Genomic DNA, 66,292 nt, shown 5'->3' on the forward strand with positions numbered 1-66,292 from the left:
GTGCCAGAAGAACATATTTCTTCTTTCTTTTTATTTTGTTTGATAAAGAATTAAATAAGGCCGATGGAGTAATTCATCCCAGATGGAAGATTTTCCAAATTTAAGTTAATTACTGAGTGTGGCAGTCCTAAATATGGGCACTTAAGCACAGGCATGATGAGATTTTGTTATCTCATTCAACTTCATGTTAATTTCCCATCCTAAATTGCCTTATACTGCACGAAGGCCCATCCAGGTTGTTAGTCTTTTCTGTAACATGATACTAGGGTTCCCCGTTAAAGGAGTTTTTGAGGGGAGGCTTTGACCGTACGCCAAGAGGTTGTCATTGCTCTCCCCTGCGATGACAGCTTAACAGGGGCAGCTATCTCTGCTTGAATATATGTTCTCCAGAGCCGGCCCATCCCCCCCCCACACTGGATAACCCTGATGTTCCCTAGATCCCCGTCTGGGGACTGGGAGGGATAAACACCCAATGCCTGAGCCAAGGTCTACCCACATCTGAAATATAATAAAGTTGTGGCCAATTTAATCCCATAGCACATTGTCTTGAGTCATTATTCCACATGAGGGGGGCCGCCCAGGGTTTGGGGGACTCTGCCTGTCCACGCAATTCCACTTTATTAGTTGTTGTGCAATGCTTCCCCAGTGCTCTTGCATTATTGAGATCTGGAAGGATACTCTTGCACTATAGCATGATGAAAGTGGGACAAAAATAATAATAAACCAGGACATTTGTAGTATAAAAAGTTGGAGGATTTCAGCCTGGGTATCAAACATGCATGGACTGGAAGCCAATTAGTATGTCTGCCACCTTTGGCAGGATCATGTAGAAGGACCCCAAGACATCATGATCATGAATAATCTTGAATGCACAATGAAAAAGAGAGCTTGAACATGGGGCCTTTTGCAAGGCATAATGTTCTACCTCCTGAGCTAGGGTTCTTCCAAAACTTGTGTGTGTGCTAGCTCAGACTGATTTAGGTTAGGCTATAAACAAGTTATTTTCAGAAAAGACAAGAATCTTTCTGCGACTGTAAAACATAAAATATGCTAGTTAACCATCTGGCTAGGTATCCCACTTCTCCTGCCTCAAATACTGGCAGATCATTCAGCATCTCTGCAACTTTTCACATTTACAAGGTATAATATTCACTGAGTCTCACATGCAAGAAACGGAGACACGATGAGTCTGGCCAAATTGTCAGTCCCTTGCATTGTAAGGGAAGAAGCACTGAATCTTTATGTTAATTGTCAGCTGCTTCATTCCTGAAACCAGACGCTGTAAATCTATCATCTAATTGACTGCTCTGATTAAAAGTTTTCTAGACAAAGCCAGTAGATATTCATTTGAGTCGGTTAGTCTCCTCTTTTAATCTTAACATCTGAGAAAGTAGCACATTAAAAAAACAATGCTTATTACAATGCCTAAACTTCTTAGAAGTCAGGTTGACCAGTGTGAAAGTTCTTCTTACAACATTAACCTTAGCATTGTACGCATGTTTCTGACATTATACTAAAAATATGCATTCGTATCGTATGAACTGTTTTATAATTCTGAAGCAGCACAGAACTTTAGAGAGGTGTATCATTTAGGAAGGGCAAGGGTTAAATGGCTGTGCTGGAAATGGCAGGTGAGCTGCTGCTTACTGGCAGTGCGAGAGGTTAGGTGGTGGGGAGGTCAGTGCAGTACAAACATATTTCAGACATGGAATTGGTTTTGGAAGCCACAGTCGTCTATAGTTGTTTTGAGATATTTTATTTATTATTTCAACAATTTATATACCAATTTTCCAAAGATACTGGACTAATATTCAATAAATAACATGATACCCCATGAGCACCTTCTTATATGCATATAATGTACTGGCATTGTATCATTGCCTACATGCTCTTCTAATGCAAAGTGGTTTGGTCTGATGGGGGGAAACTGAGCCACTATCTATCCGAAGGAGTAATAACCAACCTGTTCAGTAAAAGTGTGGAGCCAGTTTGATATTTTTGGGGGGGGGGGTGGCAGGAGGGGAGGAAGACTGTCAGCATCGCCCTAGAGCCAGTGCGCCAACTGGACTCATGTACCTCAACCCCGACTGGGCTGGGCGAGCTGGGTAGCACCGCCAGAGACCTCCTTCCCGCAGGAAACGGTCACAGTGCTGTGGACTCACAGCTTAGAGCTGAGAGCACCGGATTCACTGTCTCAATACTTCAGTCGTTGCGCAGCAGAGTTTTGCAGAGTCTTGCAGAGTATAAACCACTCGGAGAGCAGCTCTGTAAAATATCTTCCGTTTATTCTATAACTACAACTATGGTACAAAACTATATACAGAGCTAAGTATTCTGAGCATAAAGCAATGCTACACTGAGAGTCTGCAGCTGCTCTTAGCAGCAATCTAATCTCTAGGATCTCTAACACTCTCACTCTCTCCGATACACTGACTGACTGACTCTCTCTCACACACACAGATATGTTGCTGGGCAGAATAAGTTAATAGGCAGGACACGCCTCCTCTTCTCTGTGGAGTCAGCAGAAACCATCAGGAGATGGTCAGGAGATTCTTGGGTATGGGAGGGGTGAAATCTCCTCAAAGACAATGTATGCTAAGAAACCTAAAATGAGTTTCAGTGTGGCAGGAGGAATGGATTGAGGCTGCACCTTCTGCAATTAAAGCTATGGCTCTTTCATAGATCCCCCTATAAAGATATGCATGAGATCCCAATATGGAAACAGCTAGGGCACCTCGCTGGTTTGAAGTGAGCATCTCTTAAAAGTGAGCTCTTAATTGTGAAGAAGCATGAAGTAGGGTTACCATATTTCAAAAATCTGGACACAAAACCTTTTTTGGGCAGAGTTGTTTGTTGAGTTTCTTTTGAAAATCTCAAAAGAACTATTTTTAAGGAAATTGCATATGTCTGGAGAAAATGACATATGAGCCCATTCTTAAGAAGCATGAACTAAATGACATATGAGTCCATTCTTAAGAAGCATGAACAAAATGACATATGAGCCCATTCTTAAGAAGCATGAACAAAATGACATATGATTCCATTCTGCTTCTTGCTGTCCTACTATGTTTTGTATCACCCTCAACTTCTCTGAGTTTGGATTTCGGATGTTCTAAATAATTTCAATAAAATTAATAATAATAATAATAATAAAATTACTAAGATTTACGGGGGCTGGCAGAAGCTGCCCTGAGTATTGCTGGTGCCACTTTGGGCTTAATACGCTGCTTCCATACCCCGCTAATATCCACCCTCAACTCTATAAGAAATTCAAAGAGCATTACAAAAAGACAAAGAAACTCTTCTTGAATGATCCTGATCCTCTGAGGCAATTCCATCCCATCCTTGGGTAAGTAGAAGCCTGAGTCATGAAACATGGCATTTATGCACATCAGTTTATATTAAGAATATTGATGCTATCGGGGTTCCGACTTATCTCCTGCCTTTGTTTTGGAGTGTCTTATGCAATTCTTTCCAGCTGAAACCACACAAGAAGGAGAACTGTATCCGCACCTTGTTTTCACAAGCAAACTTAACAGGACCATTTCATTCTCCCCATACTCACCAAAAGTTTCTAATTCACGAAACTAAAACCGATAGAAATTTGAGAAGTGACATGATGATTACCACTGTATGAACAGATTTTTATTATAATATATAGCTCCCAAACGAACTAAAGTATACATAAAATGAGCAAAATGGAGGCAGGTCATCTAAAATAACATAACATAACATAACATAGTGTTCAGATGAAGAGAATGATGTCGGGATCAAATTAATAAAAGTTGGATTTCTTTTATTTTCTCATGAACAACTATTTCACTGAATATTCCCCTTTGCATTTATTAAAGATAATCCCCTTGAACTGCAAACACAGGCATTGTGGCACCAAATGGGTAAAAGAGGGGCAGAAATATATCCTGTACATTTTATTTATTAAATTACAAAACCAGGTGAAGAATGAGAAGAGGAAGAAGAGGAAGAGGAAGAGGAAGAGGAAGAGGAAGAAGAAGAAGAAGAAGAAGAAGAAGAAGAAGAAGAAGAAGAAGAAGAAGAAGAAGATATTTTTGCTATCACTGGCGGGGCACTGAATTCAGTTCCAAATAGATCACAAGCAAATGGAGTTTTTATCCCTTTAACCTTTCCAAGTAAACATCTGTCTACCCTCCGTTATATAAAACCACCACATAATTTGGCATGGTATCCTCATAAGCTTCTTAACAAAGATCCAGGTCTGGGATAATAGGGCAATTATTTCTGCTAGGTCAGAAGTGTTTTTGAAGCTTGCTGTGTGTCTGCCTGCACTTGGGTAGATCTAACTACTGTTATCATGCTCTCACTTTCATTAATTAGAACAAAACCCCTTGCAATTATTTTAAACCGGTGAGGTGCCCGTCATTTTGATGGGCTGTATATGTATACCTCTGTGTGTTAAGTGAGTGAGTGGTAGGATGGGAACAGAGGGTCTTTGTACAGAAACATTGCACCCCATCATTGCTAGGGGAGGACAGGCCACATGTTTCAGGAATGGTAAGCAGATTTGTTACCATTATAGTATTGTTGCTAAGCAAGGCCCTTCCTTCTCCCATATTAGCGATGAATAGTCATTCACTTATACTGGAGATAGGAAGGGATACATAACTAGATATGTGATAAATCTGTCCTTACCATACCTGTCAACTGCCCTGGGAAAACTGGGACATCCTGTTTTTCAAGCTAGAGCATGGCAACCATTTGGGGTGCTTTGTTTTTGCATGGCTTTGGGCCAAAATTTCACACCAAAAAAGCATTTTTAGGGGGTCTGCAAACTTGTGGAACTCCAAAATGTGCGTTTTTGGGCACTGTGCCTGAAAAAGTGCTTTTTCTGGGTCTGCGAACTCACAATCAAGTGACTTGCGCAGGACTCCTGATCTAGAAGATGGTGTCCCAGATTTGGGCCATGTCCTGTTGGAAGGTATGTCCTACTTACTCCTGCTGGGGGAAAAACCATTAGCAGCATGTTGTGACCTTTTAACCTCAATGGCCTTAGTCACGCCTAACTGTAACAGTGTATGGATTTTCTCTGGGGCCAAATAATTAGCAACAATAGTTTGAGTTATTACTGTCTTGTACTGACTTTTGGATGAAGATTCCTCCATTAAATGCAAGGAACCTTTCGATCCAGCCTACTGTCTTTTCATATTCGAGTAGCTAGATCTGAAATAGTTTTTCATAGTTTCAGAATTCAAATCCGTTGGAAATAAGAATATGTTGGGTTACATCCAACTAAGGTTTACTCAGAAGTCATTGAAATTAATAGGTTGAAGTTCATCATGTTCATTAATTTCAATGGGTCTACTCTGTGTAGGGCCAGAATTAGCAGACCCATTCAGATTGTCAACTGAAACAACCTAAATTGATCCTGATCACACTGTAGATGTGATCCACTGGCTGATGATGGCCAAGATTTGCAACATTTGCAAAATCTGTAACATTTGCAATATTCATAACAAAATAAATATAATAATAATAATAATAATAATTTATTATTTGTACCCCGCCCATCTGGCTGGGTTTCCCCAGCCACTCTGGGCGGCTTCCACAGAAACCAAAAAACACTAAAATATCATACATTAAAAGCTTCCCTGAATAGGGCCGCCTTAAGATGTTTTCTGAATGTCAGGTAGTTGTCCATCACCTTGACATCCGATGGGAGGGCATTCCACAGGGCGGGCGCCACCACCGAAAAGGCCCTCTGCCTGGTTCCCTGTAGCTTCGCTTCTCGCAATGAGGGAACCGCCAGAAGGCCCTCGGCGCTGGACCTCAGTGTCTGGGCAGAACGATGGGGGTGGAGACGCTCCTTCAGAAGAACAGAAGCCTGAACAGTTACAGAATTTCAGCAGAATGTTACAGGACATGAAATGATCACAAACAAAGCAGTATGTCAACTACAAAACCTTTGCAGGGACAAACAGTGTTAAAAATAGGAATTTGCGTACCAATTTGCAAAAAGAGGATTTTTGCATATTCCCTGATACCATCAAGAGCCCAAATCTTCATTAATGCGCAATAAAAAGGACATGGGGGGCATTACTACTCCAGAACCATGGGCTCTGATATTGTAGTAGAAGGCCACAAAGCAAAGGTAAAGGGGCAATCTATCTTAATGGCTATTTACAGCTTCTAAGTGAAACATTTCAATATGCTGACATGGTTGCAAATCTGAGAAGTGACAGGGTGTTAGTCAGATAGAGTATAATTTTAGTAAATTGTAATAATAACAGGCATCAAACTAGCGTCTGGGTGGGGAAAGGATAATTATGTGATATATACCATACAGTGTGCTTTCCTAATTGCTACTTTGGGGTCAAAGAGGCCAGCAAAGGTTCTTGTCATTTGCAGAGCTAAACAACTCTGAACTATAATCATACTTAGCACTCTAGACTTGACGCTCTCAATATCAAAGTGTCTCGCGAGCTGCGGCTTCCGACATAAAGTGAGCTTAATGAGAGGAAGTACGGGATATTTATTTACATAACCGTTCACCCAAATGCCATAACAAAAGTCAGACCTTGGAAAAGAAGCTCCGGCGGTTCTTGGACTGTTGTCATGCCATTTCCTCCTGTCTTTATGATTCTTCATCAAAGGAAACAGTGAGGGTGTTCCTGCGGTTATAATCACTGGCCCTCCGCTGAGAGATGGTTGGAGGGTAACGTCAGCGGACTTTGAAAGCGGTCACGAGGAATGCGAAAAATCAGCAGCTATTTGTGTTTGTCACGCTGGGGATTATTTGGAGAAGAATTCTCACCTCTGCTTTTCCTGGATCTTCATGCTCAGAGAAGGTGCAGTCCATTGTTTTCAAATCAAGAATAGACATGGTCACACATGCATTATATTGGCTGGAGGGCTTGATTATATCTTTTGGCATTACAACTTCAGATGGGAATGTCTCATGATTCATAAATGTCAGTAGCATCAGTGGGCTACTCCAGATGTCCTTTTTATTGTAATCCATGATGATTTGGACTCGTAATCAATCCCATTTTCCATACTATTTGTAGCTGCAAGGTTTTGGGGTGGACATACTGCTTCCTTTCCAATCAATGCATGTCCTGTCTCTTCCTGCTGAAATCCTGTTTTCATACCACAAATCTTCCAAAGAATGGTGTGTGTTGTCCCACTTTTCCTGCACTATAGCACAAGATTGCCACTCTAGAGGACAATAAAATGATGACACTGGGGACACATTACATAACAATTAATAAAGACAAATGATGAATGGATAGTTGAATAGAAATCCATCTTCATGAGTCCCATGAAGATGTCATGGAGTGGATGGTCAGATCCAGAAGAAGAATGGGAGGTGCTTGGGTAGTTGGAACTAGGACAACCCTGGGGAAGGTCCTTATGGAATGGGATAGGTCTAATCAGGACTCCAAGAGGTGTCTAAGCTTGGGGAGGGGGCTGGTCATTTAGGGACCAAGTAGGCTGGCAGACAAATGTTCTGCCCTCTAGCACCGGACATCTCCTGTTGTGGAACCTCCCCCAGAACCCCCTCCTGTCAGAGAGAAGCCTCCTCCTTCTGGAGAGGCAACTGAGAGTAAATCAGATGCTAGACCTGTGCTGACACTGCCTCTGTCTCCAAGACCATGAAGAAGCCAGCACAGGAGTGAACAAACCTTGCTTATCCAACCCACTCAAAGGAGTGCCTGCTTGTTTGCCCAGTCTTAAGAACTATGCCTGCATGCTCTTCAAAAAGAAGGTGCAAGAGGAGGGTGTTGCTTGTTGGATTATTAGCCTCTGCTTGTGCCTAAATATGTGTCCATACCTCTTATGTACCTGGTGAATCTTGCCTATGCCTTGTCTATGTACCAATCCAAGTTATGCATTAAAGCCTTTGGCAGAAACAGAGCTGGGAGTTTGAGTTCTTCGTCCAGCAGTCCCAAGGTAATGCACTATTATTGCATCAAAGACATGTTGCAAAATACATACACACATTCTGAGTAGACGTTTTGAAATCAACGGACAAAACTAACAAGTCCATTGGTTTCAAAAAGTCTACTCTGTGACGTAGCTGGATACAACCCTTATTTTGAATGCTTTCATTGGAAAGTGACAGATCTTTTACTACAAGCGATGCACCAAGCATTCTCTTATGCAAGGCTCAGCTCTTCCACCTCCTTGCCAAAAGATTCTGATCTTTAATAAATTCATTTGTCAGCAGAAATAAACTATAATGTGGGTTTCCATTCATTCCAGTGAAATTTGTAGTAATTAGCTTCATATTCACTTCTGGCACTAAACACACAGACATTAAATTTACTATCTCCATGAGGAATGGTGTAAAATACACATTGCCCCTTCAGCTTCAAAGCAGTGCATGCTTTTTATTGGAGAAAACATCTCTCATTAAATGCAAACAGGTAGTGGCCATGCACTTAAATCCAGGCAATGATAGCTATTGGAGGTGCACTCTGGTCAAATCCACACCACATATTTAAAGTAGTACCATACCACTTTAAACAGTCATGACTCTCCTCACAGAATCCTGAGAAGTGTCATTTGTTAAGGGTGCTGGGAATAGAAGAGCCATACCCCTCCCCACAAAGCTATGATTTCCAGAGTTCACTGAGAAGAAGTATTGTTAAACCACACTGTTAATTGTAGCTCTAAGTGGAGTGGGGCTTGAAGTGGTGTAACAGCATCTTAAATTCATGGTACAGGTGTGGCCTTAGACTTTGAAGAATGGCTTCTGCTTGGCTGAGAGGCAGAAGAACTGTCTGCACTGCCACAATATTATAACAGATAATGCAGACACATATTACATTTAACAAGATTGATTCTAGCGCTCACAGCCAAAAAATTATGTATGATATTTTTTAGTTCAAAATCTGATGTGTGGGTGGGGGTGAGAAGCTGGACAAAACTTCATGGTAAAGTGGGAGCTGGAGTTGCAAAATTGGAGCTTCATCCCTGTCAGGACAATGCTAGGTCAGCATTTATCATTTAGTCCTGGGGCTATGGGGGAAAGTATATGCTAACTATTAGCTGGTGGCACCAGGAGGAGCGTCAGGAACCACCAGTGATGAGTTCTTCTCCTCCCGAAGGAATTTTGTCATCTCCTGAAAAATCAGCTAAAACGGCATCTTCATTTTTGCCACATGGATGTGGTGGTGAATTTGGGATTGAGCACTTTTGCATAGCCCTGATTTCTTTACAAAACTCTCTCTCTCTCTCTCTCTCTCTCTCTCTCTCTCTCTCTCTCTCTCTCTCTCTCCCTCCCTCCCTTTCTCTGTTTAGTACTAAAATCACAGTGCGTGCATTTGTGCTTACACATGCGTATATGAATTTAATCGGCTTGCATTGACTTCTATACGACCAGCTCCTTAAATGAATTTAGGACTGCAGCCTTCATTTTGATGTCCTTGTGCTCCTACAGAGTCACTGAAGCACAGCTCAGGATTTGTACTTTATTAAGATCAAGTCAATGTTATGACCATGTAACAACAAGAGCATAATAGGGGGCAGACCAGAGATAAGAATGCAGCTAAAGGCTGTTCCACAAAAGCTCATATGACTTGAAAGAACCATAAGCCTACTTACTGTGATGTCTAAAGCATGTTGCAATGTTGCATATTGCACCTGTTCTAATACCATTCACTGTAAGACTTAGCCCTGGATTGTTGCTTATCTCCACCCTCCTGTGGGATTTCAGAGAAGGCAGAGGAACCACCGCGTTCCTGCTCTTGTCCCAACAGTTCACTCTATGGAAAAGAATGCTCTGGTGGCTAATTAGGGCAGCATCCAGTCTGTTTCATGCAGCAACACAAAACAGACGAAACATTGGAAAATCTCGCCTAAAAATATTGAGGTTCAAAGCAAAAATGTATCATGAGTCCTTGCCTACAATTACAATGATTAAATTAACAAGAACACATGGAAGGAAAAACAGAATGTGATCCAAAAAGATGGATTAAATAACCATGTGTCCTTCACAGCAATTTGTTTTGGGGATTTTTCCGCAATTCTCATCCAGTTTTCTCCCCAGATTTTGGTTTTTTATTATTACTATTATAAATATATACAAGCCATATAAAACTTATGGACACTAATAATAAGTGATCCATCTAATAGTCTATGAATAGACTAAGATTACTAATTCTACTACACAGTTCACATAATGAAATATTTTGCATGGCATTTTTTATACATTCATGACTATGTTAAATTTCAGGCCACTCCCATTGGCCCTTGCCCATGGGTGTGGCATGGGTGGGTGTGCCATGCATGCTCTTCCAGCACATCCATCACCTAGCAACAGAAGAGGGGAGAAAAATGTATCCATGTTGTTAGGCAGTCCATGAGGATGGGTAAGGGAGGACATGTGTACGTTGAGAACATTCTAGTGAACCCTCTTAATTATGACTCATTTCACTCTGATTTTTATCAACGACGAGGATGAAAAGAGTAAAACTGTTTGCAAATGTGTTAGTGACATTTGTTAAGATGCCATTACAGCATCCCATTGCCCTCTGCACTTTCCCACGAATGTGGACTCGCATAGACATGCCGCTGTCCATAAAGAGGGGAAAGTATTATTCATGGCAGAAGCACATCTGGGGTGAAAAGGCAATGATGGCTGGTAGTTATTTCCAAGCTTCATCCTATAACATAAACCTGGCTCAGATTGTAAGCCAGAAAACATGATCTGTCAGAGGAACGAGGTTGATTTTGGACTCTCCCATTTCCTCCACATATTGTTCTTTCAAACAGAATGAAACAATTAACAAATCTGTGGATCATCTGACTGACCTACTTGCCTAGGCAGCTTAAAACGTGAGTTGGCAGTTCCTGGAATACAGCAGCAACAGCCACAGGCCTCTGTTCCATTGGCTGCATCACAGAGCTCCTTTTCATCATGAAGTTTCTGCCACTGTCTTTAATGAGTTGCTGATTTGCATGTTGCACGGCTCATATGAATAGACCACATGTGTGTGCTGAAAAAGATAAAAAGAAAAGCACAACGTATTACAAATTGGAGCTAAGATATTGCTTACCACTGCGGGTGAACCTGGACGGCAGATTCAATATAACAGCTGCATGGAGTTTGTGTGAAAGCACTTAAAAGTGTAGGATTTCAACATGGTTCATGTCACTTTGAAAGGCTTTTAGCCTATGTTATGGTCCACAAGCAGACAGTGTCTGCACTCCAGCATGATGTGAGTTGACAGAGATTGTTGTCCCAACATTGCGTGCCTATGTGCCGGTCACTGGACCACAACTAATAACTTTTTATTTAAAAAAAATAATCAGCCACATTGGGGCCTTCACACAGCTAAGTATTTTGGGGGAAGCGTCTACCACTGATATTAATTTTTTTGTAATCTTTATTCTTGGATCTTATTATGATATACATGCCAATTGTTCAGTTTTGTTGTGTACTTTTTAATCCATTGTTTATGGCCACTTTTGTAATAATGTAAATCTTTTCCTGTCGTAAGCCACCTTGAGCATGGTTTCAACTATCAAAACAATGGTGATGATATAGCCCCTGTCACTTGCAGGTCCTTTTGTATTTTCTTCATTGGGATAAATGTGGCCAATCACATAAGTTGATAGTTGAAGCAGTTCACAGCAGACTCGCACTTCAATGATTCTACATGAGGAGGCTACCGATTACAACCCCTCCTTCCACATCAAAGCAGGATCTAGCATATTCCAGCACCACAAGGGCTTGCTGCTTGGACAAGGGGTCTGTGAACTATAAGAGCTGGATGTCCAGCTGATGATTATCTATTTATTTTCAGAGGTCCAGTTGGCTATATACAATGTAACTGTACATGAAGGAAAATAATCCTTTAAATAAAACATCTTATTTGCATCACTAGTCAAATCTTTCTCCTCAGATGTTTCTTTTTCCTGGTATAAAATGTAAAGAGCATCGAGATGTCCATCTGTCATAGAAACTTCAGCTGAGATCCTTGCATTGCAGGGGGTTCGGCTAGTTGACCGTTGGGGTCCCTTCCAACTCTACAATTCTGTGGTTCTCTCTAAACCAAACAGATCTTTAGCAGAGATGGTTTTCCCTTGAAAGGATTCTTATAAATTTAAGGAGTCTTCTTCTTCTTCTTCTTCTTCTTCTTCTTCTTCTTCTTCTTCTTCTTCTTCTTCTTCTTCTTCTTCTGTTTATACCACACCCATCTGGCTGGGTTTCCCCAGCCACTCTGGGCGGCTTCCAGCAAAATAGAAAAAATAATAAACTGTCAGACATTAAAAACTTCCATGAACCAGGGCTGCCTTCAGATGGTTTCTAAAAGTTTTGTAATTCTTTATCTCACTGGTATCTGATGGGAAGGTGTTCCAAAGGGAGGATACCACTGCCAAGAAGGCCTTCTGCTGGATCCCTGTAACTTTACTTCTCAAAGTGAGGCAACAGCCAGAAGACCCTCAGAAGTGGACCTCAATGTCTGGGCTGAATGATGGAGGTGGAGATGCTCCTTCAGGTATACTGGGCCGAGGCCATTTAGGGCTTTAAAGGTCAGTACCAACACTTTGAATTTAACTTGGAAACATGCTGGGAGCCAGTGAAGATCCTTTAGGACTGCTGTTATCTCCCAGTGGCTAGTCTAGCTGCCGAGTCACCTTCAAAGGTAGCCCCACATACAGTGCATTGTAGTAATCCAAGTAGGAGATAACCAGAGCATGTACCACTCTGGCGAGACAGTCTGCGGGCAGGTAGGGTCTCAGCCTTTGTACCAAATGGAGTTGGTAGACAGCTGCCCTGGACACATAATTGACCTGAGCCTCCATGGACAGCTGTGAGTCCTAAATGACTCCCAGGCTGCACACCTGCTCTTTCAGGGGCACAGTTAGGACCAGGGAGTCCCCCACACCCACCTGCCCTCTGTCCCCCAAGAAACGTATTTAGTCTTGTCAGGGTTAAACCTGATTAATAAACCAATGAACCGATAAATTAATAAAACAAACAACTGTTGTTCATGTTTTGTCTTTGAGGTGTCTTAGAGCTCCACTGCACAGTTCCAACATAGAAACAATTCTATGTCAGAACAAGCACACAAGCCACAATTGTCAGTTCACTTGTACTGAAGTGGGTCCTCATACCATGGCTAACTTTGTGAAGCTTGATTCCAAGTTGTCAATTCCAGCACATGCGGTGGGGGATAATCTTCTTTTGGGTAGATTCCATGAAACCCATGCAAAGCATGCTTGAGTGTATGATCTTTAAAATGTGTAAAGATGTCAGACTATCACACAGAGAGTGTAAGTGTGCACTGAATGGATTGATGAGAACCCAAATGACAGCTTTAAAAGTCATTCCCCAACTATTTCTGTAGCCTTTGAAAGAGGGTGGTTTTCTTTTGAAATCTTCACTTGTGTACTCACATTCAGTTGAGAGAGAGAAATTTCCCACACAGTTATATCCTTCTCTTTCAAGCTCAGACTCTTTATTCTATAGAAATCAATGCAAATTAAAACCAGCTGATTACATGTATAGGGAAATGTAAATGTGGCACAGAGAAATATATAAAGGAACAATATTCAAAACAAAAAAGAGGCTCATTTCATCTCATTGGAAATCTACTCACACAGAATGATCTGCCTATCTCTGGGGATGCAGGCCATGAATAAAGCTATTTTCCGACCCACTGCATGCCTGAATATAGCTGCCACATTCCCAGGGTCAATGCGCATGGAACTGGCAGCACATTTTAAAGCCGTGGAGGCAAGCAAGTTTCTGCCAACATACACTCCTTGTAACTGTGGGCAGACTAGGTCAGGGATTGCCTCCTTCAAGTGGCTGTGCCCCCAGGAATGCTTGGGATCTTCAGAGGGATCTTTAATCAAGCTGAATCTATGGTCAGCTCAAGATCCATAATCAGTCATTACCATAACAATCATATCACATACCCGCCAACATTTCTCCATTGTAAATAGGAACATCCCAAGGGAAAGCAGGACAAATAAGAAACTGGGATGGCTTCTGTAAATCCAGGACTGTTCCTGGAAAATAGGGACACTTGGAGGGGCTGATATCACATATTTTAAGATAATGTTTATAGAGACACCATGAATGGGAGTCCTCTGCACTTGTGTTTGGGACCTAAGAAAGCTAGTTCTATGACACACTAGACTGAATAGCTTGTTAAGGAACTGACAGGCTGCTGATTGTGGTAGCTCTGAAGGGTTTCCAAACAATTCTCAGCACTCTTAACAAACTACAGTTCCCAGGATTCTTTGGGGAAAGCCTTGACTGTTAACGTGGTACAGGAGTGCTGTAAATGTATGGTGTAGATGAGGCCACAGTTTTATGGTATCTGGCATAACTGTAGTTTCTCCCTGGAGAAGGAGAAAGTTAAGCTTGTTTGTCAAACAATGGCGGGGGTCAGGGAGAGAACAGAGGCCAGTAGGTGCCCTCTGGGCCGTAATGTAGAGTTTTGTTTTTGACTTCCTAGCTATTGTTACTGCCTAGTTTATTTAAAAACAACAACGAGAAGCATCTAGTTTTCACCAAGGAAGCACAATAAATCAGATTTCCGTCTGTAATATAGTGGAATTGGTTAGCCTGCTTTCATGGGGGTGTATGTGATTATGAGTTTATGCTCTGTTGGTTTTCTGTAACTGGTTTTATTGTGCATTGAATTTTTATTTTTTTATTGTCCACCACTCTGGGATTATTTTTAATGAAGACAAACAAACAGAATCTGGCTGACTTCAGCCTGACAGTTTAGCAATACCACATGACATATGCCTAGCTTCACTGAAAAAGAAGGGAACCTTGGAAGGTACTCTGAATACCTTGGGGTTCCTCAGTTTCTCCTCTCTGCTTGCTGCCTGCCCTCAGAAACCCTTTCATGGTCAATATGCAAAGCACAATCGCCCTTTGCCATCAGTGTTCCAATGGTGGAGAGGAAAACAAACAAACTCACCAAACTCTGAACCCAGGAACTAGACTACTCCTTTTCCCTCCTGCTGTCCTCTCACAAACACCTTCTGACCTGGTTGGGGCATGATGGCCAGAGTTCAGGGTTTGGTGGTCCTGCTGCCATAGACTTTCCCTCACTGTTAACTTCTAGAAACACTGAGAAGGAAATGAACCCCCCTAAATGACATCATTACTGACCAACACAGATAGGACTCTCTACAGGATGCCTTGGCCCCAACTCTCCAAGCTCCTCCAATTATTTCTCAGGATCTGACCATCCACTCTAGGATACCTCCCCAAGGCACGTGGCAGCAACTTATGCAGAATAAGATAGCAAAAGGTGAAAGCTTTATATGATCTGAAGAGAAACCACACCAGAGCTTCCGAAAGAATTTTTTAATTTGTTTATGTATGCTTTTTGAATTATGGTGCTGGGGGAGACTCTTGAGAGTCCCATGGACTGCAAGAAACTCTTGAGAGTCCCATGGACTGCAAGAAGATCAAACCTATCAGTCCTGAGGAAATCAGTCCTGAGTGCTCACTGGAAGGACACTGGATCCTGAAGCTGAGGCTCCAATACTTTAGCTACCTCATGAGAAGAAGAAGAGAAGAGTTTGGATTTGATATCCCGCTTTATCACTACCCGAAGGAGTCTCAAAGTGGCTAACATTCTCCTTTACCTTTCTCCCCCACAACAAACACTCTGTGAGGTGAGTGGGGCTGAGAGACTTCAGAGAAGTGTGACTAGCCCAAGGTCACCCAGCAGCTGCATGTGGAGGAGCGGGAACACGAACCCGGTTCCCCAGATTACAAGTCTACTGCTCTTAACCACTACACCACACTGGCTTATGAAGATTGGCTTATGAAGATGACAGAATATTATTATAATAAAAATAATTGTGTGTGTGTGTGTGTGTGTGTGTGTGTGTGTGTGTGTGTCCTGCCCATCTGGCTGGATTTTCCCAGCCACTCTGAGAGGCTTACGGCATATATAAAAATACAAGAAACATCAAACATCAAAAAGCAGAATATCCTATACAAGAAACGAACAAGCCAATAAACCAATAGAAACCAGTAACAACAACAACAACAACAACAACAATAACAACAATAAACAGTTTAAAGTTATACCCAAATTAAAATAACTGCCAACCCCAGCTAAACATTTAACCAATGCCAACCCAACAAAAACAGAACAGATGAGATGGCTAGACTGTGAAAATTAAAGAACAGAATGAAGAAAAATTTCTTGAAGAATGGAAATATGTCATGGAATATTTGCCAAAAACAAAACAAAAAAACACCTATGGCTATGCTATTAAAATATTATGGTTATGTTAAAACGTATGCAGGATTTGAAGTATAGCAGCAGGTGAGAACTGCAGTTTAATCATTGATAATTAACACATATAATTGGTAAAATATAAGTAGCATAGGAGCTTTATAAGGTAAGAAAAGAACATCATGGAAGAATGGATGGGAAGTCAACAGATATGAGAGATTTATTCTGAGGGTTGTTTAAAAGAATTTGTAAAATTTTAAAAGTTAATAAAAAGGTTATATTTAAAAAGTAAAATACGATAGCAAGACAAATAATGTAGAATTGGCAGAAACCAAACTGCAGCAGAAGAGGAAAAGTGATTACAGTGGTACCTCGGGTTAAGTACTTAATTCGTTCCAGAGGTCTGTACTTAACCTGAAACTGTTCTTAACCTGAAGCGCCACTTTAGCTAATGGGGCCTCCTGCTGCCGCTGTGCCACCAGAGCACAATTTCTGTTCTCATCCTGAAGCAAAGTTCTTAACCTGAAGTATTTTTCTGGGTTAGCGGAGTCTGTAACCTGAAGCGTATGTAACCCGAGGTACCACTGTATAGTGATGATGATGATGATGATGATGATGATGATGATGATAATTTATTATTTATACCTCGCACATCTAGCTGGGCTTTCCCAGCCACTCTGGGCAGCTTCCAACAAAATATTAAAATACCGTAATACAAATGATTAATACAAGTCAGAACAGAAACAGCATTCTTACATCCCTATGTGTCAGGCCTTTAATACAGTATCTGCCACTGGGTGAGGTGCTTAAAATCTTTGGCATTATCAGTGAAATGCTCTTGCTTTTTTATATAGAGCCCTGTTGTAAAAACAGCAGGGAGGGGGAATCATTACCAATTGACTTTGTAGATGCTATCACGCTAGCTCAATGTATGACTAATAACTTACTCAAGAAAAATGCCTGTAAACTAGACATATAGGATTATTTGTTAAAGTTGCTTTACTAAGTTACTATGAATACATCAGAGACTCACGTGGTCTTTTTTTAGATATGTCCCCAATGGAATATGTTATGAATTATTTGCTGATTTGTAATCACAAGCACATATGTAGGATAAGTCATTTGGATGGCACACAAAAGGAGAAAAATGTATAAGCTATTAACTTAAGTGTCATCTATTCAAAGTCAATGAAAAACAGGCTTAGATGGCATTAGTCTTAAATAAGAACCTTATTAAATGCAAGAAGCTCCAAGCAAATTTCATAGAAGGGTACATAACATGGTCAACCACCATTGCTTATAAATCCAATATTTTTTTCTAAATCTCAAGGTATTTCACATAACCCCCCAACCCACAAGTATGAATGCTCAGATTGTGTACATGATAAGAAACATTTAGGCATCTGTTATGTGTTCTTCGACTGAGATGATGATAAATGGATAATTTGCATATGAATGTGGGGAATGAAAACAATTCATGGCCATAATGTGCACCATGCCTTCAGTGCTCTAATCAGGCCAGAGAAGAATACTTGGGTTTTCTTCGTTTACCAAACGTGATTTAGAAACAGTCATTTGAATTTAAGCAAACTGTAGATTCTTGGAACTGGTATAAGATTAAACCAAATTTTGTTAACCATAAATGCAGATTCCATATTTTGGAAATGCAATCCTTTGCCTGTAGGTATCTCCCATCTCTTCAGAGTGATTCTCAGTTTCCCCCCAAACAACATTCCTGCTTAGGTTTTCTTTCCTTGAGAGAATCAAAGGACAGTAGATGACTGTGTCCCCTCCCACAGTTTCCACTAACTGATATTCAGAAACATACTGCCTCCAACAGCAAATGCAGAACATAACCACCATGGTGAGTAGCCACTGACAGCTTTATCCTCAGGAATTTCTCTAATCTTCTTTTAAAGCCGTCCATGTTGGTGGTCAGCACTATATCTTGTGGGATCGAATTCCATAGTTTAACATGTTGGGGAGGAACTACTATAGAGTGGAACCTTTTCTATGGGCCTAGGCTTCTCCCATGATGTGTGATTTACATCCCAAGGGGGAGCAGCCTATGTACATAGAACAGGCTCACCTCAACAGGGCTCCTCCATAATGCATGGACAGCAGGGAGACAGTGTTGATGGAGATGAAATGGTGTGGTCAGGGCCAAATAATGTGGTCCTAGTCTCCTGCTCGCACCATTGATAATTGAGTGGGGAATGATTGAACAAGGAGGGGGGGGGAGAGAATGAAAGAGGAGAATTTCTAGCTGGAATAAACTGAAATTGAGAATTTGCTTCTGTTGAATTATGGCAAACTGGGATAGAGCCAAGGGGCATGGAGGATGAGAAACAAGTTGCTCCCTAGAAAATTGATGTAGGCTGTGCTGTATGCATATATATGAATGCCTGTTGACCTCCACATATGCTGGGTTTGTAAATAAAGTAAATATCGCAAAGATGTTGTAAGTCTTTACTGCTCTAATCCCAAGGAAGCTAAAAGCTGTCATGCTGCTTCTGGAATCTCTCACCATTTGGGGAAGTGGGGAGTGCATGATAGTATATCAGCAATATTTTGGGGTAAGCAGCATGAAGACTGATCTTTGTGGTTCTGTTTTCAGATTTATGTGTTTATATGATGCAGCCATCTTGCTGAAGCTGATCAGGTCTGGAACTGCTCAGTTGCTGGACAGGAGACCGAGTGGGAACTGCATTTATTTTAAGGTTACCAGATTACCGGGGACACTTTTTTTTTAAAGAGAAAAAGTTATTTAAAAAAGTTATTTAAAATAAATAAATAAGAAGTAATATCTTCTCTTCTGTGGTCTCCTCTGTCACGTGACCTTTCTCTCGGCCCCATCCTGCTCTCTTGGAGTGTTAGCTGCCGTGGAGTAGGCTTGGGTCGGGCCTGGGCTTGGCCACATATCCTTGCCCTCCTGGCGCTCTCCTACCTCTCCTGTTCAGCGGCAGTGTGGCAAGGTCAGAGCTCCCCTCTTTTTTCTCCCTCTTTCTCTCTCCCTTCTCCTTCTCCTCTCCTCTTTCTCCCTGCGTCGGCTCCAGGGTTTTTCTGGCCCCGGAGTGCCGCTGGGCAGTTAGCTGAGTGGCCGGGCGCTCTTGCTCCTGGCTCAATTTGTGTTGTGGGGATTCAGCAGTTCCCCCAGTTGACGCACCGAGTGTCCCCGGTTCCCCCTTGGCAGCGGCAGTGGCAGCGGCAGCGGCAGCAGCAGTCTCAGCAGCCCAGAACCAGCCTGGCAGCACAGTTGGCTCTGGCTGGATTTAGGAGCTGCTCACTGCCGTAGCGCCCACCATTTTGCCTTGCTGGAAGTCCCCATATGATGTGTCTTGTACCGTTGACCAATCACACAACATTCATTCCCTACTAATAAATCTACACTTAAAATATAAATCTGGGGACATTAAATGAAATCCAGGGACATTCCAGGGACAGATTTTGTCCGGGGAAAGATTTGTAAATCCGGGGTCTGTCCCCAGGAAATGAGGATGTCTGGCAACCATAATATTTCTTGCTTTGAGTTCTGCGATGGAAGAAAGGTGAGACACGGAGAGATAGTGCTGGAGTGGATTTGGATTAGGCAGAGCTGTCCCTCTACTCAGCACTGCCTGGCTGTGTCACTGAGTGTGCCAGGCTCCACTGGGAGAGAGGCTCCCTTGCCATGGGAGCTCCCCTGGCCCAAAGCACAGGCAAAGAGAAGCTACCATCAGTGTTTTCTCTGCTAGGGGTGGTTGGCTGAAACCACCAAATGGGGTGTTTTGGTGGCAGAGCTGAGCCAGCCAAGGACCTGCTGATTCCCAAGCTAATTCAGCTACTGGCAGGTTGTGGTAAAGACTTGATCCAGGCTTGTTTGCTGCACCAGCGTGAAGCTGGAACAAGAACATTTTCTTGCCTTCTCCCCACTTCCGCTGTGGTGCTCACATAAGCCCCACAGCTGCCCAAGGATTGTGCCCTAGGATTTTAAAATCGTTTGAGATTTTAAAATAATATTAAACTTTAAATGCTAAGATAAAATAAAAGATTTCCTCCAAAAAAGTGTGCAAGCAATAACTCAGCACTTTTTCATGGTTAAAAAAAAAAGAGTATGGTATAAAAGACCACTTCAACTGAGCTGCAGAATGAAAATGTACCCAGATCGCTGTCTTGCCCTGCCTATTCAGAAGTAAAGACCTGTAACAGATGACCAAAAAGATGGCCAAACTTTATTTGCAAGGATTTTGGGAATATATGTATATTCAGTTTCTCATCCTTAACCTACTAGGTCATACTTAGCTGTCAGTAGACTGTAGCTCTTTCTTTTTTAAAAGGAGACATATTTGGTTTAGCATGAACACATTGCAGAGAAGCTAAATATTCCAGGGAAGAAGTTGACAAAGATTAACCTTTAGTATTCTCTGAAGCTTCCTTTTCAAAAACTGATTCATGTATGATTTCTCCTCTCCATGATGTTCCAGGCTGTTAGATTTAGTAACTGCATTGCCAGTTGTTGATTGAAAAAGAAAAGAAATGAATGGGATGGGCCCTGACATCTTCAAGGACTACATATGGTGGTGATTTCACCATAAATGAAGACATCCCAATGGGGAAAAGTGTTCCTGCTCAACCTGCTCTCTCAAGCACACTCTAAGATGCTTATGTCAACGCAACATGTGCAGAGAAATAGTTCCTCAAGAATAGTTTTTAAGGGTCTAAAGCAACCTTCCTCTACCTGGTGCCCTCCAAATATTTTGGACTACAACTCCAGGAACATAGGAAGCTGTCATATGCTGAATCAGACCTTTGGTCTACCTAGCTCAGTATTGTCCACTTGGACTGCCAGCAGCTCTCCAGAGTTTCAGGCAGGAAATCTTTTCAGTTCTGGATCCATCTTCACATAAGTCAGATGCTGTACCACTGAGCTACAGTACTTCCCTTAGACCCACCATCCCTGACCATTGGTCATGCTGGCTGGGGCTGATGTGGATTATAGTCCAAACATCTGGAGGGCACCAGGTTCAGGACGGCTAATTTAAATATTATTGAGGGAAACATAAGCCTAGAAAGCTCTATAGACTTTTTCACTATCACGGCTCTATGAAGAAAGGAGCGATTGGGATAGTACACAATCTCAGGATGGAAAAATCCTGGCTAATGTACCACACACACATCTAAAAGTTGCTGCCTTTGACAAATATGGACCTTGTTCCAGAATCAATATGTGTTCAAGGATTTGCTTGACTTGCATTACTCATAATTATTAAAAACACTACTAATTTAACAGTTAAAACAAAACACCTCCTCAAGTGAGTTGTTTTACAGGGTCTTTTTTTTGGGGGGGGCGGTTCCTCTCTCTATTGTCTTCACATAGATTTGCCTTCCTCCGCCAGCTGCAACCCCCTGCTTTCCTCCAATAAAAGCCTAATGTCTCCAGCATTTTGAAGGGCACGCACCATTGATCAAAGTTGCACTTGTTCTACAGATGTTGAGAGAACAAGGGGACTTGAGAGTCAGGTATGTTTGCAACTTGTTGAAACCAAGACAGTGAGAGAAAATGAGGGAGATTTGCCTTACAGAATGCAAATGTAAACATTATTGTTATTAATAGTGGTATTTTAGTAGGATAGAAATCTTACTATATCTCCATATATTTAAAAAAAGGAATGGCTTCACAGGTTCCGTTCCAGTTGTGATGCAATGAATACATTAGGAAGAGGATCAAATTCTAGAAGGGAGAGATGAGAGAACCTCCCTTGGTTTGATTATGGGCATTCAGGGAAGTGCTTTCCATTTCTGTTTGGTTCTGCTGGCTCATCTATGCTCCTCATCATATTCACCTCCAGAAATTTTAATGCCCAGGTCTAGTTATGGTGGAAAGCCACTTGGGAATTCAATCTTCCACTCCCACAGTAAAGTACATGTGAGTGAGGGAGGACTTCGGTTTTGGTCTGTGTGGGGGATATGATAACATGTTTGCAAGTAATCATAGAGAGAATTGACCCAAATGGAGAAGTTTCTCATGAAACAAAATGCTCATTGTTGATTATCTGTTTGTATAATTAATAGAAATCCCTGTGAATTTCAGTGAAAGGGCTAATGTTCCAGAACTTCTGTGTAGGTGTCTTCAAAACTTTGTAGTTCATGTAAGCCCTTTTTCTCAGTCAGTGTACAAGTTGTGGAGAGCGAGAGTCTGTGATGGTAGCAGGTTGTAGAGCAGGGGTGGTGAACCAAATGCAGCTCACCAAGCATCCCTATCTGGCCCTCAAAACTCCCCCCACGTCATGCCCACTTACCAACAACGCTCTGCCTCCCCAGCTCATGCTCTCAGCAGTCCTGCTTCACATCCTCAAGTGTTTTTGCTTGACTGGGACATGCCCCTGAACTCTGACCATGCCCTTTGCTTGCCTAGATGGAGAGCAAGAGAGTTGTGGGTAGAAACTAGCCTACTGCACAAAGGCAAAATTTCACACATTTTTCCTCTCCCCTTTGATAGTTTTCAAATGTAATTTCTTTTCTAATTAACTGATAGGGAATGCTTTTTCAAAATGCTGGATATATGTTTTAGCACCACATTAGTATAGAACACACCTTAAACAAGTCATTACTGCTGTTTATTAATCAAGGAAACGCTCGAATCAACAAACCACTGCAGGGAATATTCTTGCTTAACTGAAAGCAACTATGATGTCATTCCTTGACAATGTAAATCCATGATGTCATTGATCCCCCCACATTTTTTGTGCTTGCCCTATTCCCTTAGCATTTGCTGAACGAAGCAGTTGGTGTAGCCTCCAACATGAATCCCAGTGCTGAAGATTGATTTATACCAGAACCCCATGCGCCGGCAGTGTTGTGCTTTCTCTCCAGAATTTTGTCACATCCTGTTTTGCATATCTTACATAAATGTATTTTCCACACAGGGAGGATATGGTTTGTTTTGATCATCATCTGAACAGCAGAGCCAAGCCAACTGAAGAAAAACAGATCGAATGTCTTTGTCCACTGCATTTGATTGATTAGGCATATCTGTACATAAGTAAATTCAAACATGAAGTACTCTGAGAAGCAGATTTTTAGATTCAAGGTCCTTTGCCTGTCTGAGAAATTTGAAAATAATTTTTAAACAAAATTTCACAGTCCAGGTCTGATTCTATTGAAGTCTGAGAATGGGACTTATTTTAACTATCTCAACAGTTTCTACCCCAAGTTAGGACATAGGAATACAGTTTCAGATATGTCAGTGAAACATGTTCCAACACATTTTTAGCAGTCTGAAATTCATATTCTTGCTTTGTTGACATTGTATGTCATTTAGCAAAATTGCATCCAGAAAAAGAGGATTTTTCATAACAGCATTTTCCATTAGGAAAAATATTTATTGAAGATTTCCTTTCCCAGCTCTTGCCATGATTTTGTCATAGACTTGCAAGAAACAGTGCAGTGAAAACAGTAGTTGTCTGGAAAATGAACTGTCACAGTTCCATTTTCTTTCCAGAGTCCCTTTCTTAGGAAAAGTAATTACTGGAGGTTTTCTCCAGTGTACCATTTATTTTATGCTAAGCCCCGCCTGCAAAATCTGAATCTATTATGTTAGGGCTGCACTCAGACAGCACTTTATTCCATTTTCCAGACGTTTCCTTGCCTGATAATTTCCACATTTTATATAATCTCTAAGAGAATGTAAACACTACTTATGGAAAAACAGCAGAATCTAGCAGAAGTTTAGCACCCATTCCTGTGTTGTTTGCTTCCAGAAAGAAATCCATTTGTAACCCAGTTAACCCAGACAATCACAGAGATTTTGCATTGTAATTTCATGTGATAAAATTGGGAGCAGTATTCTGGCATGCAGATCTTTCCTGCCATTTAAAAGTTAGTGTGACATGGCATTATATCAGTCCAAAAGCCACGGTTCCATAAAATACCAGGTAAAGCAGGTAAATGCAATGTAAATGGAAGTTAAAAGCCAGGATAAAAATTCTAGCATTATGATTGGGAAAACACAATAATCCCCACACCTGAAAATACTCTAGGTCTTCTCCTAATTTGAGGACCCATTCTTATGATTCACATTCTGACATTCAAACTTATTCTACTAGTTGGTATCTAATACAAACAAAGTAGTAGTAAGGAAGAGGTCAAATTGTTTATCTCTTTGTCTCTGAACAGGTAACATAAAAATAGAGTATTGTTATGGCTGCTGGTTGACTGTTCCTTTGTTTAGGAGTTCATAACCTAGAATGGATGGCCAATATTTTCTTAGTGGGAGCTGATAGAAGATACTTGGTTATCTCGCTACCTTGCTCAAGCATTTATTGATTAGATCAATGAAGGTACTGTTGGACTGTGCACATCACTACAGCCTTCGTATGTTGAGTGGGAAGGTCCGAGGTGGATTGTAAGACCATCCAGCTGAATGTGCTTGCAGTTTTCTGTGACTGTGAAGCCTGATCGCAGAGAGTTTGGGGGCTCTCTGTTTCAGATATTTCCATATCCTTTATGCTCCACTGCATTTTTATCTGGAAGGGTATAATAACATAACCTCATTTCTGGGTTTGTTTGTTTTTCCCCAATCAAGTCAAAAGGCAATATTTGGTGTGGAATGAAGAAAATTACTTCTTGCTCATGCCTATTAATTGATAGAGTATTTTAAATGTAACACGAGCCAAGCCAAATAAGTCAGAAACGTAAAACCGCCTAGCCAAAGTCCTATGATATTCAGTATATAAAGTATTACTAAATGGAAATTTGAGGCCTATTAGTGCAACCAAAATCTGAACACCTGTCAAATTAGCTTTCATAGTTATATTTAATGTAGCATTCTGGATGACTGTTCCGTAATCCTGTTAAAATTTAGCTGAAGTTATTCCAGTCCTTCTGTCTAATAAAAATTACTTGTTTAGCCCAGAAAACTGACATGTGTTCAGATTTCAGTAGTATGTGCATGTGTGTGTGTGTGTGTGTGTGTGTGTATGAGGCAGAATGACCTCAGAACAAGGACAGATGAATCTGATAACTGGTGTCTTCCACTTTCTCCCTTTTTTATTTTACATACAACCTGACTCTTTTCTGTGTCCTTCACTATGTTATACTTGTGATTACCAAGAAGACGAGAGAGAGAAACTCATAATGGTGGTGGCAGCATATGTCTTTCATTACCTCATTCTAAGATGCTGCAACTACACTTGAGCAAATCAAGTTCCATTGAACCCAGTAACTAGACTCATGTGCGTGCAAAATGTATGGGTTGTTGGGTATGTATATCACTTGTGTGCATGCCATTTAATATTAAAACAAACGTGCACCAATCAGGCATGGAAGGAGATGACTAGACAGGAGTGTAGGGCAGGTATGGATGATCTCATTTCCATGCCATGTTTCAATGATACTCAAGTGTTATATTTGGGCAAGCTGTATACCTGGCTGAAGGAGGTTGTGGATTGCAGCCTTGTTGCATAATTGACAATAGTAATTGTGATCCTATGACTTGCATTCTCTCCTACATGATGTCAGTTAAGGATTTACAGATGGTAAATCATAAGAGGCCTCAAGCAATAGGGAGAAAATGAATGGTGTAATTAGAAATTGATGCCTCCTTGTGGAACTTGATGAGATGCAGGTTTTAAGCTTCAGTCAATATTGCTGTCATGCTGTTTGGAGGCAGCTGTAATTGATTAATCTGTATCAAAATGCCACATGATCAGCAAGTGGCTCTGATCTAATTGAAACAAAATATCTCTCTCTCTCCCCCCCCCCCCCCCCGTTAGGAACTTAAAAGAGAATCATTTAATGAAAATAGCCAAGAGCACTGATCTACTCAACTTTCCATATGTTCCACCTACGGCTTAGCATTCCGAAAATAAATTAATTGAACACAGTCAAACATTTTTCTAAAATGGTGGAAATCAAACTAGAATCAAATAGAATGGTGGAAATCAAACTAGAATCAAATAGAATCACAAGGGTAATTGGATAGTGGTATCAGATATTGCTTCATGTACTGCCTAGCACCATGTCTGTATGATTTGTTTTCTGCACTGGTGTTCAACCTTTGTACTTTTTGGTTGCATGTATGAGTTTCGGTCATCCAAACAGAAGCATAAAGCAATGAAACAGAACTTCTAATATTGCCACATCCATAATAGACAAACATCACTGTGCCTATGATAGACAGGTAATTATGATATGAACCAACAGACACAGGGATGAAGGATAGCCAGAATGGGAAGAAAGAGACAATGGGTAGGGATGGAGTGGGCTTAACCTTAAATTTACTTTGTGAGTTGCTTTCTATTTATTAGATATGAAGACGTCTGCTTATGAATCCCTACACACATACAACCCAAGTTGCATGCTTGGCTTTAATAAACATGCCCTTTAGGGCTTTTCTGAGGTATTAGCAAATGTCTGCCATTGTGATAGATAGTGGGGTTCTCTCACCAAAGAGTATTTGCCCCAAACTCAGATCTTGGCATCCAGGAATTCATTTGCACACACATATACAGGGGGAGTCTTTAAAAGAGGCCCCGTGGAACATGTGTACTCTCTATCCACATGGCCTCTTTTAAAGGACTCACCCTGTATATTGCACCAGAAGAATATCCATGGATCAAAAGCACATACAATGCAGAAATCCTTGGATAGCACAACCCTCTCAGAGTGTCCCTGTAATCTTAGACTAGGTGCTCATTCTGCTTGTCCCACCACTTTCCTCTGGGAAAATCCCATCTTTAAAGCTGAATTGGAGCAGACATCAATTGGGTTTTCTATAGGAAGAGTTAGTTTTCCTGGAGAAAGCAGTGTGGTAAATGGAAAACTGCTCAGACCCATGCCTAAGTAGCATGGGACAAGCTGAAAGCAGCTGGGACCTGTGCTTTCTAGTGCATCTGAATGGGACACATCTGTAGGCAGCCTAAGGAAAAACCACCTACCTTGAGCCTGCCCATAAAAAGCAAGTCTAGAGTGAGAGACCAAGGTGATGTCTGCTGCTTCTAGGAACTCTTCTCATGAAACTTTTGTGGGTGAGCTGAAAGTTTGTTGGACCCTGGGTGAGAAGCCAGAGGCTGAGAGGGAGGGTGTATCAGTCAGAAGGAAAATGAATCAATATTGATTTACAATTATATTAGTAACTTTGTATTAATGTAACATATTTATATGCAACACTGTATTTTGTAATATTTTCTTTAAGTTGTCTGTTGTTGCTTCAGTTTTCTGCACACTGCTTAGAGATATTTCAAATGCATTTAGCGGTGTGGAAATCAAACAATCACTCAATCAATTCAATGTTTTGCTTTTTCACATTGAACTGAATGGAACATGCTTTTGTTTGCAGATGTGCCAATTGGCTTGATAAGGTTGGTGGTGCCTGCCTTACACCATGCCTGAGCAAAACATCTCCCTCCAGAGCCACAAGCTTACATACATGTTTCTGAAAGATAGAACACACAGCTGCAGATGTGGGATGCCTTGTCTTGGAAGTTTTTCAGTGAAAAGGTAAAGGACCCCTGGACGATTAGGTCCAGTCAAAGGCAACTATGGGATGTGGCGCTCATCTTGCTTCAGGTCGAGGAAGCCGGCGTTTGTCTTCAGACAGCTTTCTGGGTCATGTGGCCAGCATGACTAAACTGCTTCTGGTGCCATGGGACACTGTGACAATTGTCAGAGGGCGTGGAAACTCTGTTTACCTTCCCACCGCAGTGGTACCTATTAATCCACTTGTGCTGGTATGCTTTTGAACTGCTAGGTTTGCAGAAGCTGGGACAGAACAACGGGAGCTCACCCCATTGCATGGATTCGAACCACCAACCTTCTGATCGGCAAGCCCGAGAGGCTCAGTGGTTTAGACCACAGCGCCACCTACATCCCTAGGTTTTTAAGGAGTAAAGCAATGGGTGGGGAAACGGGAAACCATCTCTCCTCTGCTGCTTTTCCTCTTCCAATCACCCCTCCCAACACTGCTTTTCAGAAAAGGCGTGCACTGTTCGGCTGTCCCTTGCACATATTCATATGTAAGGTGCAAGTTGAGCCCTTAATACTTATACTGCTTTCGGTAAATGGGATGAACTTGATTGTTTGCATCAGGAAATAAAGCTTTCTGAAATCTCCTCCCTGGCAACCTTTCATCCTGGACTTTGCAATATAGTTCTTTGGAAGAGAGTGATGGGCTATCATGTTTGCCAAAAGCTCAACTATATCCAGCATGCCAGAGAATGGAGATTTTCCATTCTTGGACAATATCTCACTTTCTAGGGTGTGGTATAAATGCAGAGGGGGGGGGATGAAAAGCCATAAATGACGCCGTAGTTTCCACAAGTGAAGTTAAATCTAAGAATAAATGTGCCTAGTCTAGCAGAGCAGACTTCCCAGAAGATGTTACATCAGTAGGACACAAAGGACTCCAGAGCAGTCTCACTAAAATCAATATGGCTGCAAAGCAAGTAATTTGAGGGGAATGACAACATTCTTGATACATTTCTTTTGTAGCTATTAGTTGTGCACCTAACAGAATTTTGATCACATTACAGAGAACATTAAAGGGAAATGACAGAATAGCTTAATGCATTCTATTTGGGTAGCCACTGCTATGGCAACAATCCCATTATGGATGAACAAAAACTGGTGCATTAGCCATAGAAGCAAAAAGGTAATTGGTGCCTGTTTCAGAAAAGTTCTTGTGGTACAAAAACAGCCACCAAAAAAGAGCTATCACTTCATGTGTTGAATTTTCACATAAAAGCTAGTAAATTCAGCATTCATTTAACAAAAATAAATAAATCATTTTTTAATCATGTATAAATAAGATACACACCAATTGTTGTTACTGGATCCCTCTCTCTCATCGGCATGTTCACCTATGTAGTCAGACTGGAACTATCACATGTTCCATCCTCTGTATTTTACCTTGTGCTGGAGTGCTGATCTCTGTCATGAACTACGCTTAAAGCCCCAAATTTTGACACACAATACCCAATTTTCAGACATTTCCAGTAGATGTGATGTCTTATGCCACATGTGTACTGATTCTTAGCTTTCTAGATCATTTAAAAGTGTTTTCAATTAAATTATATAGCAAAACAGAAAAGAGGAATCTCACATACAAATTCTCATGGTTGGTTCATAGTCAGATGAGACTAACATAAGGGGACCAGTAACAAAAAGTATTATTGTGATGCCCAGATTTCACGCATTGGTAGAGTTAAAGAGTTATGCACAGCTTTTGTAGTGGTGTAAGTAATAAAGTCCCATCATATGGCATAAAGATGTTCCAGGTTTGCCAATCCATCTGAGACTTCCCAAGTATGCATTATTATTTTCTGAAAATGCCAAACATTTTTGTACCACAATGATAGCTGTAAACTTTGCAATGTCTTCCACTTTTGCACAAGAGAAATGCTAGCTGCTGCCAACAGCCAGCTAAAAGTTCTTTTGAATGTATAGTCATTTGTTTCCTTGCCCCATAGATTTACAAACGATAGCCGTGGATTCATCTAAATTGTAATCTTGAGAATCTTTAAAAAATTGTGGTGTGCTTTGGACCAAAATATGTACGCAGTCCCATAATAAATGAAAGTACAGTATGTTCCCCATGCCTCATAAGCTTTGTAGTTCATGTTATAAAATACCTTAATTGTTATGGAATACTGTTCTTGACTCCTGGTTTTGAGCATGAGGTGTACATATGTCTTGTTTCAGACTTCTCTAGCAACCATCTTGGTCAATCCAAAGATCTTTATCAAGAATACTGATGTTGAAAGTCCCTGTTCCTGACTGAGCTTGAAGAGAGCTGTGGGTGTCCTGACCACCAATGGATCAACACAGATCACCAGACTAGAAGTCTCAAGAGAAGACACCACTACACATCTAAGGGGAAGACAAAGTAGTTAAAAAGGCTCTCAGAAAGATTGCTTTTGCAGATAGAATCTGAACGGGTCCAAAAATGTTTGAGCTGTATATTAATGGCACTTCATTGTAAACCATTGTAATCGTCCTCCTTGCTAGCACCCAGGGAAAAGGAACCCATTATGCCCAAGGTGGGTTTCATGATTTGTTTCATTCCAAACAAATGATGATCTGTAGCCAATGTTTGTTCTTGGCGAATAGGCTGTGGTTTGTTTTACTCAAACAAATCTACTTTCTGGTTATATCACCAAGCCAGGGATTGTGGATTGTTTCTCCTGTGCACTAGCAGGGAGGGGGAAAGTGGCAGAGATCAGCAAAGTTCCTGGGAAGCCATTTGCTATAGTGACTGCAAAGTCAATGCTTCCTTGCTTAAGAATCTCCTTGCAAAGAGCTCTTCTCAAGCTTGAGGTCCCAGCATCCAATCTCATGATTCCCATCCATCCATCCATCTGCCCATTTGTCTATTAATTTCTAAACTACATCTTTTAAGTTTTAAGTCAGTTCCTTCCTGATTTCTCAGAATCTCCTTTAGTGGCTCTGGGTTGAAACATGACTGAACTATACAAAGTTCTGCTCATACTCAGCAGAGGGTCTACAGAGCAAAACAAAACCCAGTTAGAGCCATTTTTGCACTTAGGGAGTCTATTTTGACTACATTGGCATATACCTTAATAGATGCATAGGTTTCACTGGAACTAAATACCATTTCAGCACACATAGGAAAGATGACTTGACATATGCTGGATATCACTCAATTGATCGTGACATGAACTTCATGTAACTAAAAAGTGATGAGACAAAACACCTTTTGTCTCATCTCAAAGCAACGCCAACAAATATAGCAGATGTGAATGCCTGCCTCAAACTTAAACATCAGACAAGAACTTAACCCTACCTAAGACTTCAGGCATCAGGCTTTTCCTTCATCAGCTGTATTGTTCATTCCACATTATTTTAAGCTTGTCGTATTTAGGGTTGGCTCTTTCTGATATGATCTTATTCCTTGGGGCAGTCTATGTCAACATGCAAATAGGAAGGCAAAGCCCAGGGTTTCTGAGATATGATGTGGGTGATCTTTCTCTTCATGTTTTGACATATCCATGTGGAAATCCTGAAAGGGGCCAGGTGTGCATTGCTTTTACTTTTATCTGCTATAAATGTGTGTGTGTGTGTGTGCATGCGCCATGGATTGCAGAAGCCTGAATTCTGCATTGCCACACCCACTTACCTGTGTCCACAGCAGATGGGGAGTTAGAGCATCACCATGGCATCAACTCATGTGATGTACTCTTTATTATCAAACTGTTAACACTGGAAAGAAATGTAGATTCACTGGAAGTGGGGATTCTGAATGTGTTTTAAGATAGCGGCCTCATATTCCCATTTGCTGCAAAGGTTGAAAGAATAATAATCAAACCCATTTATTGCTAAAGGAAATTGCCCATTGTAGCTTCATCCTAGAGATAATGGTGTAATTTGAGCTCTGAAAATTCTGAATATATCTGATCCTTCCTTCTTGGATTAATGGGCACTCTGGATCTTAGTTATCCACTGGTGTTTGCTCTGATGCAGACCTAATGCTGAAAAACAGCATATCCAAGTACAATTTAAAACAATACTTACTCATTTAAAAAAGAACTTAAATGTGAATTTCTATGCAGATTTTTTAAAACAAAAAACCAATGCATAAACAGCATGGAACGGGCTGATTTGTGGACCCATACAAAATGGCCTGGCCTTGTTATAGATTGATTCAGCCATTCCTGTGGCACTCTTTATAGAGTTTATCAGCAACCGAAGAATGATCTCAGCCATGCAAAGCTTATTGTCGAAGCAGAAATGGAGAAAGATACGGTATAGTATGAGAATTGTGAGCAATACACATCTAAAGCATCTTGATATTATTATAACATTCCATCACTCTTATTCTTTTCATATTTCTGTTTGTCTGTCAACTCAACAGTCTCCCTCTGGAAAAAAAAACAGCTGGGGGTCTGACATATATTTGGAATGTATTTTGTTTTAAAGAAAAGTGAACCAACTTTAACACTCATGCGTTCAGTAGCCCCGTTAGAAGCACCTCTCCTGGGAGAACTTGGGTTACATGCATGCTCAGCCCACAGTGCTATCTGATTATTCCCAGCTGCTAGATTTGTGTCAGACGATTTCTAAACACTGGGTAGTCCATTTGGCCTTACAGTAGGCTTTAAGTATTCAGATTCCTATATGACAGAAATTAAACAGATCTGGTCTCAAGACTATTGTTAATAACACTTAGTCAATAAATCTGATATCGAGCTGTGTAATTCTTTTCAAAGACAACGCCACTGAACTCTTTACCTTTCTGGTGCAGATGACAAAATGATACCAGATTAAAAGCAATTTTACATTAAAAATACACCTCCCAAGCAACCAAAACATTTGAAAAAGGCATTTCATACATAAGACTAAGTGTATCTACTACTATGGGAAGTATATCTTCATATATATGCCACTCATTCTTTAGATGCTAAATCTAGAACATATCTAGCACAGGGTGGTTCCAGATGACCTGTTTACTGAGCATTCATCTTGATTTGTTTCCAGGCAGATACGACAATGCTGGCTATTTAAGGAGAATTTATTTGTATTAGTTTATGGGGGGGGGGGTTAGATGATGGTCATATATGCCCTATATATACATATGAATTCACATTAAACAATCATGGTCCCCCCCCCCCAAGAATCCTGGGAACTGTAGTTTATTAAGGGTTCTGAAAGTTGGTAGGAGACCCCTGTTCCCCTCACAGAGCTACAGTTCCAAGAGTTCCCTGGGTTGATCGGTAAACCACTCTGGGAATTTTAGGTCTGAGAGGGGAACAATGGTTTCCTCACAACACAGGAAGCTGCCTTATACTGAGACCATAGAACCAGCTAGCTCAGTATTGTTGACATGGATTGGTAGCAGCTCTCCATATGTATATCAACCAATTACATCTTCATGGATAGATTACATGAACATTCTCCATGGAAATGTTGTGTGACCATGGGGAATGCACACAAGGGCCGGTAGTTATGCATATTAACCACTCCACTTACATTATGCTTAGCTTATACATATGGAGAAAAGTGATGGAAGAGGTAGGTAAGAATGGATCTATCTGAGACGGATACCAAGTATTAAACATGGCAGGTTGGAAGCAATCACGGTTGGCTTCACCATACTCCTAAAATGAACAGAAAGAAACATTTTTATTTATACATAAAATAATCTAGTTTGGTAAAACCATTCTCTTTCATTTATTTTCCCCATACTAGTTTTAGTCTTAAATCTAAAGAAAAAGCACTAGTCCCACAATTATTTCATCCTTGTTAATGCAAACTGGGGCAAATTTTGAAGCAAAGTGTGTGTGTGTGTGTGTGTGTGTGTGTGGTGTAGATTTGAGCAATGACACTTGCAAGACTATTTAAAAAATGGCACCTTTGGGAGTTGAAATGGTAGTCATATATTGGAGATACTGACATATAGTTTTCGAAAGGCCATTCCTTCTGAAGTAAGTACGAAAGAAATGGAAAACTTATGGTTCAAAGCAACATCCCCCAAAGAACAATGAAACCCTGCAAGGCCCAAAATTGGGGAACAATGTGGAAATTATGACTGTTTTATGAACTTTTATAGTAACTGGAATCTTTCAGGTATGTCTGAAAGATTTTACTGGGTGTTTTTTATTGGGGAACAAATGAGAGAAATATAACTACAATATATAGGTGTCTATATGAATCCTTTTTGTTTCCACCATTTTGCTTTGCAAAATTCCCAATAACCACGTCAGAAATCATATGCATAAACTACAGTGAGCTCAAGCCAGAGAAAGTGAGCTAGCACTGACATTTTATTGACATTATTAAGTCTGAACTATTTTAAATGAATAAAAGAATAAAGTAAGTTGCACTTGTTTAAATGGGTCTAAATATCTCTGGATTAGAAGCTACCCTAGTAATCTGTCAGAGCCCATAGATTTGTGATGTGGATTACAGCAACTAGGTGCACATGGAATAATCTGACTTCAGAAATGTGTGGATATGTTTTTAATCCCCACAACCAGGAGCCACACATGGTATGTACTCATAACAGCACTACACACTATGTTTTTAGTAAAGATACACACTAAAGATGTAAAAGGATGAGTCAGTCCTCCATTTTAAAATAAGGAATATGGGAATCCCAGAGCTCTTACAGAGCATGAATATGTGAATGGCCAAACTAGAAAATGAAACTTCAATTGTGTATTTATATATAATGTTAACAGTTGTCTTTATTTCTTTTAAAAATGCAAGTAGAATCTGCTGGGGGGTCATTATCATGAGTGCTAGAAGTAGGGAAGGAGTTTTAACCCTTCCCTTCCCTTATGCTGCCTGATAAAAATTGCCCCTTTAAAGGGAATTCCCTTTCGTTGCTAAACTAGAATATCCTTGCAATGAAAAGACCAGCTTAAGAAGGAGTGAGCTTTGCAAGGACCACAGCAGGAGAGGAAAATGTTAAATTCCCCCCACACAAACACTTATTGTGATCTCTACAATTACCACCCGCACCCACAGCTGAAATCATTTGTATCTTGCACACATTAAGTGCAAATTTGCATTTAACTTCCTACTTCATTTGGCCCTCTGATACTTTTAAGTAGAATTATCAGTGATTGAACCTGGATATTTATGCAATCAAACCATATGGCCATTGTTTGACTGATGGGATCCTCCTCAACAAAAGACAATGGACCAAGTAAAAATGCTTTGGGATTTATACATGCCTCATACACTCTTTGTTGCCCATGTCCAAATTACAGATTATGATGGCCTAGAAATCCAAAACCAAAGGATATACGTGTTTTTCTTGCAATGAGCTTTGTTTTAATAAATACTTTTCGACCTGAGTCAGTTCATGGTTTGCACCATTCTTCAGTAAGCATGTCAAATTGGTTGTTTTTATTTTTATTTTGGTCTTGGTCTGCTTGAATATAAATGTTACTTAAAGAGGCATTTTGGATGCTCGTCTGCAGCTAATGTACATGCCACGCACTAGGTATGTCATAGCAAGAGTATGATATAAAACCGTGTGAGACCTCCTCTTGTCTATGCAAGCTGGCTGAAGTTGGTAGCTACTAAGCTTTGCAAAGCAAAGTGGCAGCACAGCTGAGCAAACACAGCAGAGAAGTGATGAAATAATCAGAAGTTGGACAAAACTATTTGTGTTGATAGGCAAAGGGGAGGGAACCCATAAGGGGGTAAGACTCCTATTGCAGGAAAGTCTGATTCTTAACATATCTGTTAGCCAAATGTTTCCTACAATCTGGAACAACTCTTGCTCCCCAACGCGTTCCCTTTGGCTTCTCCGAATGGTGACTCAGAGTTTGTGAGAGAATAAAATGAAGCATCTGCTGAGGTTGCAGCCTTGCAAACTGTGACACCTATTAAGGCACTGTAATGAAAGCGAAGTGCATCAAAACAGGGGATAAAATAGAATTGGAAGCTGATAGGTTTAGACAAAGGGCCAGAAGCAGATCTTGAAGGAGAGTAGAGAAAGCTCGGAGCACTTCAAACAAGGACATAGAAAAGGTGGGGAACCTCAGGGTTGCGGCCTCCAGCCCTCTCTGTTTGGCCCTCGGGAGTTTCCACCAGCCATGCCCAACACAGGCCTTGCTTTATGCCACAAGTGTTCTTGTCTGGCTGCAATATGCCCTAGACCCTGATAATGCCTTTAGGTTGACTGGAGGGAGAATAGAGAAGGATAAAGGGTAAAGGGATCCCTGACCATTAGGTCCAGTCGCAGATGACTCTGGGGTTGCGGCGCTCATCTCGCTTTACTGGCGGGTCATGTGGCCAGCATGACTAAACCGCTTCTGGCGAACCAGAGCAGCGCACGGAAACGCCATTTACCTTCCCACCGGAGTGGTACCTATTTATCTACTTGCACTTTGACGTGCTTTCGAACTGCTAGGTTGGCAGGAGCAGGGACCGAGCAACGGGAGCTCACCCTGTCGTCGGGATTCGAACTGCCAACCTTCTGATCGGCAAGTCATAGGCTCTGTGGTTTAACCCACAGAGCCACCCACGTCCCTGAGAAGGATATTATTATTATTATTAGTAGTAGTAGTAGTAGTAGTATTTTATATGTCACTTTGCAGGAAAACTCTCACCTGCTATATTCCTGGGGAAATTATTTCCCTGGCCACAACTAGGCTGTGAACAAAGAGGACACAAAAAGTGTTCAACTAAATTTGGATCCCAAAACTTAAGCACAGCCATTTGTACTCGGGGTACTTCATGGCAAAACTGTTGGTGCAGCCCAAATGCTACATCCTTGCTATGTCACTTAGAGGGAGGGAGGGAAGGAAGGAAGGAAGGAGGGAGAGACTTGCTGCACCATTCAGACCCCAAATCTTGCCATCACAGGACCACAGGAAGCTGCCTTATACTGAATCTGACCTCTGGCCCATCTAGCTCAGTACTGTCTGCACGGACTGGCAGCAGCTCTCAAGGGTTTCAGTTGGGAACCCTAACTAGAAATGGCAGAAATGACCCTCGAACATTCTGCTGAACCAGCCCTCTCACCCACTTTCACGTTGGTATTTGAAGCTGGTCACTCCAGCCTGCTGAAGAGGGTTGCTGGTGCCAGTTGAGTTGCTTTCTTTGGCAGGGAGCAAAGTCTAGCATCTCTGTTCCAGTAGCCAGATAAAGGGATGCTGGCACAATATAGAATGTTTTACACAGCAATCGCTAAAGTAGAAGCGCAGCTTTAGACTGGCTTGCACACAGTTCCATGAGATGGCAAGGCTTTATCATTGGTCATTATCTTCTTAAATTTGTATGTGGGACCGTGCCATGGGGTTTAGATTATATGAAGAGCAAAACAGCTTCTGCTATGTATAGAAACTGAAGGTCCCCCCCCCCTTTAAAGAGTTTAGTTCACTCCATATGCTTGAGCACAAAGAGCACAATTCAGCCAAAGGTAAGCACTGATTTCCATGAGAGACATAAACACACCTGGAAACGTTCACTTGGACAATCTAAAAATATAACGTGCCGTGATAAATATTTAGCTTTCAAGCTGATTCAGTTCACAGTTTGGACACTTCTCCAATGAGCACATCAGATGTAGTTAATAAAACAATAGCCAGTACTTTTTCTTTCTTTCTTTCTTTCTTTCTTTCTTTCTTTCTTTCTTTCTTTCTTTCTTTCTTTTCTTTCTGGTCTATTTCTATATAATCTAATAGGCAGGTTTGGAAGGTTGTCCCTGTGTAATTAATTCCTTCGGCTTTCTTTTTTAAGTGTGTGTGGGGATTTACAATCAATATATACATAATGCATGTGCAGCCACATTTGCATAAGTAAGCAATTTAGTTTAAACTTTATTGTTTTTAATATGTTGGCGGGAGGGCTTCCCACTCAACATGTGCTCCCAGAAGGCGTTCCGAAATCCATTGTCTTCACAGTTCATGGCTATGGCTGAAGCTTTAAATTGAACCATTATGAGATGAATGGAGAAGAAAAGAAAACTGAATGGTGATCCTTTCCACACTTTTTTTTTTTTGGGGGGGGGGACTACATGAACGACAGATTACGGTAATGTATTCCCCAGGGGAGGAATTTTGCTTGATTAGGTGTGTGGTGGCCTCTAGTGGTTCATCTTTGTAGAGAAACTTAATACAGCTACTGTTATCTGGCCTGAGAATTTAAAAATATAATGAACAAGATCAACAGTAAAATCCTATGTACCCTGAAGTAGGCTTTGTGGAACTCAGGGGGACTTATTCCAAGTAAACATGCATAGCATATGGCTTCAAGGGTAACAGAAGAGTTGGGATGTAAGAACGCATCATTTCCCATTCTTCCTTGTATTTGCCGCAAGATGCAGCATTTCTGTTCCACTGCCATTCATCTTCTGCTGAAATTTACATTATTCGTCTCACTGCTGTGGCAAGGCTACACAACTTATGTCACTGGAATATACTCGGAGTCGAGTGTGGATTCCATGCTCCTTATTCAGCTCATAGTAGCGAGGAATGAAAGTTCCCTCACAATATCTGCTTTATATACATTATTTACACAATGGGCCGCACATGATTGGCTAATTCCGGGATTCTCCTGTAAGCCAATCAGGTTTTGGATTCACTTCCACCTGGAGCTGGATTGGGTGGCTCCTGAAGACCAATGAGACTGCTGCATTCTGGATCCTATTGTTCTAGGACCAATCCAACTGCTGCATTCTGGATTCTATTCAACTCAGTACAAACAGTAACTTACTCCCAAGCAGGTGGGACGTACTCAGTGACGTATTATTTGTGGACTGAAAGCAACTGCAATAGTGAATACGGATCGCATTCGCTGGCTTAAGAACAAAATAATAGAAGAAGAGCCTTCAGGATCAGGCCAATGACCTATCTAGCCCAGCATCCTGTTCTCAAAGTGGCGAACCAGATGCCTATGGGAAACCAGCAAGCAGGACATGAGAACAAGAGCTCTCTGCCTTCCTGTGGTTTCCAGGAACTGGTATTCAGAAGCATTACTGCCTCCAACTGTGAAGACGGAGCACAGCAGCCTTCAACAGCTCCTCCCTCTATGGAGTTTCATCCTGGACATGGGATGAATAAGCAAACAATAGGAATTCCCACTCTTATTTCTGTTTTCATAGGAATTCACCAACATCCCTACAGGCTAGACAACCACCACTATGCTTTTCTGAAACCAGAACCAAGAATTGTCAGAAAGACTGCCCAAAAAGTTTCATTGCTAGGATGTACAAGTCTGGCAAAATATTTATAGCATTCCTTTGAAAACCACCAGTAGCACTTTCATAACATGATGGCTATCTTAGAAGTGACACTGAGATTTTGAAGTTCAGAAATTGGAGCTGAAACCGGAGGTTCCTCTTTAAGGTGAAACCTTGGTTGGAATGTAGAGGTACTCTGAGGATCAATATTCGTTTTCAGAAGAATAAAATCACTTCACTTTCAGAGTATGTAAGAAACACTATCTGAATGGAGGAAACAAAAGCATCCAGAGGCACAATACTTCAGAGATAGCCTACACTCTTCCGCATATTCCTCCTGCTTATGAAAAAAGCAAGTGTAAGGGAAATTGAACACTGCTTGTTTTTTAAAACAACAACAACAACAACAGCTACTTGTCCCTGGCTCTTGCCTTTCATGCCTGCTTGTCAGTAGAATTGGTCCCTTAGATTGGTCCATTAGAATGGGTCACTTTCCCCAACCCCACATCCCATGACAGCACAAATTACTGGGTATCTAAGGAAAGTGGGACTTAGGGCATCCCTTGAGTGAAGTCAGTAAGATGCAAGGACTCTTATGCTCAGAAGTGATCCACAACAATGAGAAATCCCAGAGACAAAAGTGCTCAGCTGTAAATGAAACATCATAAGAAGCACACTCTAAATTAATTGTTTTAGTTCTATATAAAACCATTCAGCTTACAGTATTTTCAACATGCTTATAAATCTAAGTTTGAAATTAATGATGCAAAAATAAAGGGTCCAGACAAGTGAGTGGGAAAATGTTTCTGCTCCAAGGTCCAATGTATAATTAAAAATTACTCCATTAAGTTATATTTAGAAGCATATTAAAAACTGTTTCTGGCATCTTTGAATGGAAATTTCATTACTTTCAATGTAATGATCTTAGACAAAAAAAGCAATGCTTACACAAATGAGTTGAAGGGTGTATGTAGTTACACTGAAAAACTGCATTGCATATGTACATATAACTGTTAACAGTTCCTGCTACAGCAGTATACTTTCCAACTTTTTTCAAAAAAACTTTTCATGTCAGAAAAACGCATGAATAATTTAAGGTAAACTATGCTTCCAAGTGTCATGACAGTGTGTTAAAATGTATGCTTTATTTAGATAAAATGAAATCCTTAATGTTATCTAAATTGGAAGTTATTGGGTGATATCCAACCAACTCATATTTAGAGTAGACTCATCGAGATCCAATGCACTTAAGGCACTTAAGTCTATTGATGTCAGTGGGTCTATGTGGAAAATGCTGGGACACGGGTGGTGCTGTGGTCTAAACCACAGAGACTAGGGCTTGCCAATCAGAAGGTTGGCGGTTCGAATCCCTGTGACGGGGTGAGCTCCCGTTGCTCGGTCCCTGCTTCTGCCAACCTAGCAGTTCAAAAGCACGTCAAAGTGCAAGTAGATAAATAGGTACCACTCTGGCGGGAAAGTAAACGGCGTTTCCATGCGCTGCTCTGGTTTGCCAGAAGCGGCTTAGTCATGCTGACCATATGACCCGGAAGCTGTATGCCGGCTCCCTTGGCCAGTAAAGTGAGATGAGCACCGCAACCCCAGAGTCGTCCGCAACTGGACCTAATGGTCAGGGGTCCCTTTACCTTTTATGTGGAAAATGACAAACCGAAGGATTTCACCCAGCATTTTCTTTCTATAGTTGTTTGACCAAATCATCAAATGATGTGTTATCCTACATATTAGCCCCCCAAATGGTGCTACCTTAGAGAAAACAAAACAGCTGCTACACACACCTTTCCCACCTCTAATATTCCTTTTGACTCAGAGCCATTTTTATTTTTTTTTGCACCATGGCAATATTAGAGTCCGTGGAGACAACAGTTATTTGCAGTCCAATGGTTGAGCTGAAAACAATTCTGCAATTTCAGAAGACCCATTTACTGGATCCAACATGTGCATTTGTAGCTTTGCCCACCCTCCCTCTCCCTCCTGTCTCTCTTTTCCTCCCCCCCCCCAACTCCTAAGGAACACCACTTTCTCCTCAATGACTGCTTCATTTCCTTCCCTCCAAGTATCCCAGATTGGTTCCCTTTGCTTCATACACTTTCATCTACTCTGCTTTTTGTTTCTCCCATAGTACTGAAAGAGGATGCTCGTCCTCTTTGTGAGCTTTTCAAGGCTCAGGTGCTGGATGGGCTGAGACTTCAAAAGCCCATAGAGCTGAACAGGAAGTGGGAAAGAGTGTCACTCTTCCAAATTCCTCCTTCAGCTCTATGCACTTTTCAAGAGCGGTGGAGGGTAAGCCCTCTTACCTCCTCATGATGAAAGGATCAGTAGTGGAGGGAGCTGCTAAGAGGCTGTACAGGTGCCAGAGGGCATCCCATTGCAGCCATGCACACCATGATGGAAATATCATGAGTAGGAAGCTGGAACATATATAATCTCCTCTCACAAAAGAGCCCCCATCTTGCAAGTGTAATTTCATGGACCCTTAATTAGCGAATTGTGGTGCATACTGCACTGCACGTAACTATGAAAAAGTGTTTCCATTATAACTAGTGAAATATATCAGCACTCTTCAACAACAGAACCAAAGTTATTTTAGGCGAAAAGGCAACCAGATTGGAATTAACATTAGATGCATCATAAACCACAAATAAGTTTGGTTCAATGGAGGTTTTCCGCAGAGGATTAAGTCAATGTGATTCTTAGGCTGCATATTGGAACTGCTTTATCCTTCCTTTGAACCAAATAACTACTCAAAGGAAGAACTTATTTTCAAAGTGAAGCCAAGGGAATTCTATTTCAAAGAAAGGAACGAGCAAAGCAGAGGGCCATGCACGCATATATAACTTCAATACGATACTATGTTCACATCCAAATCTGCCAGTATGGAAAATATACCAGGAAACTGGTAAATCACTTAAAGCAAGGGAAACTGTGAATTAATTTCAAGATGCTTTGTGGGAAAGTTACTTGAACAAGTTTGAACTCAGATGAGATAACAAGCAAACCTCTGCAACAGGGTGGGTTGCTGGTGACCCTCCAGATGGAGCTGGGTTAAAACAGTGGTGGGGGAGAAATTGGATTCAGATTGCATTTAAAGGTGAACTTGCAAAAACTGCACTTTCCAAAGCAAGGTGCGAACCAAAACACAGCTGTCCTTTGAAATTTGCACTTCTCCAAATCTGGCAATGCAAAAATGTATGACAAGGGCAAAGGGCGCATAAGAATGCATATATCACTAAAAGTGCCATAAAATCCATTAGAAGGGATGTGCAAAATTACATACAAAAATGTGTTTATTAGGAGAAAGGGCACCTTCCATTAAATATATATAGACACACACTGTAATAATTTACAAATAGCTGCAGAAGTACAGAGAACTGAATTTAGGACAGGAAAGGTGTCAAACTCAGAGAAGTGGAACTGACAGATCCATCCACCTCCAGCCCAAAGTTTCCATCATTCTTGACCATTGACCATGTTGGCTGAGGCTGAGGGGATTTAGAGTCCAACAGATGCTGGAGGCCTTGCTTTACAAGGAGGCCTGCTGGAAGAGCAAATCTCTTTTTCAAATGCTACCTAATAACCTCGCTGCCACATTGTCACACTAATTAAATTATGCCTTTGCATGTGTGCCTTGCCTATTCCAATGAGTCAGGAATGATGCTTGGAAGGGGAACAGCTCACAATTCAGCCAACTCATTGCTCATGTTTATGGGAAATAGGCTGTAGTCATTACTGGTGAAACCCCTTTGAAACTTGTGGGGTGTGATTTCTCAAGGACTGGGCAAGGCTGAACTGGGCAAGGCTGGCTGGAATGCACTATTTTAGCTTCACATGAAAACCCATTTTCTTCTTCTTGAGCGTAGGAATCACTGTAAATCTGCATATACCCTAAAGCTAGAAAAAGCTATAGCTTGGCACTTGGTGAAGAAAAGATGGATCTCATGGTAGACTAGACTAGTAATGGCTGAGAAACCTGAGCAAAGTGGTTGTTTTAGCTTATTTCAAATCCAAATCATATACCTAGGAAACCCGAAATTCCTGTCTCCTTACCAATAGTCTAGCCACCATGTCCCCCAAGCCCTTCCCCCTTGCTTTTAAACTCTACTTAATGGCTGGGCTGGCAGGAATAATGGCAAGGGTGGCATTCCACCTGAAGGGGGGAAAATATGTCTCTTCTTCCCTCCCTAGCACCAGGACATTAGGACACAGTTGTCCTTTGAAAATGTACATATTCCAGCAGCCTTTAGGAAAACTACATTTCTAAGGGCCACTGGAACTCTTTATGCTGGCACATTGCCATGTAGCAAACAGAGTAGAAGTGTAAGGGGGGAGACATACTGCCTTTCGTTTCCCTGCAGCTTGAGCAGCACTGCTTTTTCAGCTACCCATGGCATAGTTAGCAAGTCAGGTTTAAAGAAAGGAAGGTTGGGGAATGAGGGGGATTGGATTGGGAAGGGCCAACTTAGAATTCTTCTCCAACACAGATTTTAATCTGAGCCAGAGAAGAAATCATGGCCCTGATGCTCACCTCCTCATGGTAACGAGCACTACAATACCCCAAACTTCAAAGTTATGTGTATCACTGGTATCCCTTGCTTAAGTATCCCAAGCTCATCTTTTGAAGTTGCAGGAATTCTTGAATGAGCTACCCAGAGTCTACTGCCCCTAGGCAACCCATCCTGGCAATGATGGGAAGGAGAAATAGGGAGGGGGGTTCCTTTTGTCTCTCCCATGTTGTCTATGCTACTGCCACTGGTCCTGCTCTACTAAGAAAGTATAGGAGGATAAGAGAGGTATATTTGACTGCTGAGAGGTGGTCAAGAAGGCCTTGTGGGTAGTAGGTGGGCAGTAAAGGTGGGTTGGCAGCAGATAACTTTCTCTCCTACTCAGATTTCCAGTTCTTGGGGGACATTCAGGGGTTGGAAAAATCACATCTGGTTTGGAGTTGTGTCTCTCTGTGTTTAGATCTGAGCCAGACAAATGCTTACATCATCCCCTCTGCACAACTCCTGCATTTCAAATTCTTCCAGCCCATCCTATGCCAGCAGTCTTGAAAGGATATGCCATTGGTGGTGCCACACCAAAGTGACATACAATGTTTCTTTCCTATGACTCATTCTAGCTGGACAAAACCTTGTTGTTCAATGAGTTGCTTAGGGAATTCTAGTATGACCTAGAATCTGATTCAATAGTTCTGTTACCTACATTTTCAAGTTTCCAAGGATAACTCTTTTATTTCCACTGGGGAGGACCAATGCAGTTGTGAGGACGGAGGGAGAAAACAGCCAGCACATTTATATTTGGAATTTAAGTTTGTTGCTTTTCCTATCTTTTAGAATTAATGATAATCCCTCCACTGCAAAATGGATATAAGCCTAAAACAAAATTTAAAAAGGAGGGCCAAATCTGAGACCACTTTTATCAGCTCAGGGAGGTAAACTCTTGGCTTGTGGGATGGTTGATACACCAGTGAAATCCCTGCTGATATGATTGCCTAATATTAGATGCAAACACACCTAGAGAGAGATCCTGGCTAGGGAGATAAGATTCCAGCACCAGGCACCACTAGTTGGTGCTGCACCGAGAAATGATGTGGAATTCAGTAGATGAGCATTAAGTCCACCCAGCTCACATACTCAGCTCATAGTGAGAAAAGCCAGGTTGACTCATATATGCAAAGACAGACTCCTAGCCTCTTTAATAAGGACCGGCACTGAACAGCAACACCGCATTGCTGCAGATCAAGTTGACAGAGTAGCGCCATGTCACCTTAGCTGGGGGAAGGGCCATTAAGGGAGACATATATCTGAGGCACGCCCCCCATCCCATTAACTGGTAAGCCAATCTCCCACCAACCATGCCCAAAATGACTTGATCTAGGTGGGGGGGGCACTCAGGTAATTCTGATTAATATTGCTCAGGCACAGGACCAGATAAAATTTGATATTCAGGAAAGTGCATTCATAATGGCGATGCACTTGCAACGAAAGCAATACCCCATCCATCCCAGGATTGTAGTTCTTTTAACCTTAACTCATTACACATCATGTCAAGTTTTCATTCAGACTCCCAATGCGAGGGGCAATTGCCAGTTTGCCAATGATTAAAAACTAATGAATATGGTCTTTCCTTGTATATTTCCTCCTTTTTCCAGAGAGGGTCACTGATAAACTAAAGACCTGCACCAGCGTCTTTTTCAGATACTAATAAATTTCATCTACCATTTAATTGCAGTCCAGGAATTTAAGATCAAACTGGCTTGTTTCATCTTTTTTTCCACCAGCAGCTGTAGATGCTCCACTTGCTTTTCAACACCCTTTCAATAGATAACCCATCGCATGTATTTACTACACAAACCAAGAATCTTAGTTCCAGTTCCAAGAACAGGGATGGAGAGGATACATACCATTCATTTATAAAGGCTTATAGATGAACAGCTTGGCTTCAGACATGCCTTTTGAAGTTCGAAATGCTTTTTTTTAATTCTCCTGGCTGGATTTAGTTTAATCCACCAGTCTACTGGCCTGAGAGTCAGGGCCCCCCTCCCTAACCAACAGTATAATTTAAAAGCAGGACACATGCATATATGCTTAATAGAGTTCACATATTGTGTTAGGCGTTGGTTCCATAACTCAGGATCCCCTCTGGGCCAAAAGAAAATAACAGCCAATTCTCTAGATGGTGCATCCTGCCAGAATAGTTGTAGCTGTAACTGTGGACATGCCAGTTCACACTAACCCTCTCCCATACAAGCTTCATTCAGATAAAGGCTTGAGAGATCAGTGGCACACTTAGGTAATTTTAGACTCTCTGGACCAATGACACAGGCAGAGGCAACAGCAACTGAAAAAGGTGAGACAGTTTTGTGTAACCCTTTGCCTACTGAAATCCACCAATTTCAAGACAACAGTTTCCCTAAAAAAACCAACCTCCATCTTTTGACTCAGTCTTAATACATATTTGTGCTACATGTCATACTGAAATCCTCCGGATGTTGAGGGAAAAGCACGGCTTGATAAATCATCATTAAAGTGCTTAAGAGCACTTCTTGATTGACAGGTCTTCAGCATAACAAGAAGTATTTTGTTATTACTCTAATAGGAGGAATAACTGCTTTCTGGCTCAGGGATCAAGGACATGTATTCTTCCAGATATCTTTGGAATTCAGCTCCCATTAACTCCAGCCAGCATGGGCAATGATCAGAAATGGAGTCAGTCTGGAGGGCCATAGGTTCTGAACCTTAATCCTGGGTGAATTGCTTTGTTAGATCCAGGGGACTGTTATCTGAGTGGCACTTTATTTGTTTTCATATTGATAAACCAGCATCATCTCACTTGAACCCATTTCCCCTCTTGATTCAGTGCCAAAGCTCATCGCTAACCACAACACCCAAAGCATAAGGAGAACATTCCTTACAGCAGAAATCCTTTCTGAGTTCATATTTTAATCAGATTCATGCTCCCTGCTCCACTCTGTGGGTGCATTCCAATGTTCAGAAATAAATAAATCAGATCTAGCATCTTATATTAAAAACAAACCACAAATATCATCAGAAAGTACCCAGCATTTGATGTTGGTGGGAATATTCTCTCACACACAAATGCTTGGAAATAGAAATATCAATGTGACATTGCTTTGTTTCTGGTTTGTCACCCATCTGATAATAAAAAATAACAAACGGTTACATCTCTCTGTGCGGACTTACCAAGACACTTAATATTTGCTGTTGAAACCAAGGAGGAACATAGATGACGTGGTTTTCTTTATATTATAGAGTGCGTAGTAGTCTGCCTCCGGAAGTGCATAATTCATTTTCACACAGATAAGTATAAAATGCTTAAATAATCAAGACACTGTTTTTTGTTAAAATGTTAAAATATCTGCACAGTGCAATCCTATTATGAATTAAGTCCTATTGAATTTAAATGGGCTTACTTCCAGGCTCAAGATCATAAAGCGCAGTTTGTGGCTGCCTGGAGATTTGAACCCTATTCTCATTACATCACCTTGGGCCTCCTGTTGTATTGAAACCCACCAATTCCCCTGCTTGTTTGCATGGCTTTTCTCTGGACCCAAACAGTAAGCTTGGGGGCTACGTTCAAAATTTCCATCTGCAATGGAATATGGGGGGAAATGTCCAATAAATGTGCTCTTTTGCAGAACACTCTATTTAGCAATCATTCCAAACATCATAATGTTGTTTTCTCATATTAGCATGGACAAGCAGTAGCTCAAGATCAGGCAGTCCTTAAATTTCACCACAGAGAGGCTTTTGCAAGTTGACAAAGTCATTTTTCAGGCTTCACGCAGGATAATTGGGGCCAAACATTATTCGGGTGACCTAGCAGTACCAGCATCATGCTCTGAATTTTTGCTTTAGTCTTCTGTAGTCTGAAAGAAAATGAAAGGCTCTAGGACAGGGATGGGAAATCTTTGTCCATATGTTATTGGAATTCAACTCTTATCAGTCTCAGCCAGTGTAGTCAATAGCCGGGGATAATGGGAAATTTGTCAAACAGCATCTGGAGCGCCAGAGGTTCCTTGTCCCTGTTGTAGCAGAATAGCAGAATAAAGCCTTCTTCAAAGTCCTTGTAAAAAATGATTGCAGGGTGGTGAAGATTTGGCCAAAAATGGATAGCTGTCCTTTCCAGCACTGATAACAAATGGATGAAGCAGAGAAGAACGAGATCAGAGAGGTGTTGATATCTTGGCTTTTTGTCTCTGAAACAAGTAACTGGGAACCACAAATGAGGAGAGTGCATGAGCTCAGGCCATGCTTGTGAACTTCCCAATGGCTGTGAGAAAAGCATGCTAGATTAAATATGCCTTTGACCTGATCCAGCAGGGCTTTTCTTATGTTCTCATGCTCCATATAGCTGCATGTGTACTTTCCAGGAACAGGTTTCCAATTTTATGTAAAAGTAGGTTAAAAGATGAGGTAATGTGGGACATCACTTCATCATGTGAAGGCAAAACTCAAGAGCAAGGATCTGAGAGAGCAGAACTGACCTTTACATAATTTTCATGGAATGTCTTTCCAACAGTTTGCTTGAAATATCATTCGGAAGAAAATATTAAAGCCAAAAACAGAGGAAAAGGGCATAAAGGAGTTCAAGAAACTCCAGCAAGTCTTTGGATGTAGAAGTATGCTGTTTGCTAGCTGTTCCAGAAATGACGTCATAAGCTCAGTCTTATGAACTGGTTATCACCATGCAAGAAAAATGGCCATCTGAATGACATGTTAGCTTTGTGGGATATGCCTACAAGTTTTGATTCGAAGTCCAAAGCATCAAATCTCTTCCAAATGCAATGAATGGAGACTAAGAAAGGGGTGGTAGCCAAATAAGAGCTACATTACACAACTACAAAATAGAATCTCAGTCAAAGACCTCCCTATATGACACATGACTGCAGAAAGTTTCCAGTGACTCTCAGTCAGTTATGACTTTAACTATGTGCTGGATTACAACCCATGCAAATCTATAAAGGTGGCACTTGTCAAATAGGAATATGAGAGCATGCTTACACTAAAAAAATAAAGTCTTGAGAATTGTAGTTCATTGTGAGGGCCCTAAGAAAACAAGAGTTCCCAGAATTCCTTGGGGAAACACATGACTGTTAAACTATTTCAAAAGGTTTTAGCTCATAACACACCCATATGTTGGCTGTAACAATGGATGAGTGGTATGGATGAGTAGAGTGCCCTTTTACATTTTTTACAAACACACATTGATTCCCCTGTTCCAGGTTCAACAGCAGTTTAGCTTCCTACAATGAATCACCAAGTTGACCTCCCTGTTTTCAAACCCAGCTATGCTGCCAGACAAAACTTCTCCTCTCACCAGGCGGTAGGTGAAGGATAGTTTTCCCTGAATGCCTCTGTTTGGGCCTGGTAAGTGTCCAGTGAAAGCAATGGAGCAATGTATACTATGAAGGTCTGGATATTTCTTGCCAGGAGTCTGACCCAAATGGCTTCTGCAGACATCACAGGACTAACAAAGAACAGAAATACAACCTTGGAGTTAACAAATATTTCAAACACGACTATGGTCTTTATTCTTGGCAATGCTGAGATGTGTTTGTGTCTACCATCTTAAATATATAAGTGAATTTTGTCATAAACTGTATGTCAAACCCCAAAGATATCCCCAAAGTGTATGCAAGAGGATTGCAACATTGATTCCTGTTGCATTTTTCATAACTCCACAGCACAGAAACATTAACTTTCAGTTAATCAGTTTTGCAGGAAATATAGTGTGGGATCCAAAACCAGGACATAGATCTTGATTTCTTTCCCCGCCCTTTGAATCAGACCCAGACAACTCTGGAGCCAGATCTAAAATGGGTCTGTTTTTGGATTGTGGAAGAACATTTTCGAATACTCCAGCACCCCCAAAATTACCATGCAAACTACTACATTAAGTCCTTAAGTTTCTGGAACTAAGTGCTGCTCTGATCACTAAATGCAAATTGGAATGCTAGCTTCATCAGTTAGAATCACCACTTACTGTGAAAAAAGCAGAAAAGTTAAAGGGCGCAGAAAGGGCAACTAATCCACACTCAAGACTAAACAGTGCATTAGGCAGGAAATTAATGATTTCCTGGTGTTTCTGTTTTAAATTGCCCTTTCCCAGATTGTTGTTTGCACCATTATATATGCCTTCCCCGGTGAGGCAAACAGCAGCTTTGTGGAATGGTAGAAGGTATAGATTGGGTAAATAGTACAGCTGGATAATGCTAACCCCAATTTCTGCTTCTAAGAAACAATAAAAACTTGGGGAGATCCAGTCACATTTCCCCCAGATAATGTGCTTTTTGGTCCTAAGTGACCATGAGTATTCTTTGCATGCTGAGACAGATGTAAATGTTCCACACACACATACGAGAGAGAGAGAGAGAGAGAGAGAGAGAGAGAGAGAGAGAGAGAGAGAGAGATTACAAATTTAGAGAGTCAGCTGCAATATTCAAGTGCTCAAAAGTGGGGGAAGCCTTTTTGCTGTTGTGTAAAAAATTGCACACATTCCTGTTTCAACAAAAAAAGTACAAAAAATATAAACTTTTTTAAAAATTCCCCTTAAAACACAACTGCAAATAATAAACCATTTCACATCTCTTTTGTTAATGAATCATTTTAGTTACATATAATTTAGTAAGTATGCAATTTACAACATAAATATCTCCCATCTTTCGAGGAATGTGCTCTAGTATTGCAAATAGTAATAAAGGTTTCTCAGTGCTGTACATATTTAATATTCTTTGATTGACCTTCTTTATCTTATATAATGAGGAGGCTTTGCCATTAACGGTGTCCTCATACAACTTTGATCCCCATTCAACATTTGCTGGAATGACTGAATGTTCTGAGCGCTCTTTGACTGTTGCCTCTATATCCTTTGTGCTGTATACCCACCTACACATTTGAGATTTTCCACTAAGGCACACATTAAACGGTTCAGCAGATGCAATGTTATTTTGGTCAGTCAACTCAACAATGTACTTCTGTTGCTCTTCTGTATTTTATATTTTCAATGTTCCAAGTGACTTCCCACTCCATCGAAACTTTGCATCATGCATCTTTTAGCATAAGGAAGCTGGACAGACATCACCAGCGGTAGGACTTGGATCCAAAGATTGCCTTTAATTAAAACCTTCATGTGACAAACAGAAGGGAAAACAAAAGAGTAGGCTTTTCCACCCAGCCAAATGGAATCTATTCAATGTGCTTTATAACCCAGGCACCCTTTTTAAACACAGCGCCATGTGTGTGAAGGGGAACTCTTGTCTCTCGTCTGTCTTAGATTAGCATGGGACTGGAGCCATTACAGTGGTCTGCTTTCTGCAAGCTTGAAGCTGAAATTTACACAATGCAGAGAACTGGCCCAGCTCCTCAGCCACTTTAGACTTGCATCTTGCGCTACATAAAAGCCAATGTTCCACACGTCGTTCTTTTAAAAGCCACCATTGTTCTCATCCATAACAGAGCAATTCAGCCTTTGCTCTAAAGGCGGGAACTCAACCAAGCTACTGCTTACAAATCCCAGATCTTCTCCAATTGCACACACAGAATAACGTTTTGTTACACTGTGCACCCATGACACAGTTTTGTTACACTGTACACCCATGACACTGTCATGGGTTTGGTTATTATTATGTGAAGCCAAGGTTCATTTTTCATATATTTTAAGAAACAAGACATTGTCAGTTGAAACCTTTAACAATTTCAAGGCTCTGGGTTAGCATTAAATATAGCAACTGTGTCATTGCTACTGCAATTGTCTCAGTTTACTTGGGATAATTGCATCTGGAATCATTTCTAATAAAGGGTATAAAAAGCATCTGAAGAGAATGGTGATGCTACTGGTCTATTTCTCTCTCTCCCTGTCTTCCACTGTTTCAAAAAAAAATAGCCTGAAACATTCCAGTACCACATATGCATATAATGGTTCCTGCCACACCTTCTCCAAAAGTAGAAGGTCATTTACCCTGAAATTTCCTATAGAATATTTATAAGAAGCTCATTTACAAATGCAAATGCACAGTTTGAAGAGGCATTATGGGGTGCAGAGGCAAACACACAGGAAATACAGGATTTAGAAGACTTTTCCTCACATTTCTCCTCTCATGACAAACCCTGCTGCTTTTGTGCTCTACTGTCCTAAAAGATCTCCCAGACAGTCCCAGAAGCTCTGCCAGAGATGGAAAAAAATGTTTAGTTTCATTGGTGGGTGGAGAAGATTCAATATGCAACCAAAGTTGGTTTGTGAAAAAAAGAACACAATTAAGTTATCTATGGTTTAACATTAGCTGACACATAGATAAAACCTCACATGTGACCATCTCTTTGGATCAAACAACAGAACACTGTGGCTATAATAATATTTAAGGCAGGGCAGAGCAAAGGAGCTGGCTTCACAAGCTAATTGAGGGAGCCCAACCCTATGTAGTGATATTATGAAGAGCCAGGGGGCAGAGCTGAACACCCTCTGAACACTGAGGGGGCCTGGCCCCCTTTTTTAAAAAAACTACCTTGGTCCCTAGGAGTTGGCATGTATGGGGCAGGCTAACTTGCAGCTCTCCAGATGTTGTAGGACTAAGGACCTGACCATTGACAGTGCTGGCTGTGGCAGATGTGAGTTGGAGTCCATCAACAATTTGAAGGTTGCAGGTTGCTTATCTCTGATTTAAAGAAAGGATTCTTTATACTGATCATCTACAGATTCAATATATTTTCAGAAAACATTGTCTTCCATTTCTATCCAGTAAAATAGAAGGATTAATGGGAAAATCCTAACAGGCTATAGGCTGGGAGGGCAAGAAGGTAGAATATATGCAGATCTTTGTGTCAGCCTGGAGCTGTCGCAGAGATGATGCTGTCACCTGATCTAATGGTTGTGGTTCGAGGACCCGATCCCCGATTTGTGGAATGAAGACACACAGACACAGAGTATAAGGTTAATGGGCAAGAAAAGGCCAGAACTTTATTGATTACAGCAAGTGAGAAGGTATTGGCTTAGGCATTGGACCACGACAGATTGACTCCACCCACTCGGAGAGGGGTGAGCCCAAAGGGGGTTTATTCACCAGAAGGTGGAGCCTGCTGATGCTAATACAACTATAAGCTCTCCCCTGTCACCGAGGGTCGTGCCATGGCCCCCCCGTCACACAGGCATCGGACAGGATCCACGACCGCCGGATTCCTTTAACGGAATACCCAAATTTGAAGGGGTAGGCGATGGCCACACCTAGCCCTTCCACACACCATCAACACATTCCAATGCCTAACCTAACCGCCAATACCAAGAAAGTTGTGACGATTGCTACGAGGCAGGCGAAAAAACCAAAAGGCCTAATGCCAATTGGAAAAATTCCTACCAGGCCCCCTGGGCAACCTGGGCGACCAACCTAAGGTCCATAGCAAGGCCAAGAGAAAAACTAAGCCCTAAGCCCTAAGGGAGTGGAGGGTGGGTGACTCGCGATGAGAAGGCGGATAATGAGGTGGAATGGCTGGCACAGCAGTAAGTTAAACTGCAAACAACGCCTGCTCCAAGCTGCCCGCTTGGGCGCTTACCTGTGGGCGTGGTGCGCCAGCCAGGTGAGTGGGGTAGGGGGTGTAAAGCCCCCTGCGTGACGCAGAAATCGCATCCCGCCCGCAACACCTCCCCTCTGGGAGGAGGAGAGGCTTTCCTTGACAAGCTCAACCACTCTCCCCCCTCAGAACACCTGCAAACTTCATCCAATTTTGCCAAAAATGTTTAAAAAGATGGTTACTCAGTAGGGCTTCTAGTGTAGCTGCCCCTATCCTGTGGAATAGAATTCCTTTCAAGATACAACAGGTGCCCCTAACTGTACTTTCTGGAAACATCTGAACATATTTTTTGTTCCAACAGATTTTCTCAGCTGGATAATTGGGTCTTTGCCAGGAGTGTATATTTTGTGTGGTTTCAGTTTAGTTTTAAATGTATGTGCTGTTTGCGTGTGTTTAATTGTTTTTGCTGTTTTTATTGTACATCATACATCACCTTGAGACAATTGCATAGAAGGGTAATAATAATAATAATAATAATAATAATAATAATAATAATAGCAGCCATGGTTTACATGAAACCATTGTACAAAAGGGCTGTTTCCTCAGCATTTGCTTTTTCTTCTATGGAGGTATAGCAACAGCATTAGAGACCCCCAGCCCACCCCCAAGGGCTGCAGCTATCAAACCTAGCTGCAAATATTCAAGTCTCTCACATTTCGGAAGGGCTCATTAATAAATTGAGTCTCAAATGCTGCTAGGTTGTGCCTCTGGGCTCAGAGAAGTCTAGAATGGACTGTCAGACATTGCCTCAGGACACAAGGATGCACAGTTTGTTTGTTTTTTGCCCTTCTGGGTTTCTGCAGTACACCTCCTAATCCCACACAGCAGTTCCCAGCGAAATGTGATCAGTCACTGGGGAGCTCTTTCATGTAGTTTATGCATCTGAATCTCTCTCTCCCACCTCCAGCTATACATACATACAATATCAAATGCAGTGGCTAATTCAGGTTCAAAATGTCTGACACGGGGGGGGGGGGAGTCACAAGGAGAAATATACATGACTCATTATTTCAAAACAAGAGATTGTCTACTTTAATGACCATATAGAACTTTTCAAGTGGTAAAGATAAAATAGTCTGTGGCTTGCTGCAAATATCAAATCCAGAATTTGAATTAGCATCTCCTGTATTGTTCTGGTTTATGATACAGTACTATTTTATATTCCACATAAATAAACCTTGGATGACATTTTGACCTCTTCTATAGCTTTTATATAGCTAAGAGCATCTTTCCCTCTATAGACACATCTCCACTCTAAAAGTTTTTGTTTTAACAACCTCCACCTGGTTTACCTCACTGTCTTCCTAGAAAAAGCATACATCTGAATATAATCACCAAGGAATGAGGTACCATTTCATTATAAAAGCTTGGCTAAGCACTTTTAGAAATTCTGAATTTTTAACATTCTTACTCTTCCAGCTCTAAACAACCTTTCTCAGTGATAAGAAAGTGAGATCTGCTGATTCCCGTCATAAGTTTCTTAACTGAAAATTCTGAGGCCTACATGCATGTGAGAGGGATGGCTAAAGCTCCTCCCAAAAAAGAATTTAAATGAGTTCAGATATGATGTGTGAAAGCTGTCAGTATTGCTTATGGCCCTGTATGGTGCCCTGCAGATGTTTTGGATTACAACTTGCATCAGCCTCGGTCCACATGGCCAATGGTTAGGGATGTTGATGGGAGTTGTAGTTCACAACATCTAGAGAGCAACATATTGGCCTAGTAACCTATGGTTAATATGGATCATCTGAATGAATCAAAGAGTTGTAATGCAGCAAATGTATATATGTGCAATTCTGAGTTGGGTTGAAAGGAGCATCTTATCAAATGGAAACTGCCAACTGAATCAAAGATGGGGTGCTATCTTACGAAATATTTTGACAAACTGGACAAGAGAGGAGTCTCCCCCCCCACACACACAGTTGCAATCATTATTCAGCTCCCATTGCAAATCAGGTTTATTATCAAAATTTACAGACTCTCAGCTGTTCGCAATGAGCAAATCAAACAAAAGCAATTGAAATAGCTCAACCCAATGGATGCTTCAAGTGGCTCCCCCAGATTCAACTGAAATTGCATGTTCACTGTTGTGGTTTTCCCCTAGCAAAAGTCACAGTGGCTTGCTGATGAATGAATTGGCACGATCATTTCTGATGGGTGGACAGTTTCCAAAGTAATGTCTTGCTACACAACACCAGGCAAATGTAAGAGTCATAGAATCATAGAATCACAGTTGAAAGTGACCTGAAGGTCATCGGGTTCAACTCCTGCAATGTGGGAGTCTCACCTAAAGCATCCAAGATAGATGGCCACCCAAACACTGCTTGAAAACCTTCAAGGAAGGAGAGTCCACCATCTCGCAAGGGAGATTGTTCCACTGTCAAACAGCTCTTACTATGAGAAAGTTTTTCCTGGTGTTTAATCAGAATCTCCTTTCTTGTAACTTGTCACAACTCTGGTTCCACCCACCACATTTGCCAATGACCCTGCCCACTGCTGGCATGTGGTTTAAAAAAAGATTCCCTACTCCTGTCTTAGCCCAATGGTGGATTGGAACCTTCTGCTGTTCTATCTGCTGTGCAGCTGAATGTGACCTATTTGACAAATAGGTTCTTCAAACTTTCCTTCCCCACCCCTCCCAACATTTCGTTCAACATATGAAAAACTGGCAGGAGGGTTATTTACAACTTTAGCAGCATTTGAGATACGATTGCCTGCTGGTAGTTTAGAGATAGACAAGACACCCCCTAACTCCACAGACTGCCATAGGAAGCCTCCAGTGGTTTTGTATTCCAGATTTATGGAGTTATGGAGCAGCTCGTCCAGCTATACAACAACTCATCCATCCCTAAACTTCCAGCAGACGTTTTTCTCTCTACTGCTAAAGAAATACATCTATAGGCACCCTATGAATAGAGGAGGGTGGAATGCATGCTATATTTTTAAGATGCTTGACCTACACCTGTCATTTGGGAATTAAGAACTAAGCACAAACCTTTTTTTTTAAAAAAAACACACATTTAGCACTGCAAAACTCTGGCTGCTATTATGGGAACTGATCCACGGAGCAGAAGGGTGTCACATAAATCACTAAATGTTGGTGAGCACCGTATAAATTTAGGAGATAAAGGCAATTTATCGTTTAAATGATGTAACCATTAAACTATCGAACATCTGAGTTTAGCTGAGCTGTGTTTACTAATTCAGATGTCCCCCGGAGGATTCCTGAGCCTTCCCACAAAAGAACTTCAGATGTTTGGGATTACTGCTGCTGACTTTTGCCAACATCACTTACATTTCCTGTTTCTTGGAGCGTCCTAAGCGATTAATTGCTGTTCTCTATAAAGAGGCTGAAGGACTTTAATGCTTCATCTTTTACACATGCAGCAGCATCCAGAGAGAGCACGGAAATTGTCAGCATGATGAAAGAAGTGTTTCTCTTCTTTCTGAGCCAAAGCACTGCAAATTAGAACAAGCCGAAGAGGGCTATACTAACCTTTTCGCACATTTCCTTCCATGGTACCATAGTGTTTGCACAATAAAAACGCCTGCACATTATTATTATTACTATACAGTTGCAGTGGAGAATTAGAAAGGAATCTTGCTCACAGGTAATTTTATATCCTAGAGCTTGACAGCCATATCAGCCCAAATTGGATACTTTAGCATCCCCAAAACAGCTGCTAGATTGTTGACCAGAACATCTGACCCCATCATAAGCAGCAGCCTGACTGGCTGCTGGTTCATTTCAGAGCAGCATTCAATGTGCTGGTTTTAACTTTTGAAGACTATGTGGCCCTGGACCTTGACATCGAGGGAGGTTCCTTCTCCCCCACCAATTTTGCTCCAGTGCTGAGATCAGTCTTAGGGACTTTTCTCTGGATAGTTATATTAGGAGGTAACCAGGGAAAAGTTCAAGGCACTTGTAGAACTCTCCCCAAAGAGGCTCACTTTTCTTTTGCTTAGGCCTTTTAATTTAGTTTCAATTTATATGCTCTTGATATTTTTACACTGTCCCACTGTTTTTGCATTTGTTATTTAAAACATGTTTATTTTGACCTTTTCCTGCCTATTCTCAAAATTTTTTTTTGCTGCCTCTAACATTTCCTTGACTTCCACTTCATTATACTATTCTCTTGCAGTTTTCCTTCTATCTCCCTACCTATTCCTTCTCCTCTGGCAAACTTCTAGTCTATATCCTTTATTACTATTAAGACTTGAAAGTACAAAGAAAAAACAGTAAACAGAAATAAACATCAAATATCAAGCCTTTTTTTAAAGTCTAGAATAGTAAAGATTTCCCACATCTACATTTTCACCTGAGAGCATCTAGACATGGGTGTGTGTGCTATAAATAAGTCAGAAATTAGATCGTTAAAACAAAAGAAAGAAATTTCTATGGAAAAAACGCGTTTTATATTTTCCTGCTCTCTGGCACCATCTGGTGTTGCATGTTTATAGCGCATTCAAATTGCTAATGTAGCTGAGTCCTCTGTGTCCAGCCTTGTCTCTTGAACCAGTTTACTGATTCTCAGAGGTTCCAGAAGGAAATTCAACAGGTGCAGCTTGCATGACAGCCTATACCTGCCAAAATCGCCTTTTCTAGTCACCACTGAAGGTGCAGAAAACCTTTCTGCTTTTTCATTTTGCCACCTTCATCGCATCCACACCGGGAATGTGGCAGCGACACTAGGAGGAAGGGTGGCAGTTGCTGGGCCTTTTTGAATTTAGAGAAAAGGCAAATACGAGGGGGCATGATAGAAGTATATAAAATTGTGCTGTGCATGGAGAAAGTGGATAGTGGTTTTAACCTTTAAAGCCCTATACGCCCTAGGACCCTTGTACCCACGGGACCGCCTCTCCTGGTATGTCCCACAGAGGACCTTACAGTCTTCAAATGAAAACATATTGGAGATCCCGGGCAACAGGGAGGTTAGGCTGGCCTCAACTAGAGCCAGGGCTTTTTCGGCTGTGGCCCCGATCTGGTGGAACACTCTGTCACAAGAGACCAGGGCCCTGCGGGACTTGACATCTTTCCACAGGGCATGCAACATGGAGCTGTTCCACCAGGCCTTTGGCCAAGGCATAGTCTGACCCACTCCTTTGGTAATCCTCATAGAACTCTAACCCAGTAGTTGCCATTAATTTGACACTGAATTGATTTTAGAATGAATTGATTTTAGAATGTATTTCAGTTAATTGATTGTGATTTTAAGTAAACTGTGTTATTTTTACTGTTGTTAGCCGCTCTGAGCCCGGCTTCAGCTGGGGAGGGTGGGATATAAATAAATTATTATTATTATTAGTAGTAGTAGTAGTAGTAGTAGTAGTAGTAGTAGTAGTAGTATTTAACTTTCTCTTATAATGCTAGAACTTTTGGCATCCACTGATACTTAATGTTGGGAGATTCAGGGCAGGCAAAACAAATTCCTTCTTCATGGGCTCTGTTCCCACAAAAGGCAGTGATGGAGAACTTGGATGGCTTTAAAAGAGGATTAGACAAATTCATGGAGAAGACTGCTAGCCAGGATGGCTATGCTCTGCCTCTGAATACCAGTTCCTGGAAACTATAGCAGAGGAGAGTGCTCTTGAGCTGATCTGCTGCCTGCAGGCTTTCCTCTGGCATCTGGTTGGTCGCTAACAAGATGCTGGACTTGATGGACCAATGGCTGAACCAGTGGCTCTTCTTGTGTCCTTCTTATGCTCTTATACATTTAAATCACATGGCTTCCCCCCATGAATCTTGGAGATTGCAGTTTACTCCCTCACAGGGATAAAGTTGCAAGCACAGTTAATAAAACTACAGTTCCCAGGATTCTCTGGGGGAAGCTGTGTGCTTTGAATGAGTGAGTTGGAAAGTACATCAGCTAGTCTACACACACACACCTCATGCTGGTGCCCTGCAGGTATTTTGGACTACATCTCCCATCAACCCCAACTAGCCAGGGCTGATGGGAACTGTAGACCAAAACAGGAAATCTTTAGTATTCTTGATAGGTGGCCATCAAAGGCCTGGCCTTTGGTTTGGACTCAGTCTGACCCTTATGTTTCCCTCCCCTTATGGTTTTGACTTTTAAAATGAGGCTGCATTTTAAATTGCATTTTAACCTGTATTTTAAATTGTTTTTCTTCTTCTTTCTGGCCGGTGTGGGCAGGGTATAAATAAAATTTATTTATTTATTAATTAATTTATTAATTATCCAACCCTGGCTTAAAAACGTCCATCGATGGAGAGTTCCCTGCCTTCTGAAGCAGTCTGCAGCTTTTTAGAAAGTTAAACTGTCATGCTGGGAAAGGGGGTGTGATTGAAGTCAAGGCACTGGGGTTAATCCCCATGCTGTTTTCCAAGTCTAAATGTCACCCCCTGGGAGCTGCTATTTCCCCTGTAAGACGAGAGTGGGGAAACATTCCCCACCCCCCAACAGCACTTTTCACCATGGGCAACCTTACAGGGGCCATATGTCACTGGGGAGTGGGGTCAGAGGTAAAAGCGGCTAGACAAACAGATACGAGTCTTAACCTTTGTACAACAAGATACATTGCACCCACGCAAAAGCCACACACACCTTCATCCAGGCAAGCAGAGGTGTGTTCATAGTTCAAGGGCACATTTGAGCCAGCCAAAAACATTCAAGGAGAATGCAGAGGAGACAGGGGTGGTGGTTGCCCTTGTCCTGACGAAGAAGTGTTTGGATTTGATATCCCGCTTTATCACTACCCGAAGGAGTCTCAAAGCGGCTAACATTCTCCTTTCCCTTCCTCCCTCACTCACAACAAACACTCTGTGAGGTGAGTGGGGCTGAGAGACTTCAGGGAAGTGTGACTAGCCCAAGGTCACCCAGCAGCTGCATGTGGAGGAGCGGAGACGCGAACCCGGTTCACCAGATTACGAGTCTATCGCTCTTAACCACGACACCACGCTGGCTCTCACTGACAACTGGAAAGACAGTCCTGAGCAGGGTCATATTTAGTCCTCTGGTCAGAAATTCTCCACACCTGCAATAGGGGAAAGCATACAGGTGCCCATCTCTACAGAATCCATAATGATTCTCTGTGGGGTCAACAATTTCTAGCAAATATCATAGGAGCCTTTTGGATTATCTTGGCTTCTCCTGCTACAAATGCTTAGGAAGATGCAGCCCCATAACATATATGGAAAAGCATTTAATAGAAACAAACAAAACTTTGATATTTCCAAGTCCTTGAAGAGATAGTCATACAAATTAAACCCCACACTCTTGAGAACATTTATATGAAGACTGGGAATCACTTTGAGGACAAAAACGTCAAAGTGCAAGAATATCTCTCGCCACCACTCATGTCTAATAGGGAGCATACCATATTTTTCTGTCTATAAGATGCCCCCATGTATAAGATGTTCCCTATTTTGTGGGACTCCGAATTAAGAAAACACCCCTCAGCACTACCCGTGTATAAGATTTTAAACCTAATTTTTGGGTAACCCCCTCCCCCTAGTCTTATACATGGAAAAATACGGTATTTCATGAATACAAACAGCTTATCCCTACTTCGGAAGGTGGAGACACAACAAAAAATATGAACCAGGTTAAGAGTAAAATTAAAACCATTAGTCATTTGCATTGGCTTGCAACCATCAACACAATGTTTCTGTCAAACATCTTGGCAGGTGAAGGTTTTGACCAGGTTACATCCCATCCATGAATGAATCCCAGAACTGTACACAAAAAGCTAACCCACCAGTGTAGTCAAACAGAGGTTCAACAGCCGCAAAGTGATTTCTTTGCTGCTGAGCAAAAGCAGTTGCTATCCCAGTTCACACCAGAAAGTTTCTGTTATCCATACATCTTATTTCCTTCAACTTTCCTGTTGATCAAAGTATCACCTTCTAGTAATGCTTAGCAGAGACTATGACTTCTTGGCTGATGTATCCAAGCATTGCACGACTTGGAATTAACAGATGTTCCTGCTTTTTCAAAAAAGTGATCTCATCTTGATGTATTGCTTCCATTTCTCTAAATCCCTTTGTTTCCTACAGGAGGAATGAGATCAGTGATGCAACGTACCAGAGAAGGAAAAAGAAAATGGAGGCTCCACATTCTGTTCAATGTTGAGGCAGGCACGAGTTCTCATTCCATGACTATAAAAATAAACTTACCTAGGAGATTGGGGGGAAATTTGATTCAGTTCACTTCTAAATATGAACCCAGCTAATTCACACTTTCCAAAACAATATGTGAACCAAAATACAGCCAATTTCTGAAATTCACACTTCCCCTGAATTTTGCAATGCAGTTCTCTAGCCAAGCAATGTGCAGCAACATGCATATTCTAAGGTACAGTGTGCATGAGAATGCATGTTAGTGAAAATAGCATACGAAAGGCATTAGATTAGGGGAATTTCTCTGCAAAAATGCTTATTGGGCAAAGCTGCATACAAAAATGTGTATATTAGGAGTCATCCGCACTATAATGTTGATTCATTTTCACGGAGAAGTTTATGCTTGATGGTTTCCTGCTTCTAGTGTGGTCACAACATTTTCACTGTTGCGATCAAAGATGTAACTAAATGTGTAGGGTGTGTGTGTGAATGGTTATGATTAAATGCATATGTATTGGGGCCCAGTTGTAAAGTTATCTTACAAAATAAAAATGGTTACACGGACTTTCTCAGATGGTGGTGGACTCTCCTTACATTGGAGGTTTTAAGCAGAGCTTGGATAACCATCTCTCTTGGATACTTTAGTCGAGATTCCTGCATTGCTGGGGGTTGGGCTAGATGACCCTTAGGGTCCCTTCCAACTCTACAATTCTATGATTCTATGTGTAACCAATGCCTAGATGAAATGTCAAGCTAGAGAAAGGACTGAGCAATACTCCCCATGGTTAGCAGGCAGGCGTCCCATGACCTGCATGGTTCAAACCCTTCATTACGGCTAACAAAAGCAAAACTATGCAAATATGCTGAATGCACGTGCTTTAAATAGGCTGCAGAGTTCAGCTGTTCTTGCCACAGAACTTGCTTTACCTTGATGTTGAGCAAACTGAGCCCTGGGCGCTGCAAATATCTTTTAAAGATTAATTATTTTCACTGCTCCTCTATCAAACCTCCACTCCTCTCCAGCTGTTTTAGTGTTTTGCTCAGCCCCCCCCATTTCCTGTCTATTTTGAACGTTCAACAACACTCCCTGAGCCATTGTCTGCATCTGCATTTCACCTTAAAAGAATCCTGAAGCATTTGGGTCTTATTGGCACTCTTTCCCTATATCTTCAAATTTCACTATAATACACTTCCTTCAGCCTCTGGACCAAATTTACTGCTGCTTACTCAAGCAAGAAACCTCCCAATGACTCTGAAGAGGAGGCGCATGTGTCCACCACTGGCGACTTGTGCGAAATGCCAGAGACTGCTATCTTTCCATGATATTTTTCAGATATATCCTTCTGAAAGATTTCAGCTTGGTTTCACAGAACACCAGAAATTGATGATCTAGAACTGCTTTATCTGGAAAAGAAATTATATACAGTGGAGAGCTGAAGGCAAGAGAGAAGTGAAATAACGCCCTTTGTGTGGAACACCAGGGTTTATACTGGCTGCTGCTACTTCAGCAAGTGGTGGCAATTTTCCAGTTCTCTCTCTCTGCAAAACCACAGGGTTGTTATGATGTAGTGGGAGGGTGGACATGTATACCACCTTGACCTCCTTGGATACCTAGTGGTAGAAAGTATCATTGCACCCAATGCAACTAATGAGTCCTGCAAGTGGAATGAAATCCATAGACCTCAGCCCTAACTCCCCCAATTTAAGTTGCATCTTGCTCTGCCCCCCCCCCAGCCTCTTGGCTCCCCCCCCGATAAATATCCACCAAAAAATGTAAAGGGACTGTGCCCTCTTTTGCCACCTTCTAATTTGGGTACTGACAATATTATTATTATTATTATTATTATTATTATTATTATTATTATTATTATTAAAAATTTGTATTCTGCCATATACCCGTAGATCTCAGGGCAGTTTGCAACATAAAATCACAATATATATAAAAAAGAAAATACATAATAAAAACAAAGACAAACCAATAATCTTCTCTTCTGTTGAGAGCAAGGTTTCATAAATTCATTTTCAAAACTGTCTCCCGTTAGGTTGCACCAATTTTGCTGCATCACACTGCCTTGCTTGGGACTTGAGAAATTTTGCAGTGATTCCTTCTTTTTAACTAGACTGTGGTTTCTACAGTAAGGGTGCTTTCAGACAACCTGTTTATTGAGCATGCTTCCTAATTTGTTTGCAGCCAAATACGGCGACATTAATCATTCAATGCGTATTCATTCTGATCCATTTTACGGTTCATTTTCCAGTGTACTTTCCTCATATCAAAAAGTCCATCCTTTTGGGGAAGTGGATTTATTGCACAAGGCTTCCAGATCAACTATAATTGCACAAGCCAAATTGTCCAGTAGGTGATTGAATCCCACCTGAAAATAGTGAAAATCAGGAAAGGCCCTAGCAGAAAACAAAGGCCAAAAAAGCAGTGGGGAAACTCAGTAGGGTTATAATTGGTTTACAGCATAATTTGGACACACCCCCCCCCCTTGTAAAAAATATCTGAAGGAGAGAGGCATGACAATTGCATATTAAAGGCTTCACTGGAAGCCCTCTAAGTCAGCAGGAGAAGCTTCAGAAGAATTGGATTAAGTTGTGTACATTCTTCTGGCACATAGCTGTACCACTTCAGTTACGCTTGTGTTTTTGCTTAGCCAAAACAGAACATTAAAAAGTTTCCAAGTAAAAGTAATATCACAGAACTGCACCCAGTGGCAATAACTGAGGTGCATGCAAAATGACATTCTAAAATGTTCTGATCTAGCTTTCAGCTCTCAAGTCTCTTGGAAATAAGTGTTCTGATTGGCTACTGGAAGCTGAACGGTTCATTTTAGAATCTACATCTTCTAGGACATGACGGTGGGGAAAGATGAAATCAGAAGATGAGGTTTTGGACATATAAAATAAAAGCATCCTTGAGGAGGATGCATTTTTTTAGTCTGCTAAGTCCAAAAATGTTTTCCTTAGTATTAATATACAGAAGCTGGATATGAAAAAATACCTAGTGTATTAGGAAAGCTTTTCTGTTCTATGAGGTCATGTCAAGAAGCAGCCATATTATGAATCATAACAAATCCTTCACTTCCTGGTGCTCCCTTTGGAAAATATAGACAGGAGGAAAAATGGAAATTGTGAGGCCCTGTTGTGTCAACTGTTCGGGATCACCAGTACACATTCAAAATCCCCCGTTATTTACAATGGGCAGTAAAAGAGCAGTAAAAAGAAGGTTCATGGGAATCATTTTGTTTGCTTTACGAACACCATGCATCCTGTAATTCATTCTCCTACCAAATATTATTTAAGTAACAGTGTATCACGTGAGTTTAGGCTTATGAGATAGGCTAGGAGCTTTGAATGACTCTGTCCAAGTAGTTAGCCTGAGGGAAAATTAAAATAGAAACAAAAAAAGAAATCCTAGAAGCTAAAACATTAAAATTATGAAGGAGTAAGACTGGGGGAGAGCTTTGGGGAACACCCACGGCAAAATGGGTATTCTGTTTCAGCAGTCTTTAAGGAACACACAGCAGGGATAAAAATGTTTGCAATCGCTTCCCCTCTCTCTTGGACATTTTGCAAATAAGGGGTGGGGGAATCAGCTGACATTTCATACCTGACCACTGTAGTCCAGGGACCCAGCTACACTGGCAAAGAAAAAGCTTTATATGTGCTTTATATGTATTATACATGTATTATACATTATGTAACACTGTGACACTAGATGGCACTGTGGAGTTCCATTTTTGCCAACCTGATTTCTCATACAAAGATTACAACACGTTTAACTGAAACACTTCTTTGATGTGTGTAGATCCAGCCCAGGCTGCAAACAATCGCAAATGATGCCACCTCCAAAGACAGGGAGCCAAGGCTTTTGAAGGGAAAAATAGCCTTGAAAAAGCCACATTCAGCCCCAAATTGTTTGCAGGCAATCATTCAATGTAGCCCAAATTAAAATGCATCCTAGTTTAGCTGAGCTATAAATGGATTTAACGTTAGAGGTGGAGGGGAAAAGATCAAAGTCACTGCCTGGAGTTACATGAACTGAACAGAAAATTAACAATGCATGTTTGAAGGCCATCATCTCCTCCTGTGGAAAAGGAGCTGTTTTTATGCACACAAAATCATGTCGTGTATCCATAGACACTTCTTTGAGGTATGCAAAAGTGAATACAAAAAGGTATTCATACTCCCTTTGGAAAAGAAAACATTTAAGATTTAGAGTAAAAGGCATCAGAACCTAGAGATTTAGAGCCCTTGGGAAGCATTTTAGTTCCTTTTTCAAAGTAATGAGAGAGATGAGTCACAGCTGGGCAAGTACAAAAGTCAATAAACTTAAAGGTTTACTATTACACATTAAAGGACGCGGGTGGCGCTGTGGGTTAAACCACAGAGCCTAGGACTTGCCGATCAGAAGGTTGGAGGTTCGAATCCCCATGACGGGATGAGCTCCCGTTGCTCGGTCCCTGCTCCTGCCAACCTAGCAGTTCGAAAGCACCTCAAAGTGCAAGTAGATAAATAGGTACCACTCTGGCGGGAAGGTAAACGGCGTTTCCGTGCGCTGCTCTGATTCGCCAGAAGCGGCTTAGTCATGCTGGCCACATGACCCGGAAGCTGTACGCTGGCTCCCTCGGCCAATAAAGCAAGATGAGCACCACAACCCCAGAGTCGGCCACGACTGGACCTAGTGGTCAGGGGTCCCTTTACCTTTACCTTATTACACATAGGCCATGGGTACAAATAAGGTGTAGGAGGTGTCTAGAGATGATATCTGCCAAGCAACAGCAGTCAGAGCACATGAGATCTTTACAACACACAACAAAAGGCTTTACCAGACCTGCTGTTAAATCTAAAAGCTTCCAGTTTCGTCAAAAGATGCCATTAATAATGCAGAAAAGCAGTATATTTTGTCTTGTCCACTTTAAGCAAGGACCCCCCCACAAATTATAATCCACATTATACAAGGGAAACACAGTAGGGTGAACAAAATAGGAGATCCACTGTTTCAGAACTATGCTTTAAACTCACACACCCTATTTTGCTAGCGAACACTGGGAAATAGGAAGCTGACCATTGGTGCATCTAGTTCAGAATGGTTGACACTGAATGGCAGCAGTTTTCTGGATTTCCAGATGGGGAACTTCCCCATGCTACTACTAGGCATTGAATCTAGGAGCTAGGTATGCAGAGCTAGATGCTCTGTTGCTGAGCTTGTTGTTTAGTTGTTTAGTCGTGTCCGACTCTTCATGACCCCATGGACCAGAGCACGCCAGGCACT

General features: G+C 41.4%; 1 long non-coding RNA gene across 1 annotated transcript; it reads right to left on the reverse strand.

The window, feature by feature from the left end:
- Window positions 1-31,364: 31,364 nt before the first annotated feature.
- Window positions 31,365-36,803, reverse strand: LOC310705745. Its single transcript, XR_014525469.1, has 3 exons — window positions 36,678-36,803; window positions 33,168-33,295; window positions 31,365-31,669 (listed from the first exon to the last, which is right to left on the reverse strand). It is a non-coding gene; the product is annotated as an uncharacterized lncRNA (long non-coding RNA).
- Between the last annotated feature and the right edge of the window lie 29,489 nt (window positions 36,804-66,292).

This window comes from Podarcis liolepis (assembly GCF_965112155.1).
Source record: "Podarcis liolepis genome assembly, chromosome: 4".
In the NCBI taxonomy this organism is placed as follows: domain Eukaryota; kingdom Metazoa; phylum Chordata; class Lepidosauria; order Squamata; family Lacertidae; genus Podarcis; species Podarcis liolepis.